General features: G+C 46.3%; 1 protein-coding gene across 1 annotated transcript; it reads left to right on the forward strand.

Annotated features, from left to right (window-relative positions):
• The first annotated feature begins 12,092 nt into the window (after positions 1-12,092).
• Positions 12,093-32,082, forward strand: AMOTL2 (angiomotin like 2). The gene is made up of 10 exons (XM_069213578.1): positions 12,093-12,340; positions 16,147-16,947; positions 20,031-20,277; positions 22,361-22,505; positions 22,811-22,903; positions 25,037-25,332; positions 25,985-26,277; positions 26,483-26,694; positions 27,110-27,271; positions 29,501-32,082. Exons 2-10 carry the CDS (start codon positions 16,253-16,255, stop codon positions 29,566-29,568), a joined length of 2,211 nt encoding a protein of 736 aa, XP_069069679.1. The 5' UTR covers positions 12,093-12,340; positions 16,147-16,252; the 3' UTR covers positions 29,569-32,082.
• Positions 32,083-72,089: the final 40,007 nt, after the last annotated feature.

Here is a 72,089-nt window from a genome sequence, read left to right on the forward strand (position 1 = left end):
CACAATAGAATGCAATGGGAGCACATAGGGATAGGGGCAACCCAAACCATATACTCTAGAAGTGGAATGCGAACCACGAATGGACCCCAAACCTATGTGAGCTCGTAGAGGGTCACTGGGACTGTAAGAAAACAGTGAGGGTTAGAAAAATAGCCCACCCCAAGACCCTGAAAAGTGGGTGCAAAGTGCACCTAAGTTCCCCAAAGAGCACAGAAGTCGTGATAGGGGAATTCTGCCAGAAACAACAACACCAGCAATGCAACAACGATGGATTTCCTGACGAGAGTACCTGTGGAACAAGAGAACCAAGTCCAAGAGTCACGGTCAAGTCGGGAGTGGGCAGATGCCCAGGAAATGCCAGCTGTGGGTGCAAAGAAGCTGCCACCGGATGGTAGAAGCTGAGGATTCTGCAGGAACGACAAGGGCTAGAAACTTCCCCTTTGGAGGATGGATGTCGCACGTCATGAAGAGTCGAGCAGAAGTATTTTCGTGCAGAAAGACCGCAAACAAGCCTTGCTAGCTGCAAGGGTCGTGGTTAGGGTTTTTGGATGCTGCTGTGGCCCAGGAGGGACCAGGATGTCGCCAATTGCGTGAGGAGACAGAGGGGGCGCCCAGCAAGAGAAGGAGCCCACTCAGAAGCAAGCAGCACCCGTTGAAGTGCCGGAACAGGCACTACAAAGTGGAGTGAACCGGAGCTCACCCGAAGTTGCACAAGAGGGTCCCACGAAGCCGGAGGACAACTCAGGAGGTCGTGCAATGCAGGTTAGAGTGCCGGGGACCCAGGCTTGGCTGTGCACAAAGGAAATCCTCAGTGAGTGCACAGGAGCCAGAGTAGCTGCAAAACACGCGGTTCCCAGCAATGCAGTCTAGCGTGGGGAGGCAAGGACTTACCTCCACTAAACTTGGACTGAAGAGTCACTGGACTGTGGGAGTCACTTGGACAGAGTTGCTGAGTTCAAGGGACCTCGCTCGTTGTGCTGAGAGGAGACCCAGAGGACCGGTGATGCAGTTCTTTGGGGCCTGCGGTTGCAGGGGGAAGATTCCGTCGACCCACAGGAGATTTCTTCGGAGCTTCTAGTGCAGAGAGGAGGCAGACTACCCCCACAGCATGCACCACCAGGAAAACAGTCGAGATGGCGGCAGGATCAGCGTTACAAGGTCGCAGTAGTAGTCTTTGCTACTTTGTTGCAGTTTTGCAGGCTTCCAGCGCGGTCAGCAGTCGATTCCTTGGCAGAAGGTGAAGAGAGAGATGCAGAGGAACTCTGATGAGCTCTTGCATTTGTTATCTAAGGAATTCCCCAAAGCAGAGACCCTAAATAGCCAGAAAAGGAGGTTTGGCTACCTAGGAGAGAGGATAGGCTAGCAACACCTGAAGGAGCCTATCAGAAGTAGTCTCTGACGTCACCTGCTGGCCCTGGCCACTCAGAGTAGTCCAGTGTGCCAGCAGCATCTCTGTTTCCAAGATGGCAGAGGTCTGGAGCACACTGGAGGAGCTCTGGGCACCTCCCAGGGGAGGTGCAGGTCAGGGAGTGGTCACTCACCTTTCCTTTGTCCAGTTTCGCGCCAGAGCAGGGCTGAGGGATCGCTGAACCAGTGTAGACTGGCTTATGCAGAGATGGGCACCCTCTGTGCCCATCAAAGCATTTCCAGAGGCTGGGGGAGGCTACTCCTCCCCAGCCCTGACACCTTATTCCAAAGGGAGAGGGTGTAACACCCTCTCTCTGAGGAAGTCCTTTGTTCTGCCTTCCTGGGCCAAGCCTGGCTGGACCCCAGGAGGGCAGAAACCTGTCTGAGGGGTTGGCAGCAGCAGCAGCTGCAGTGAAACCCCGGGAAAGGCAGTTTGGCAGTACCCAGGTCTGTGCTAGAGACCCGGGGAATCATGGGATTGTCTCCCCAATACCAGGATGGCATTGGGGGGGCAATTCCATGATCTTAGACATGTTACATGGCCATATTCGGAGTTACCATTGTGAAGCTATACATAGGTAGTGACCTATGTATAGTGCACGCGTGTAATGGTGTCCCCGCACTCACAAAGTCCGGGGAATTGGCCCTGAACAATGTGGGGGCACCTTGGCTAGTGCCAGGGTGCCCACACACTAAGTAACTTAGCACCCAACCTTTACCAGGTAAAGGTTAGACATATAGGTGACTTATAAGTTACTTAAGTGCAGTGAAAAATGGCTGTGAAATAACGTGGACGTTATTTCACTCAGGCTGCAGTGGCAGGCCTGTGTAAGAATTGTCATAGCTCCCTATGGGTGGCACAAGAAATGCTGCAGCCCATAGGGATCTCCTGGAACCCCAATACCCTGGGTACCTCAGTACCATATACTAGGGAATTATAAGGGTGTTCCAGTATGCCAATGTAAATTGGTGAAATTGGTCACTAGCCTGTTAGTGACAATTTGTAAAGAGAGAGCATAACCACTGAGGTTCTGGTTAGCAGAGCCTCAGTGAGACAGTTAGGCATCACACAGGGAACACATACCTATAGGTCACAAACTTATGAGCACTGGGGTCCTGACTAGCAGGGTCCCAGTGACACATAACAAACATACTGAAAACATAGGGTTTTCACTATGAGCACTGGGCCCTGGCTAGCAGGTTCCCAGTGAGACAGTGAAAACACCCTGACATACACTCACAAACAGGTCAAAAGTGGGGGTAACAAGGCTAGAAAGAGGCTACTTTCTCACACAACCCCTCCCCCCCCAAACGAAGGACAATAAGGCTAACCTTGGCCAGTTGAGACTTTACTGTCTAAGTGGTAATAAGTAGAGAGTAGCTCTGCAATAGACTGGTTACTCCCTTTATCATCCACTATATGGTTACTTCCCTGTGGGGATGTAAACCACCCTGTTTGAAGTTTTTTAGCTAAGCAGCAACGTGAAGATGTATTTTCAGAGTTTCTATCAGTAAGTTTTAGTTTAGAGCAGTGGGAATTGTCCACTGAACCTATTTGTAGTGATGAAAATGCCAGACAGGGATGCTGTCTCAGAAAAGCCATAGCTGGGCAAAAACTTTGTCCATATGGCTGGAAGAGAGAACAGGGATGCTGTTTCTCTTGAGTTGGAGCAGGGCAGGGATGCTGTCCTATGAGCTCCACACTAGGGCAGGGATGCTGTCCTAAGTGTTGTGAGGCAGTGCAGGGTTTCTGCACTAAAGTTTCTCTGGGAGGGTTGGAGGGATGCTCCATGTTAAGTAAAATGGTGCTCTTTTTCTCACCAATGTTAGTTATCCCACAGAGAGGTACTTCCACCTCAGGCAGTACAGCTGTGCCAGCTGATGATTCCCTTGGAACAGGTGCCACCCCAGGAGAGGTTTCTCCCACCACAGGAATGGTATCCTGAATGGCAGGGTGGTTAGGGGATACTGTGATACCCTTTTTACCTGTTGTTGGAGAGGGATCCTGAGTTTTCAGGCCTTCTCTCCTTTGCTTTTTTATTTCAGTAGAAATGAGAGGGAACAATTCCTCTGGGATGCCCAGCATGGCTGCATGGGCATAAAACTCTACATCAGCCCAACCTGAGGCCTCTAGGTCATTACCTAAGAGACAGTCTACAGGTAAGCTAGGTGATACTACCACCTGCTTAGGGCCAGTAACTCCACCCCAACTAAACTGAATTATAGCTAAGGGAAGAAACTTAGTGGAGTTATGGACATCAATAATCTTATACTGTTGTCCAATAATGTGCTGTTCAGGGTGCACTAGGTTTTCAGTCACCAAAGTGATACTGGCACCTGTGTCCCTGTAGGCCAAGGCCTCAACACCATTTATTGAAACTGTGTGCCTGTACTTATCCATTGTAAGGGGACAAGCAGCCAGTGTGGCAAGGCCAATGCCACTAGGTGTGACAGAAACTGTCTTGGGACTGACTACCCCAGTTTCTATTATGGACCCATAAGTGAACCCAACTACACCCTTAACTTGACTGTTGCCAGCAGTCCCACCACTAGTACCACTACTGCTAGGGGCACTAGAGCTTGATGTATTAGCGGTGGTAGGCTCAGGGGGTTTACCTGGACAGGACTTATCCCCTGGCCTATGGCCTCTGTTTTTACACACAAAGCACCAAGGCTTTTTAATGTGTGCAGGTTGAGAAGAAGAGGAAGAATTTGTTTTATCCCCACCCCCTGAAGAGTGTTTAAGATTTGAAGTGGGATCTTTGGTTTTACCCTTATCCCCATGCTTATCTTGAGATTTCTCACCATCTTTCTTCTTGCCATCCTTGTCACCACCTGTATGAACTTTTCTGTTCACTCTTGTTCTGACCCATTTGTCTGCCTTCTTTCCCAATTATTGGGGAGAGGTCAGATCTGAGTGTACTAGATACTGGTGCAACAAATCAGACACACAATTATTAAGAATATGCTCTCTCAGGATTATGTTATATAGGCTTTCATAGTCAGAAACTTTACTGCCATGTAACCACCCCTCCAAGGCCTTCACTGAATGGTCAACAAAGTCTACCCAGTCTTGTGAAGACTCCTTTTTGGTTTCTCTGAACTTCATTCTGTACTGTTCAGTGGTTAAGCCATAACCATCTAGAAGTGCATTCTTAAGAACTGTAAAATTATTGGCATCACTTTCTTTAACAGTAAGGAGCCTATCCCTAACCTTTCCACTGAATGATAGCCATAGGATAGCAGCCCACTGCCTTTGAGGGACTTCCTGCACAACACAGGCCCTCTCAAGTGCAGCAAACCACTTGTTAATGTCATCCCCCTCCTTGTAAGGGGGAACTATCTTGTGCAGATTCCTAGAATCATGCTCTTTTGCAGGATGACTATTTGGAATACTGCTGCTGCCACCATGGGGTCCTAACCCCAACCTCTGCCTTTCTTTTTCTAAATCAAAGGACTGCCTATCTAAATCCAGCTGTTGCTTCTTGAGCTTCAGCCTGGATTGTTCCACTCTCAATCTATTGAGCTCCCTTTCTAACACTCTGTCATCAGGGTGGGTGGGTTGGGCATGTCTTGAAACAGAAGAATGGTGTGAATGAACAGAGGGAGACCTGGACCTAACAGATGGCACACTAACATTCTGGCCTACAGAAGTAACACTTCTACTGTGATGAGAAACAACACTATTACTGTGATGTGAATTCACATCAGTAACAGCTATGCTAGGTGGCCTGCTAAGGGGCAGGTTGGAAAGATTCCCTCCCAAATCTTTTGCTAGGGGTGCCCCAGAATCAGAGTGGGAACCATCAGCTAATTTCTCACCAGAAGTGCCAACTAAGGTCTTATCTTGTTCAATTAGCATATTAACCAACAGTTGTCTTGAGGGATTCTTCCCTACCCCTAAACCTCTATCTATGCAGAGACTCCTTGCTTCCTTCCTGCTAAGGTTGTCATAAGCTATGCTGGCCAGATCAAGAGTTTGGCCTGTACCAGACATGATAGAAAAGGTTTATGGGACAGAAAAAGAAAGAAAAAGTTTCAGAACTTTTTAAAGAACAGAACAAAACTACTTAAACTTTTTAAGAACTTTTTGAAAGTTTAGAGGTACTTTTCAGCACTTAGTAAAAGAAGTGAGAGAAGAAAAGCAAAACGTTTTGGTTAGGTGTACAAACACTGAACTTGTTTTGTATATTTTTCTCTTATGAAAAGTACAATGACAAAAGTGATAAGTAGTTGCAAAGTACTTATCCCACCGCTGCACAACCAATGTAGGAGGCTGGACTGGCTTGTAGTGAGTACCAAGGGGTACTTACACCTTGCACCAGGCCCAGGTATCCTTTATTAGTGTAGAGGGGTGTCTAGCAGCTTAGGCTGATAGAAAAGGTAGCTTAGCAGAGCAGCTTAGGCTGAACTAGGAGACGAGTGAAGCTCCTACAGTACCACTAGTGTCATATGCACAATATCATAAGAAAACACAATACACAGATATACTAAAAATAAAGGTACTTTATTTTTATGACAATATGCCAAAAGTATCTCAGTGAGTACCCTCAGTATGAGGATAGCAAATATACACAAGATATATGTACACAATACCAAAATATGCAGTAATAGCAATAGACAACAGTGCAAACAATGTATAGTCACAATAGAATGCAATGGGAGCACATAGGGATAGGGGCAACACAAACCATATACTCTAGAAGTAGAATGCGGACCACGAATGGACCCCAAACCTATGTGAGCTCGTAGAGGGTCGCTGGGACTGTAAGAAAACAGTGAGGGTTAGAAAAATAGCCCACCCCAAGACCCTGAAAAGTGGGTGCAAAATGCACCTAAGTTCCCCAAAGAGCACAGAAGTCGTGATAGGGGAATTCTGCCAGAAACAACAACACCAGCAATGCAACAACGATGGATTTCCTGACGAGAGTACCTGTGGAACAAGGGGACCAAGTCCAAGAGTCACGATCAAGTCGGGAGTGGGCAGATGCCCAGGAAATGCCAGCTGTGGGTGCAAAGAAGCTGCCACCAGATGGTAGAAGCTGAGGATTCTGCAGGAACGACAAGAGCTAGAAACTTCCCCTTTGGAGGATGGATGTCCCACGTCGTGAAGAGTCGTGCAGAAGTGTTTTCATGCAGAAAGACCGCAAACAAGCCTTGCTAGCTGCAAGCGTTGTGGTTAGGGTTTTTGGATGCTGCTGTGGCCCAGGAGGGACCACGATGTCGCCAATTACGTGAGGAGACAGAGGGGGCGCCCAGCAAGAGAAGAAGCCCACTCAGAAGCAAGAAGCACCCGCAGAAGTGCCAGAACAGGCACTACGAAGTGGAGTGAACCGGAGCTCAACCGAAGTTGCACAAGAGGGTCCCACGAAGCTGGAGGACAACTCAGGAGGTCGTGCAATGCAGGTTAGAGTGCCGGGGACCCAGGCTTGGCTGTGCACAAAGGAAATCCTCGGTGAGTGCACAGGAGCCGGAGTAGCTGCAAAACACGCGGTTCCCAGCAATGCAGTCTAGCGTGGGGAGGCAAGGACTTACCTCCACCAAACTTGGACTGAAGAGTCACTGGACTGTGGGAGTCACTTAGACAGAGTTGCTGAGTTCAAGGGACCTCGCTCGTTGTGCTGAGAGGAGAACCAGAGGACCGGTGATGCAGTTCTTTGGTGCCTGCGGTTGCAGGGGGAAGATTCCGTCGACCCACAGGAGATTTCTTCGGAGCTTCTAGTGCAGAGAGGAGGCAGACTACACCCACAGCATGCACCACCAGGAAAACAGTCGAGAAGGCGGCAGGATCAGCGTTACAAGGTCGCAGTAGTCGTCTTTGCTACTTTGTTGCAGTTTTGCAGGCTACCAGCGCGGTTAGCAGTCGATTCCTTGGCAGAAGGTGAAGCGAGAGATGCAGAGGAAATCTGATGAGCTCTTGCATTCGTTATCTAAGGAATTCCCCAAAGCAGAGACCCTAAATAGCCAGAAAAGGAGGTTTGGCTACCTAGGAGAGAGGATAGGCTAGCGACACCTGAAGGAGCTTTTCAGAAGGAGTCTCTGATGTCACCTGCTGGCCCTGGCCACTCAGAGCAGTCCAGTGTGCCAGCAGCACCTCTGTTTCCAAGATGGCAGACGTCTGGAGCACACTGGAGGAGCTCTGGGCACCTTCCAGGGGAGGTGCACGTCAGGGGAGTGGTCACTCCCCTTTCCTTTGTCCAGTTTCGTGCCAGAGCAGGGCTGAGGGATCCCTGAACCAGTGTAGACTGGCTTATGCAGAGATGGGCACCCTCTGTGCCCATCAAAGCATTTCCAGAGGCTGGAGGAGGCTACTCCTCCCCAGCCCTGACACCTCATTCCAAAGGGAGAGGGTGTAACACCCTCTCTCTGAGGAAGTCCTTTGTTCTGCCTTCCTGGGCCAAGCCTGGCTGGACCCCAGGAGGGCAGAAACCTGTCTGAGGGGTTGGCAGCAGCAGCAGCTGCAGTGAAACCCAGGGAAAGGCAGTTTGGCAGTACCCGGGTCTGTGCTAGAGACCCGGGGAATCATGGGATTGTCTCCCCAATACCAGGATGGCATTGGTGGGGCAATTCCATGATCTTAGACATGTTACATGGCTATATTCGGAGTTACCATTGTGAAGCTATACATAGTTAGTGACCTATGTATAGTGCACGCGTGTAATGGTGTCCCCGCACTCACAAAGTCGGAGAATTGGCCCTGAACAATGTGGGGGCACCTTGGCTAGTGCCAGGGTGCCCACACGCTAAGTAACTTAGCACCCAACCTTTACCAGGTAACGGTTAGACATATAGGTGACTTATAAGTTACTTAAGTGCAGTGAAAAATGGCTGTGAAATAACGTGGACGTTATTTCACTCAGGCTGCAGTGGCAGGCCTGTGTAAGAATTGTCAGAGCTCCCTATGGGTGGCACAAGAAATGCTGCAGCCCATAGGGATCTCCTGGAACCCCAATACCCTGGGTACCTCAGTACCATATACTAGGGAATTATAAAGGTGTTCCAGTATGCCAATGTAAATTGGTGAAATTGGTCACTAGCCTGTTAGTGACAATTTGTAAAGAGAGAGCATAACCACTGAGGTTCTGGTTAGCAGAGCCTCAGTGAGACAGTTAGGCATCACACAGGGAACACATACCTATAGGTCACAAACTTATGAGCACTGGGGTCCTGACTAGCAGGGTCCCAGTGACACATAACAAACATACTGAAAACATAGGGTTTTCACTATGAGCACTGGGCCCTGGCTAGCAGGATCCCAGTGAGACAATGAAAACACCCTGACATACACTCACAAACAGGCCAAAAGTGGGGGTAACAAGGCTAGAAAGAGGCTACTTTCTCACAATATGCCATCACCGTAACTGACAGGAGCCACACACTGACCACCTGCAACATCCTCATTACCCAAGACATCACCTCCACCATGAAATACATCTGCTCAGGAGCTCCCACAGATCCATGCCTGCACCACATCTTCAACCTTGGAACCAAAGGATTGGCCCAGAACTCACCACCCTGCTCAACACCTCTATCACCATTGCAAACTTTCCTGACACCTGGAAGCATGCTGAAGTCAGAACACTACTCAAAAAACCCTCCGCACACACCAGTAAACCCAAAAAATACCGACCAATCTCTCTGCTACCATTCGCAGCCAAGGTACTGAAAAAGATCATCAACAAGCAACTCATGACATACCTGGAGCAGAACCAACTACTCAACGCCTTCCAATCTGGCTTCCACAGCAATCGCAGCACCGAAACTTCCCTGTTCACAGCCACCGGTGACATCCAGTCCCTCCTCGACTGAGGAGAAACAGCAGCGTTGGTCCTCCTCGACCTCTCTGCAGCTTTCGACACCATATCACTGCACATGCTGATTGAAAGACTCCACAACATCAGCATTCAAGGGAATGCGCTAAGATGGATCACCTCCATCCTCACCAGAAGAACCTAGAGGGTCCACCTTCCACCTCCGAACTCAAGGAGATCACCTGCGGTGTCCCCCAGGGCTCATTCCTCAGCCCAAAACTTTTCAACGCACATATATGACCCTGATGGCCAACATCATCAGATCCCACGATCTCAACATAATTTTCTATGCAGACGACACCCAACTCATCCTGTCACTCACCGACAACCCCTTCACCACTAGAACCAACTTCTACAGGTGCATGACAAGCGTTGCTGACCAGATCAAGAACAACTGCCTGTAGCTAAACACAGACAAGATGGATGTAATGACCTTTGGTAACAGCAGCAACACATGGAACGACTCCTTGTGGCCATCAGACCTTGGACCCGCACTGACTTCCTCCAACCATGCCAGAAACCTCAGAATCATCATTGACAATACGTTCACCATGAAATCATAGATCAATGCCGTCTCCTCTGACTGCTTCTTCACTTTGTGAATGCCAGACAAGATCTTCAAGTGGCTACCTCTACACATGAAATACACTGTAGCACAAGCCCTAATCACCAGCTAACTGGACTACGGCAATGCCCTCTACGTAGGAATCGCCTCACACCTCCTACAAAGACTTCAGTCCATACAGAACGCCACAGCCAGACTCATCCTCGGCCTTCCGTTAAAAACCCACATCACACCCCACCTCAGTCAACTTCACTGGCTCCCTGTACATAAAAGATGCCAATTCAAGCTGCTGACCTCCCCCCCCCCACAACACACACAAGGCCCTGCACAACTAAGGACCTTGTACATAAACCATTGCCTGAGCTTCCACCAACCTTCAAGAAGGCTTGGCTCTGTCTCCCTATTACTTGCCCATACTCCTGCATCTGCCTAAGCAAAAGTGGAGGATGCTCCTCTCACATTGCAGCAAAAACCTGGAACTGCTCCCACACACACCTTTGGGTCATCACCTCACTTACGGAATTCGGAATGGCTTTCAAGACCTTGCTCTTGGAAAAAGACTCCGGGACCTGCAAGCACCTGGATACCCTATCTGATGATTAGCTTTAATAATCCTGATTGATTTATTATTGATGGGTGCAAATTGGGGGGTTCAGATTGTCCCTTAGCCCTCGCAACAGATAGAGGGAGTGACGCAATGGCTTTTCTCCTTACAAAGGGCATAACAATTGAAAGTGGACCATCAACTGTAGTTTGCCATTGGGACGATAAAACTGCCCGTATTCCTACAATTCATCCGTACAACATACTATGACGAATCCCACAGATTATTTGAATGTCACCCCCACTAACCATTTTCTGGTTGTGATTTTGATTGAAACGTGTTCCATTAAATGAAAAGAATGCTTCCCTGGATGCATTCCTTGGTGTGGCCGCTTTATTTTCCATAACCAGGGGTTCCCCGCCCGAGACAAATGAAGGAACAGACTTTGAGTGTGAATCTCTCTCCGACGGAGACAGCCTTCCCTTAGGCTGGGCTCAATGGCTCCTTTGATATGAGTAGAGGCTGACACCTGGCAATCAGCATTCTTCTTTTGGGGCATTAACTTTTAGATCTCCCTCCTTTGTCTTCAGATGTCAGCTGCCGGCCCTTCCCCCGCTAAGATAGAAGGTGGGAGGAGAACTGAGAACAAATAGAAATAAGACAAAGAGAAGCGCTATAGAGATTTTTGTGCAGTGTCGAGTCTCGGCATCGACTCAACATCCTGCTATTGTGCGAAAAATACAATCTCCCCGAGCCTAAAAAAATGTGAGATTGTTGGAGCAGTCCAATACCTTCGGGTCGAGCTGTGCTAAGTACGTGCTTTTCTCAGCCAGGTTCATGTTTTTGAAGGCGCGAGGAAATTAAATGATTTGCCCAGAGACATAGGATGTTGACTTTATGCCGCACCTGAATCTAACATCCCCTTCTCCCCATGTAAGGTGTGCAGCTCTGGCCATTCGGCCACATCTCCTCCAGTGGGTGAGCTGATGACAAAGCCTGACCCGACAAAGCAAGACGAAGGGAGCGTACGAGGGGGAACAGGAGAGGAATAGGGAGCAGAAGGTAAGCGATGGAAAGGGAAAAAGAGCGAGAGTAAAAAGGGATAGAAAGACTCAGATCAGATGTAAAAGGGAGGGGGCTGAGAGGGAGTAGAAGAAGGAGAAAGGGGGAAGGGTGAGAGATGGGGAGGGCAAGGAGGACAAGGTATGGAGATCTGATGCCGCTAAAAATGATGGAAATCCGAGTTACTTATTATAGTTACTGCTCCCAGGAGACAGAATGATTTTTGCTACCGCGCGGAAACATTGCTTGTCGCAGATTGCTTGTGGCGCTCAGCGGACCTGAGTGGGGAAACTTCGAGGCGCAAACCTAGGCGCCACGAAGCGCTTCTCTCCTCCTCATTACAGTGAAAGCCCTTCTCTCCTCCTTCTTACAGTGAAAGGGGCTATCCCTTTGTTCACACTCGCCAATTCTTTGAGATCGGTTCTTTCCAAAATATACCCGTTTTTCTAACAGGCAACTGTTGGAACCTGTTCGTTTTGTTCTACAATTTGCAAAGGGTGCCCCAGGGGACGCCGGGCTATGCAAATAAAATAAAAAAACAAATACACTGAACTTGATGTTTGTATTCTTCTGTGTTACAGCCACACGGGTCTCCATAAAACTGCTGTTGGCTCCCCCTGTTGGTTTGCCGGCGGCACTGCAACCGACTGGGGGAGGGACTCAAATGGGCGGGAGCAAGGAAGGTTATTTGTGGTTAGGCTTTGATGCCAAGGGTAGCCTGAACCGCTCGCATTCCTGGCATAGCTCAGCCCTTGAACAAGCCTTTCTGCCTCTGCAGGGAGCTCAGATCTGTGTCAGGCGGCGGTGAGGCAGGACCTCAGCAGCAGGCACGGCAGCCCGGAGCACCCCGCAGGAGCAAGCCCTGGGCAGACTGCAGCGGGACCGTCTGCGGCCGCAGATCAGGAATAAATAAAAACCTTGCCTGTCCTCCGCGCATCCTGCTATGGTTTGGTGAGTATAAATTACACACGGCTCTTCTAGCGGTCGCGCGCATTGAATCCTTAACATAAAATATAATTCATTTCTACTGCAGCCACTCTTGCAATGTACGATATTGTATATTTATGATTATAGCTTTAAAAAACGTTTAATGTAACGTAGATGGCGCTGATGGCTCGTAACCACCGTGTGTGATCGTACGTAACTCACTTTTTAGCTGCCCCGTGTCTTTTTATTATATATCTAAATGGAGAGTGTCTTGCTCTGTTTGATGAATGGACGACTATATTACTGCACTGTCGTGAGCGTAACCAGTATTATTTGGTTGGCCTTTGAGATTCCATGTTCCTGTGTGATGGTGTGTTGTGTTATGTTGTGTTTGCACTGATGTGTTGTACTCTCTCGGCGTGCATACATCCATTAATCGGAATTACCTGCAAGCGGTTAACCAGGCCCCTGGAGGGAACTGATGCCAAATCCTTTTTTTCGATAGATTTATCTTTGGGTTGGAGATATCTAGCCTCCGTTATTTTACTCACATATCACAACGTACATCCCCAGGCCACCGGCGTGCACCCCTGATGCCACCTTGCCAGTAGTACAGCCAATGCGTCGTGGGCCCTAGTGCAATCAAGGAAACGGGCCCGCTGGTCGCTGTTGGAATTACAAAACACAGCACTATATATACATGGTTCAGTGGGCCATTTAGGCTTCTGGGCTTTAGTGCTACTGCACATGGTGCACCGTTGGAAGTTTACGCCCCTGCACGTTACTGGGATGAACAACCCTCTCACTATTTGTGTTTCATGGGTTAAATAGCGCTTACTTCACTCAACATAGTTTCAGAGTGCTGTACATAATGATGGTGTAAAACAGCATGTGTGTGTTGTCTGGAGGCATAACATAGCAAATATTGTACACAGCCATGCGTTGAAAATGATACATATGTATTAGTAAAGCGGACTGCGTCACTCATTTGAACCTCAGATGTCCCACTCGTGAATGCTTTGGCGTTGGTGGGATGTACAAGTAAGGGTCTCTTCGTGTTTTGGGGATACAGTGACCCTAAAAGCCTGGTAGCAGTTTGGGGCCATAGGAAACCTTCTCGGTTATTTTTGTCTATTTTGTTTGCACGTTTGTTCGTTTTTTAGCTAAAATGTCTCCGTTCGTAAACTGACCATATAGTATTGCGTTGATTTTTGTTTTGCATATTTCTGTATGCCCCTTAAAAGTCGCTTTAGGAGTCCTGCTGGAGGCAGGAAAGATAGCATTCCCTCTAAAACGTGTTCTTCTTGTTGAATGAATTCCCTTCCTTAGGGTTGGAACAATTGAGAGTGACATATGGGCACGTAGATAGAATGAAATTTCACGTCGATACCTATGTATGTTTGCATGTAACTTAAGAATTACACTGCGTAAATATGGCCACAAATAAATGGAAACGCTGAATGTAGCGCTATGAAACGAACTCACAGAACCGCCCACACACCCAGGGCCAGATGTATCAAAGGTTTTTACCCATTCTGTGTCTATGGGAAAAAGTGTTCGCACATATGGCCCCCAGTGCGCAGCCCATCCAGTGTGCAGACTGGGAAGGAGGAGACATGACTGCCTCTGTATGAATAGTTCCAAATACTATACTTCACGGGCTGCTCTTGTTCAGCTGGGTGGATGTTATTCACCTCTTCAGCCTGCCTGCATACTTTCCCTCTTAGACACACGTCAAGAGAGACAGGTTTCTGCGTCATTTCCTCGCCAAGGCCCTTCACAGAGGTTACATGACTCCCATAAAGAACTGAAAAATGTTCCATTAAAGGAGTGCTGTATGTAGTAGTCGGTATCAGAGGTGACTGGCCTGTGCGGGCATTTGCAGACGCGAATGAAAGGCCTGTAGGGCTTGGGAAACAGTGTCACATGGCAGGCAAACAGTGCCAGTCACACACCGGGCAAGCTGAGGTTTTCAGGCTAACGGATTAGTGCCCCTACCGTTTGACTGACTCTATCCAGCCCTCCACATCCACCGTTTTAGGCTACTTCTAGCGGGCACGTACAGGTGCATCTTCTGCGTGCCCACATCTGGCACGGTCGGGCCTCTCCCTGGTGTGCAATGCGCTGCGTGGCCCGCAGATTTATCCAGGCCTTGTTCTCCCATTGAGCTGGAATGCTAACTGCCTGAATGCCTCCGGGATGATGTCAGGCCCGAGGTATTCACAGCACAAAGGAGCGAGGCCAGCAAAGAGAGACAGAAAACCAACAGCTATTTGATGTGAACACAGAAGAAGGCAGTGTGTGTTTGTGTGCGAGAAAGAGTGTGCTAGGTAAACACCGAGCAAGGGTGTGAACATATTCGAAGTGTCGAAAGGCACTCAGCTCCGATGTTCAGCTTTGCTTCTGATCTTTAGTCTGTTCACAGGTAAATGTAATATATGTGAGTTTGCTAATGACAAAAATATCTTTATCTCTTTGTTAAAAAAAATGCCAAACCAGAAACATGTTTTCCTTCTTTATAGCAGGAAAGTTCGGCCGGTTTATTTCCCTCAGATCTTAATAACAGTTCTCTATGCTTATGATATAGACATTGGAATATCTATATTAAATTTGTGTTAAAATTGTATGAGGCGCTGCCTTTCTATCTTTCAGGGAACCAAGAGGATCTATTTTAAATACGTACTGTGATGTTTTAGTACCATACCTATCTGTCTATATATTTGCAGAAGCCTTGGTTATCCTGGTGGACACATCAAAGCTTCTATTCCTACCTTTCTTCAGTGTTATGAGTACTCCTATGTCTGGGGAAAGGGCTAATTTGCTGTTAGCAGGAAGTCCCTGCATTTGTGTAGCTTTTCCGAACGGTCCTCATTTATGTTGAGATGTAACCAAAGGAATGTTTTGAAGGTTTCATTGGAACACTGCAATGCTCAAGCATGTGGTGTACTGAGGGGTCTAACTAACATATGTGCAGAGGGGATGTGAAAGTGCTTAGGAGAACCCCCTTCATGTAGCATATGCGAAGATATTTTGTAACGAGAATAGGAAGACTGGCGTAAAGGAACTCACATACTTCCCTCTGGATTGACAGAAGGCCTGTAAACAGGCCTTCTGTATGAGGAAAACTAAGGCATACAAGGTTGAGCCATTTGTCTCACTGAGCTCAGCACCCCTTTGAATTCGAACACTGAATAGACTTGTGCTAAAGAAAAGCTCGAGGGGCATATATGTTTATGATTGTCCAGCTGTGAGCCTAAAGAATTCTCGCTGACATTTTCCATGCACACAGCAGAAGTCGATGCTTTTGTTCTGGGGCTCAGGGGGCAAATGACAGTCGACCCAGGGTAGAGTTTTGATTGGCCAGGTAGAATAGTGAAACAGTGAGTTTTAACTGGCAGCTGTATCATCAGCCAATTGTCAATGGCCAATCAGGATCGGCACTGTGCGATAACGTAATTGGGCATGACAATACTAGATTGTTAATTGTTGTATCCTAACATATATCTTTGTGCATAGACATAACTTAAGGCCTTGCTGAGGTACTTTGTGCATGCGTGTGAACTAGCCTTGCTGGTCCCGTAGCCCCTTGCCCAGTAGTAATCTGCCTCGATATCTCATGGAGGTCTGCAGGCCCTACAAGAGGCTTGGCATAGGAACATTCTTTCATATTTGTGGTATTTGCTTTTAAAAGGTCTGTTTTTGACTGAATCTGCATCAATAATGCCATTCAGAATTGGAAAAGGCTCAGTCCTAGTCGAACTCGAGGTCGGTTATTAGTGGTGAGTTCATCCATGCTCTTTGTGTGACATATTTCTTTGTTTCTTTCCCAGGTTTCCGAGAGGTGTTTTTGTTCTTTGGAGCCTCTGGATTTAAATTTTTAAGGGGTATTTTTCACCTTTTATCCCCCCCACTTCACTGGTCCAGCAATCTCTATCCATGATGAGGACAGCAGAGGATTCGTCGAGCACCGTCCTTCACCGGCTCATCCAGGAGCAGCTTAGGTATGGCAACCTGACGGAGAACCGCACGCTGCTGGCGATACAGCAGCAAGCCTTGCGAGGTGGTGGAAGTCCTGGGAGCCCCCGCCTATCCCTGGAGAACGTAAACCAGGAAGAGTGCCAAATTGTGCCGCAGTCTACACGTCAGGAGCCCCAGGGACAGGAGTACCACTGTGACCATTTCTACACGGAGAATCCCATGTACCGGGTGTACCAGTCACAGCACAAAGGGGAAGAGCTGCCCACTTATGAGGAGGCCAAGGCTCAATCCCAGTATTATGCTGCTCAGCGTGGCCCAGCCACCCAACCCACCGAGAGCTACCAAGAGGAATCCCTGAAAGAACTTAAGCATGGGCATGTGAGGTCTCTGAGTGAGCGTCTCATGCAGCTATCCCTAGAGCGGGCTGGCGCAAAGAGCCAGAGCCTGCTCAGCTCCTCGCACAGCTACCCACAGCTCCCCAGACATCAGCATCATCACCACCAGCCTCCAGCCTCCAAGGGGCATCATGCAGAGACAGGGCATGGAGCTCTCCCGGGATATCCAGCATACCAACAGGATCACCATGGAGGGTACCAGACAGAGGCTAGGCCTTACACCAGGGACGCACCCTTCTACCAGCACTCTGAAGTCAGGTAAATGAGGTTCTATAGTTCCTGTTTTATGTTTGTTTACCACTGATCATCAATCGATCATATTATCTATACTGAGTTTTAATCATTTCCTAAACTTTAATCAGAAAATTGACACGTAGAACAGGTACATAATGCCACCTTGCCAAAAATCGACAGATCAGGGTCAGTTGGGAACTTCCATCCAAGGAGTTCCTAATCCCACAGTGATAATGTTGCAAGCTAGTTTATTTTACATTTTGGAACAAGAAAAAAAAAAATTGGAGTGGTCCTCAAGATTGTTCTCCCCCACTTCCCACAGAAACAGCGGGCAAGAGGATGCAGAAGTTAGGGAAAGTTGATGGCTGTGGAACCCAGAGTAGGACTAGACATTTTAGTGTAGACCTTGTTGCGAAGGAAGGCACTAGCATCAATTCAGACACTGGTGAAACATTGTCAAACAGCCCTCCTAGCTTCAGGTATAGGTAAGTTACATTTACTCTGCATCCATATTAAGCCCCAGTGCAATACACCGTTCTCCCAAAATTAAAAACAGGATCCATAAAATCTTCATTAGGAACTTGATGAAGCAGGCACCTCCCAGTGAGACCTGTTAAACAAGTGTCCAAAGGAAATGGTGCGCACAGACAGTGAGAGTGGGTGTCACACCACTGGCAGCTATTGGGCCTTCCCTACCCTCTTGGGCTTGTTTGCTCTTGCATAGGAATCTATGGCCCTTTGCCTCTCCCATGCCAGTCTAGCAGGCTCCTTTCCACAAGGGAGTGGTAGCGTTGGGAGGGGAGAAGGGAAAAGTGACTCTCTCATCATATCCCTTCAGATTTCCAGGTCGTGCAGTCACACGAGAATAAGCGGCCTATTTGAGTACAGCACACCCTACAAGAACAGACAGGAAGGGGTAGCAGACTCAATTCATTTAACCGTTACTGGAATCAAAGATGTGTCAGAATGCTTACACTGTTAGGGAAGTGCGGGAAAACACATTGTGCATGCGCAGCAGACCTGCTTAGGAGAGTTGGGTCTCACTTTCTCACAGTCCCTAATGTGTCGCAGAGACTGGTGCAGGGACTTAGGTGCTGGCTCTGCCACTGTCACTTACGTCCCTCAGTTGAGTGTTGGTGCTTATTGTCTTGCAGTGTTTAAATGCCAGGGCAGACGCGAGTGAACCTAAATGCTTCACGGTACATAAGGTACTTTTACTTTGACTCATAGCCCAATAATACTGCAGGTCGGTGCTGCTACTCCCAGCCCCTATGATTCTGGATAGGTCTGATTGTTGCCACTGTCTATCAGCTCCTTGTACTCACTGCTGCATGTATCCCTTCGGGGAATGGGAGTGCTTACTTTTTCTCACTCCCTTCAACCCTTAAAGAAGGTGACATTTCTAGCTGTTTCATAGCCAACCTTGCCAGTGAGTGGCAATACTCACCGTTTTGTGGTATCTATTGTCCTGCACTGTAGAGATTTAAATGGACCCCCATCTTTCCTAGCCCCATGCTGAAGTACTTCTACTTTCTATTTAAACCCTGTTGAACTTTACATTTGCTGGTGGCCTTACATATAATTTTTCACTTCCTTAATTGATGCTGCATCTTTTATTTTATGTTACTCTGTGGACTGTCCTACGATCGGACTGTTGGGGCTCTCGGTAGCAGTTCCCATACTATGATCTCCCAAATAACTTTTTCTAGACTCCCTCCATTATCCTCCTCAATTCTCTTTGGGTTTTGAAGTAGAATGATACTCGCCGAAAAGCGCTTCGACACCTTATCTGGGGTAATAAGCGCTATATAAATAAAGATACAGTATCTCCTTCCCCACACCCATCGCTTTTCCAGTAGTGAAAGTCTCCTTTGCCCCGTTAGCAGTGGTACTTGCATAGCTACAGTTTGGTAGACTGAGGAATGAACTCTCCTCTGGCTTGTAGGACACTGACAGGAAGCGATAATATTGGACGGGAAATGTCCCGGTTTCCAAGGGAACAAAAGAGAAGGCCATATTTATTTATTGCTCGAGGGTCAGCTCATAGCAGAGGAATTCTAGTCTCTCGTTTTAGAATAACGTGCGCAGACAGGCGAAGACTGTAGGAAATGCCTTAGGAGTCCAGCCCCTGGTGGCGGCCGCCATCTTGGATTCCAGGAGTTTCCGACTGTCGCCAGAGCAAGAATGGCCCCGAATTCATTTAGATATGGACGTCAAAAATAGCCAACTTAAGGAGTACACAGTATGTTGCATATTCTGGGAATCAATGTACTTTAAGATGAGAACTTTCTGTCCAGCCAAAATTGGTATTTTAAGAATGAGACATGAAAACTGCCACATTAGAAAAGTATGCCTGCAACAAAGGGGATTCTTCACCCGTTGCAGGTTTATATATCGGTTTGACGTGTTGGGGGGGGTCAGGAATAGTCTTACTGAAAAGACTAGGTTTATAATATTTGATCAATATTTGAGATTATTGGTGTTAAACAGGGGTTACTGGAGTTAAAATTGACATTGCGAGTTCTTAGGCAAATTAATTTCATATTTGACAATTTCACAGTTCCACAACCAGCAAAAACGTCACTGGCAAAGCATATGTGTGTTTTTATGGGTTGTTTAGAATATTACAGCCTGTCTACTCCTCTTCTTCATCTGAGTAAAACGTTTCTGCAATTAGTTATAGGTGGGTTGACTTCATCTTTATGAACAGTGTCACAGCATTATTCTCTAAGTTGTGAAAAATCAAAATTCATAAAATTATGGCTTGTAAGCATGGCTTGGATTACGCCATTGCAAAAGTTTTTTTTCAATCCGAGCCCAGTTTTAGCTCAGTTTTAATTCCTGAAGTATAGAGGAGAAGGTGTTTTACACTGATAATTAGATAGTGCCTTGTATTATTTTCATGTCATTGGGAAGAAGATTTCATAATAGGAGGTACCTCCTTTTTCTGTAAAATGTTGTTGCTTACATTTGTAAGCTTCTATAGACCTCAATCAGATTGCGAGATCCACAGCCCATGTGACATGATAGTGCTCGATTGGAGTTTGTTGTCTGATTCATGTCAGTACTGATCTTAAAGTGTATCTTTTCTGATGTCTCCCCTGCAGGGTATTGCAGTCCCAAATGCCATTTGTGCAACAGCAGCAGCAGTCACCACCCCCACCAGCGCAGTCTCCTGCCCTACGCTTCAGCCCCCTTACATCCCTTACACCTGCTGGCATGGAAGCCTTCATGACAGCGCAGACTGCCACCGCCAGCAATCACATGGCCCAAATGGATGTCCTACTGAGGGAGAATGAGAACTTGCGACGAGAGGTTGAGGCCTACAGCAAGAAAGCAGGGCGCATCCAAAAGGTAGGAGAATGCAAGGGCACACAGTGTGATCAATTGCTGTGGCCTGTGTCGTAGCTCTCCTTGATGGGACATTGCATGCACAGTAACCTGAAGACCTTAGAACAAGGGTGTCAAATTCTGGTTCACATGAGCCAGACCAATTCCATATTTTTAGGATTTCCACTTGACATACATGTGTTTTTATGTGAGACATATTAAAATACCTTACATTCTGCCTCTGGGATCTGCTACCTTCAAGGTAGAAGTTCAATTAATCTAAATTGTAATCATTTACACAGTCAGCGGTTATCTTAAAAACCTGCTTAAGAAAATGCCAAAACAGGCAATGAGCAACCAAGAGCTTTATAGTTGATTGCATGCAACATATTGGGTCTCAGCACAGGTCAGGGTTGAAATCAACTGGAGACGCCGTGTGACCAGCTCTAAGAGAAGAATAACTGAGGGTGGTGTAGATCAGGAACTAATTTAATTGGCGGAGATGTGTGGGGTTCCATTACTCGAATACCAAAGGCCTTGCTAGGTCAGAAAAACAGTCTGTTCTCAGACCCGTGGTTGGAAACTTTTTACTGCAAGGCAAGAAGCTACAGCAGGCAGGGCAAGGCCCTCATTGAGAGTGTTGTCCTTGCTTTCAGGAAAGTACTGATATAACAGTGACGCCTGCAGGTTAAGATTGACTGACCTTCTGTTTATAGAGAGGTCCCTGTGGGTTGGGTCAAATACTTGAATATTTAAGGGTTTGGCGGGTCATTGTGGAGGTGTAGTAATTGGTTGATGGCAGCTTGTTAACTTGTACGCATGTACTTTTCAAGTATTCTTCGTACTGTTTCTTATATGGTCTTGCCAACATTGCCTGCTGCACAAAAGACGTAAAATCGGCAGCTGATGGTGTGGATAAAAATGTTAGTTGCATCCAGTCAAACTAATTGCCCCTGACATTGGGTCTACTTCCTCAAGTTCTCCCTTCTCGAGGGATTTGTATCTAAATTTTGTAGAACAGTGAATAAAGAACCACAACAAAGCCATAGATGGAGCAGCAGGTGGCGGGGCTGCCTGTGGCATGCTCTTGTATGTTGTCCCCTGGGAGGGAGACACATACACACAGCACCCCATGCACGTGCTAAAACAGCTGCCAGTCACGGGGGCATGCTGTGCAGACAGAGGCTCTTTCACCAGCACAGCAGAAGTCCCCCGGCTGTTGGTCCCATTCTCAACCACCCACTGAAGGACCATTGTGTGTTTAAGATTGACAGGGGCTCTGAAGGAGCCATGTCTGCTCATCATTGAGCAGGTGGTCAGTAGGGGATTCCTTACTCTGAGCAAGAGTGGCACAGACTGTAGACACCTAGAGAAGAGCTCTTCTTTAATAGGTAACGAAAGGCCAGCAGTTAGGCTGAAAAAAAGCAAAAATGAGGAGACGTGGAAGAATGGTTGGGTAGAGTAGAATGCACGGAATGAAAAAAGAGAAAAGGGGAACAAGAAAAAGACTCAAATTAAGTGGAAGGGGTAAAAAATAGCAGCACCGGAAAACAGAATCAGCAAAAAGGGAGTGATGAAGACATAAATTAGCCTGTATGAACTGGAATTGAGAAGGGAATCTTGGCAAATAAATGGCACATTCAAAGGAAGAGGAAAGAGGAGGAGAAAATGAACAGCGATAATGTGACAAGTGGGCGGGGCTGGTTCAAGGCAGGGAAGAAAAACAAAGAAATAGACACAGAGTAGGGATAACAGAGGCAGAGAGGTGAAGCGATTAGTCTATAAATTAAGCATTGAAAATCAGGATTTTTTGGGGGGTATCCAATTCGCATATACCTCAGATTTTTGTTCTATGGATTCTTGACTCTTGAGATCTTTGCCCAAAACTCAAGTACATGATTCGAAATATATCTGCAGTGTGTATGTTTTTGGTTGTTCATTTCACACACTACACAGTAAACCAGCTGTAGTTGTCTCTCTCACAATGCCAAACCTTCCCTATGCGCTCTTGCTTGCCCAACCTTGTGAATGCTCCCTTGACGCAGCGCATTGCTGACCCTCCAGTGTGCTGTCATGGTGCTGAGCTTGCCTTATGTTCGTTTTGCAGCTGGAAACAGAGATTGAACGCATCTCTGAAGACTATGAGAGCCTGATGAAGGCCTCTGGCAAGCGGGAGATGCTGGAGAAGACGATGCGCGATAAACTGGAGGGAGAGGTGCTGCGAATGAAGGACCTCAACTTGGAGCTCCGAGGTAGGCCACGTGATTAGATGGAAGATTATAAGGAAGAAATCAGCCAATAGTGACCGGGCAGTGTACAGCAGTAAACTGGCCTATATGGAGACTGCATGTGGGCACATTCTACAGAGTTTACCATATAGGCCAGTCTGCTTCTGCGCTCTGTAAGAGTCTGGATAGAGTCGGCATTGGGTAGATGTATAAACATTGAACGTAGTCGTAAAATGTGCCTGCCTTAGAACGTTTTCGTCTGCACCAAGTACCAATGCACTCTCCATTTGTGATACCTAATCGTGTTTCCTTATATTCTTTTTTAACAGAACGTTTAGAGATTGCAAGCAAACATCTGGCCGTTAAGACCCTGGAGCAGCGAGATGACAGTCAGGGGACGGTGGCAAAGCTCCTTGCACAGCGTAAGTTTTTGTTGCGGGTCTCGCCGTGTTTGGGTGTCCCTGGGTGCAGTGCATGTGAATCTGACCAGAAATTATATCTCTATTGAAAAAATAAAAGCTCAAAGCCAAGTACACTTAACAGGGTCGTCCCACTGTAGGGCATCTGCCATCAAGAATGGGGGTTGAGGTGCACTGGCAGAGCACGCTGTAAAATTACCTTGTTACAAGAATAACAGACCTCTGCAGGTCAGTATGAGTCAATAGACCTCCCAATCCGTGTGGCAGATCTAAACTAGGAATTACGGTCGCGGTGCGGTGACGGAACTGAATACTGGCCCCACCACTGAGACATCAGCGCGTGCTGTAAATCAGTATTGAGGGTCTTTGGCTGAGCCGCGCGCCCGTACTGGAAAGTCCATCATTGAAAGGGAGGCCCTTTTGAGTCCAGGATTTGAGGTCAGGCCCAGGTGATAGAGTGGTTTATGGGGGTAACGCTTCTGGAACAAGGAGGTCTGCATACCAGTTCTGGGGTGCAGTTGCAGAGCTGTCTCTGCTTGCTAAAGGTCTGTGTTCCTCAGGAAGACCGACAGAACGGTACTGTGGCTGCTTCCCAGAGCCCTTCAGAAAGGAACAATGTGGTGTGCAGGGAGGGGGCAGGAACCGCCTCCTCTGAGGAGGAGTCGTCTTCTAGAAATGCCTTTGCTGTCCCCCTGGGAACACTGAGCTGTGCTTTGGCACTCCGGGTCGGCCATTAATCAGCCCAGCTCAGCGTGACCTGAATTCCACACATACCAAGGGTTGTTCCCGCCCTTCCCAGAACCTGACTTCCTCCCTCGTCCCTCCTCCTGCCCTCTCCCCCGTGACTGTAGCAGGCACTGCTCTCGGGCCTCCCGCCCTGTGTGCCCCGGGCGTCCAAACCTTATTTTTTGCCCGCACCCCCAGGGTCGAATCCTGATGCCGAAATCCGGGCAGAAATGCCGGCTCACCCAGTCCAGACGTGACACTATTTACAAGTCTTGTTCACGGGGGAGGGAGGGAGGATAATTTAGGTTTCGCACTGATTGCTGTATCTGAGAAGCCTGCAGGATACTGAGACTGGCTTGGGATGACCTATATTCCTCGGCATGAAAGGGCAATGTACCAAGGAGGAGAGGGCAGTAGTCGGCCTTCTACCATGCTCTCTCACATTGTTGGTCTCTAGCTGCTTTATGTCATACAGACTCATACCTCACAACATTAAATAAACGTCATTTCATACCTACCCTCTCTGTACAGAAACGGCATTGGTCCTGCTTTTCGCTGTGCCCGCTCCTGCCTCTCGGTTTCTCGCAAAGAGCAGTATTAGGGGGCGTATGTATGTTGCATTTAAGCAGGGCCTTACTTTGGTAGGATAGTGCTGAAAACGCGGCCCTCGATTTAATGTGCTAGGGGAAAGTCTGTGTTGTAACGCTTTAAAAGATAAGGGTGTTCCATTAGAACAGGATCTTAAAAACCACGACGCAGAAAGCTTTGGTGGTGGTCACCTTTCGGGCCAATGTAGAACAACTGCAGGATCTAGTTACTCAGGAAGCTTCTCACAAAATTCAAGTAGTGCTCTCACAAAAAGCTTGAAATGCTGTGCACAGGGAGGGTTTGCAAAAGATTGCCGCAAGCTTCACTACCTTTATCTCGCTCCCACACCCCCTTACGTGGTGTCCATCGCTGCGTCACTGATGCCCACTCCAATCTGCCATTCCTCTCCTGGTTGCTGCAGGCGTCATTGGCCAAAGACATGCCGTACTGTTAATCGTTGAAGGTTGTCCCATGACGTCCTTCTGCGATAAAGTCCCCTGCTTTGCCTCTTGCCTTGGGCGGGACCATGGATCTCTGCCCAAAGAGGGAATGCGGAGAGCCTGAACTGGAGCCAGTCAGTCCAGGATCTGCATCCTGAAACTGATGCCTGCCTAGCACTGAAGCGTTCCCCACCCCATGTCACGTGACCGCCCCAGTGTTTGCTTAAAACGGTTTTGTTATTTTTGTGATGCCACGGTTAAAAGGAAAGATATCCAGAGTCAGACTATCGTGTGAATCTGCTCTTGCATGTGAACTATGTTTCCGTTTCTACCCTTCAGGTACGAGGCTCAAAGGAATTTCTTGTTTTTTTTTCACTTTTAGACCACGAAGAGCGACAGGAGCGCGAGAAGCTTGAGAGGGGAGTGTCCCTGTTGCGGCGGACGAGCGAGGACCAGCGTCGGCGGGCTGAGCTCCTGGAGCAGGCCCTGAGCAATGCCCAGACAAGGGCTGTCAAGATGGAAGACGAGTTGCGGAAAAAACGGGCATATGTGGAGAAGGTGGAGCGGCTGCAGCAAGCACTGAGCCAGCTGCAGGCTGCCTGCGAGAAGCGAGAGCAGTTGGAGACACGTCTACGCACCCGACTTGAACAGGAGCTGAAGATCATAAGATCGCAGCAGGTGAGTTGGTCTCTCTTGGGATCTTGTGTGGTCAAGATGGCATGGCCGGGAGTTCTGTTCCGGAACAGTTCTGAGTGTTGGCATAATGTACTGAAAGGCACCATCCTGGCTGGTCCATAGCAACCCTGTAATTGTTTTAATTCAGTTCAGATCTACAATCTGTGGGAAACCTCCACTGAGAGCCTCCAACATACCAGAAGCACAACTCCTCCTATGGGTTCCACCCTAATAAATATGCATTTCCCATGGTCTTCTCTGAGAGGAGAAGGACATATTTTCATCTTCTCTCTGGGACACCACTCTGAAGAAATAAACTTCCCTCATGTTCCCTTCTCGAGAAAACAGCTGTCTTCTTTATAGGGCATTACAATCGTAAAAGGATTCCCTACATAAAAAAATCGAATATAGTGTATTTGGTTTTTATTTTGTTGTTCCTCGATGTGTTTATTTCAAGATGAAAAGTACGACCTCCGAAATTACCATATTTTATGCTTTGAGAGTACTGTAGAAAGTGTGGATTGTAAACACGTTTCTCACAAGTTATGCTGGTAATGTGGCCGCATGCAATTGTCAAATGGCATTGCTTTAGAGAAGGAAACAAGAGTGTTGCTGACTTTACTCTAACCCACACTTTCTTGCTTTGTCTATGCAGAGGCAAACGGTGATGCAGAGCGGTGCAAGCCCTGAGCTCAGCCCTTCGTTGCTCTCAGCACAGCTTCGTGAGAAGGAGGAGCGTATTCTGGCCTTGGAGGCTGACATGACCAAGTGGGAACAAAAGTACCTGGAAGAGTGCACCATGAGGCAGTTTGCCATGGACGCCGCTGCCACAGCCTCTGCACAGCGAGACACAACCATAATCAACCACTCGCCACGGAACTCACCCAACAGCAGCTTCAACGAAGACCTTGTGATGGCCAACCACCGGCATCAGGAGATGGAAAACAGGTGTGTGTATGTGTGTGGGTGTTCATGTGTACGAATACAGTTACACAAACAACGATCACACCAAAAAGTAAAGGTTCCTATTCAAGATGCCATACAAAGTTTGTTAACGTAGTTGCCCCCCTGTTCATTGGTAACATTTTATCCTAGTGTGTTCACTGCCTATGGCCTGACCCTAATTCTTCTTGTATGTCTTTGACTTTTCCAGGATCAAAACTTTGCATGCTCAGATCCTAGAGAAGGACGCCGTCATCAAAGTCCTTCATCAGCGCACCCGTAAGGAGAATGGCAGAGCGCTCCAGAGCCCACTGCGGCCAGCCAAGTCAGTGCCGTCCATCTTTGCTGCACTGAGCACCCAGAGCTGGCAGGGACCCCAGCTTAGCGAGAGGCTTGCCGACAGTGCACCCAGAGGAAGCTTAGGTGAGTGGAGTGTCTATTTGTGTGTTTTTCTCAGGATTTTAGGTAGAGGAGGCAAGGAAAACTTTATTCTAGATCTCGCGCAAATGTAAGGTTCTATATTTGGGGGTCAGTGTATCTGCTAGGTTTCTCATCATGCTCCTTTCAACACAGATCACTGGTATCACACAGTTCAGTAGAGTCCCACTCATTCCTCACTTGCATCTGGTATGCCTTTCATGCTAAGTAACAGTAATAGACACCCATTTAGGTGAATTAGATAGCCCTGTTGGTCGTTCTAGTATTGCTCTCTGTGTTTTAACTCCACCTAGAATAGTGAGTATTGGGCCGTCTCTGGCTTGATGTTCAGCATGTGTACAGCAGCAAGCTAAGGGAGCACCTTAGACTTGAAGCTTACTCTTGTCTCTTAATTTCACAGAAAAACTAGTGCCAGAGGAGAATGCAGCAGTATCAAATGGTCTTCATTCGGAGCACGTAAAGCACGGCAGTAAGGATGGAAGCACTCAGACTGATCAATCGGCAGAGCAGGCTACCACAGGCCTGGAGCTCCAACTGAGTGGCAGTGCAGCCTCGTCGTTAGGTAAGACCTCGCCAGGAAATGGAAAAAATAGCTAATGTGCTCCCACCCTATTCGAGATCACCATGGGAAAAGGCTTTGCTAGCAGTGTTCCAGGAGGGAGTATAGCAAACCATACATGGTTGTTATGAGGATGAGCAGAAGCTTTGTATATAAAGAACGAAGGCTGAGTTGGCCACTATAAATTTAGGCAACATGGGTTCTAACTTCAGTTTTACCACCCGATGGCATTGTGTGACCGTGGACAAATGAATGAATGCATGCCCTTGTGCCTCAGACGGCATAGCACAAACACATCAGAAATGTACATAAACTGGCTGGCAATCGGAATTAACCACTATGTTAATATCTGGGCACAGCCATTTTAATTTGATTTGCTCTGTAATAGAGACACAAAGGTAGGAATAAAACACCAGGCTTGTAAGGTCATTAAATAAGGAATAGTGAGTAGTGATGAAAGGGCAATCAACTAAGTTTGAGAGTATTGATGAGACCACACATTTAACACTGACAAGTTTAGAACAAGATCGAGGCAGGTTAAATAAGCTGAAAAACATCTGGCATGGATACAAAAATAAAGATTGAAAGTTCTGACATGAATACAAGGTGAGCTGAGTAGGTGCTTAAAGCGCTTGGCTGCGTGCAAAAAGCACACCCCGTGTTAATACAAAAATGAGTGAGCCAGGCCGAGCTGCTTTTTCCAAAGCAGGAAGGTGCATGCCTTAGTAATGCGCCCTCCTTTTTGCTGCACTAATACTGAACTAAATTGACCTTGGGGTCCATTGTACACATTTTCTACTTACTCCACCAGCGGTCAGTGCTACAGTCTTCGGTTCTCCTGGGCCTTCCCCCACATGTCAGTGGGCCTGGGTGGTGTGATATTGCGTGCCCCATGAGAGCACTGCTCCGTAAACTCAGTCACCTGTATTTCTTCCCAGCCCCACCCTCCGCCCGCTCTCGCCAAGGCTGATAAAGGCCGAGCCCTGCATAGCTGAGAGCTGAGGTAAACTGAATACTCTCGCTGCGGCCGGTGAGTAATGTCTGCTGAATTCGGGGTGTGCAGACTAGTTCCCCAATTGTAGATTGCAGTGACCCCACCCCCTCTCCACTCACTAGAAAGCCTGTACAGCACGAAAGGAAACAAGAGCCCCGTGAAGAGTTACAGCCGTAAAGATTTACGAGCATATACGACGAAACACTTTGAGTTGGATAAAACGGAAAACGGAAGCAGATGTTTTCTGGTATTTGCTAAGAGCTGGTTGTGTGCCTGTGTGGTAAGATGTCTCCAAGCCACAGGCATGTGAAGTATTCTGTGCTAGTTCCTGCAGCCCCTCACCTCACACTAACCACCCTCATTCTCTGAGCCGATGTAGTCAGGGTGTTGTGACGCAAGTTCAACTGGGAAAGATGAAAGTGTATAATCCATGTGTGTGCATCCCACTGGAGCCTGGTGTACGGGGTTCTTTCTCGTCACTCAGGTGGGTTATGTGTTCCCTGAACCAGCTCCCATTATTTCCCCATTGAGCTCTGAGAAATGATCACACTACAGAGAACCTACTTCAAGAACTCCATGACCAACGATGGAGCTGTGCTGCTAGTAGATCTGCCGCAGCACTGTCTCAGCACAGGTGCTCATTTTGTACTACTACTGACTCATCATACTTCAGCATGGCATGGCATGCTCTCCCATCTGTGTAATAACCCACTGCCTTGAAGTACCCACCTCCCCTCAATGGCTGGCTTAAGAGCAAGTCATGTAAACTCTAAGAATTATTAGCTAGCCTCAGCAGTCATCCATTACAGCATTGTAGCTTTTTCACACAAATACTCTCTGTTACTTGTCTTATGCCCTATGGCCGTTAACAATTTAATTCGATAAGAAACAGTTTGTGTGCAAGGATGGATGAGTTCAGTTCCAGAGTCTGCGTCTTGGGCGATCTCTGTTTTAGAACGTCAGGCTTTATGGGTTCTATACAGGAAACAGCCTGATCTTCTAGGTTCTTTTCAACAGACATTCCTGGTCTTCTGGTTTGGTCTGTCTGATAGAGACAGAATGACTTATTCTGTTTCTGCCACATACGGTCTGCCTCACCTAATTTTCCAGCAGTGTTGCAGCTTATGGTGATATTGTCCTTGCGGATTCTGGTTATGAATGGTAGTTTTTTAAGTTACCTATTAAGACATCCAAAAATGAGGCTTGGTTATAATATTTTACTGTGCTTGATTTTGCAGAGACCTTGGCATCGCTGACCTTCAACAGGACCCCAGATCACTCTGACATGGTGGAGATACTCATCTGAGCGTACAAGGCACTGCGGGTTCCGGTTGTGTCATATCCTTTCACACTGCTCCCACTGCTTGCAGATGTCATGCTGTGAAGACGGGATAGTGCGAAAGCCATGAGCTCACTAGGTTGGCATCGAGTGCAGTTATCTTAAACAGCAGCACGCCCTCAAGATAAGTGTATCGAGAGCTAGAATTCATGGAGGCTGATGGTTGCAGACTTGAAAGAGCAAAAGCCCAGGATCCTCCTGAATAGAGATCGAATGCTGGGGCACAGCTTATCAGATGGATCACCACAAGGTTAAAAAGGAGGTCGCAATTCAAATAGATTTGTTGCCTGAATGCTGGGTTCATAGCCATGAACATATCTTACACGGGACGCAGCAGGACTGGATGATCACCTGCCAAGATGTAGGTCCCTTCTTCTCTAAGACTCCGGAGCCACGGATCACCTTTGGCAGCGTCCAAGGGTCATCAGTAAGAGTGACAAGGGGGGGCCATCATTTCCAGCTGCTGGGTCGTTGTTTGCTCAGATGTCTACTTTCCTTGACTGGTGGCTCCCAGATTTGATGGATGTTTCTGAAATACTGACTCTTCATTTCTGTTATCTTCATTTGGATATAGATAGATGAAGAAGAGCTCCTGGGAGAAATAATTTTAATTTTAAGTTGGGGAGGCCTAAAGTCAGTCTTTTATTGGCAATGTTTGCCTGGACAACCTTAGGAGGACAACACGGGAAGGGCTGATTTAGGAATACCAACACTGTTGGAGAGGGACCAAACTGAGCTGGATTCTGCTATAAGAACATTTTTTTTTGTAAATAGATCACTTATTGTCTATTTTTTGTAAAACAATCAAACAGAACGGAAAGACAACTATTTATTTAGCCAAGGTGTTTTTATCCTCCCTTTCCTTGTCCGTCTGTAGCCTTGTTCTCTTTGTTTTCCTCTTCCTCTTTTCTGTCTTTTAAGTTTTTCCTAAACTGCAGTCCGCGGTGTTGCATCTGCTTCCCAGTGTGACTTTTATTAGCTACTGTTGTGAGCAATGTCTGACTTTTAGTAGCTACTGTTGTGAGCAATCTCTTCTCCTTGATCCTGCTCTCGACGACGGCAGGCACCTGAAAGATACACTTTGAAGAGTCTGTCTTCTCCTTCTATTATTCCTGATTTTTCCAGATTGATAAAGAACATGTGCCATGCTGAGCTGTAGATACTCAACACTTTAGTGACAGGACAGCGGGAGCACTACAAGACAATATCATAATATACTGCTGAGGGTTGGGGCGGGCCTTGAATACGGAACATTGTGCAGGGCGTGATTGTGGTGACTTGGTAGAACTGGATGAGTATATCAGTGGAAGAGGAAGGGTTCTGCAGGACAGGACTGAAGTATAGTGGCTGAGCCACATGAGGCTGTCAATACAGGAACGTTGTCAGTTCCGCAGGGCAGAAAACGGCAACAGTGGAAGAAGATTTCAAAACTGGATGATTTTTCTAGGATTGAATTGAGGAGAGCTGTGTGAAACCCTCAGTAGTGGAAAAGTAGGAGGTTCGACAGAACAGGATTAAGGTGCGTTGGCAGACTTGTAGGAGTATCTCAGAACTGGAAGGGCAGGGGTTCTCCAGGTCAGATCAGAGATGCTTTATAGTTCCAGTAAAGAAGATCTCAGAACATGAAGAGCTGTGCGGGGAGGGACTGATGTGTATTGTTAGAGCTGTGTGAGGATTTTAACAGAGGAATAGTAGAGGGTTCTGTAGGTCGATGGTAGGCATACTGACAGGCATTAAATATCACATTAGTGAAATAGAGGGCGTACAGATCAGGATTGGTGGGATTGAAAAAGCTGCATGTGGCTCCTTTTGTACTAGAAAAAGGATTAAGACAAATCTCAATGCGTGAGGTCTCATTTCACATGCACTGTGTTAGTAGCCTTTTAGTGGTGCCTGAAAAATAACCAATTAAAGGAACGCCTGCTTGAGATACCCGAGGCGAATCTAGCAGTGAACATGGGATTTAGGGACGCGGACCGCTTCTTATCAATGTTGTATTTTTAAGCCCCTTTTCTTCAATACTTTTCTTTCTGATTCTTCTCTCTCCCTCTCTCTCCATATATGTATATATATATATATATATATTCTCTATTCCCTGAGGATGCAGGCGCTGGCTGCATGCATTCACCAAAATACCCCACAATTGTTTACAAGAACAAAATGTTTTAAGTGAAAAAACAAGCTATTGTGACAGCGATAAAAAAGTCCACAGAAACATAATATATTTTTTACTAATATTGGTATTTCCTTGTGTGTGTTGTGAGTTGTGGTCGCTTGTGAAGCCCTTCGCCAAAGACAGTTAGTGTTTTATTGTTTATTCTTAAGTTATCAGTCAGAAGTATTTAAATGTGTAAGCGAGGCTATTTGTATTAATATTCGTGTTGCTATGCTGTCCAAGTATTGAGACTGCTGTGGCATTCCAATTCCACTTGGCATATTGATATTTTAATAATAAAACTGTTAAATATTTAAGGAAAAAAAGTGAATGTCTTTGCAGCAATTTTTATAACAACATTTCATTGATGAGAGCATCTTTCAATTTCTCACAGAATACTCCCTAGGAAGGAACACCTGCATTAGGACAATATTGCGATCTTTACAGCCTCTCACCTAACGCATATTACACACCTCTTACCTTTGAATAAATTCAAATATTTCATATCTCACTCGTCTCTTATAGTCACATCACTGATACCACTTCTTTGGCGGGTCACCTATTCCATAAGTCACCGATAAAGCCTTCCATGGTCGTTGTCTATAGTGGTATAGTGAGCAAAACACCGGGCCAGAATGTAACGCAGGATAATAACCATATGCAGAGATTAATTAAAATATTCCACCGAGCACTTCATTCTACTCACAAACCTTCCTAGGTTACACGTACATAGTTTTATGTGACCTCAATTGGTTACTACTCTCGCTGCGGCCTAATGCGATCCTGAGGGAAGGCAGCGTCCAGGTGCCCAGAGCCCTGAGTGAATGCCCTCATTCAGTCAGTCATGGAAAATCCCAAACTTGCCTTGTGCAGAAGCAGGCCAGGGGAGGAAGAATTCCACAAGTCAGAATTCGTGGGCGAGCTGAGAGTGAAAATATGCAGAGGTTTGTGTACACATTCCTCTCCCCTTCTCCGTCCCTCTTCCTGCTCTTTCAGCAGTGGTTCTCTAGACTAGGACTTCGTGAAATTCTAACAGTGTCTCGGAAAGCCTGGTAAGTAGATGTAAACATCTAGTAATATACATGTAAGGTGAGCATGATGCGAGACAGACTGCTCCAGACCTACCAGCATTTCAGAGGTGTATCCTTTTGATATTTCTCCCAAATTCACTTCACCTAGTCTACTGACTTTCTTGGTGTCTAGTTCTGTTGTGTGGCTCTATGTCCTAATCCTTTTCATCTTCGATTTATCCTCTCACATTATCTTTCTGTCAGCATCTCACGTTCTCGCCTTCCTCCCCTTTCCCTGCCACATCCACAGGTTTCAGGCTCTTTCTTCCAGAACATTAGGGCCAGATTTGCTTACAGTTCACGCCCCTCTGCGAAGCAAGGCAAGTTACTGTGCTGCATTGCATGAAAGGGAGGGAGCTGAACGTCGCCATATTTACACAGATATGGTGTTGTTCAGCTCTCATCCTGCGCTGTTGTACTTGTGGCTTCTTAGCACCAATGTAAGCACCCTTGTGCCATGGTGCAAGCGTGTCACCTTTGTGGGCAGGATAGTTTTGTGAGGGAGTGGCCCCATCCTGCACAAAACCTATCTTTAGAAGGGGCGCCAGGGAACCGACTGCAAGATGGCTGCGCTTCGGTGAGGCTCCTGCGGGCAGGGGATAATATACGTCATCATCTGCTTTCTGGCATCACAAAATCAGCGAGAATTGGCATTTTGGCAGCACCACTACATGACTGCTGTGAGACCAGTGACAATCTCTGGGAAATAAATGTTCCCTGCAGTGTACAGCCCGAAGGAGTGTGTGTGATAGAGAGACTGTTTAATTGGCAGGCGTGTTGGCTGGGGTGTGGAGAGACTGATTCTCCGTCTCTGCGATCCTGTAATGTGGTGAGTATAACGGGAAACGCTTGTGGTTGTGTCTGTTTGGCATCACTGCCCGGTAACTCCCACTGAACCCCCTTCGTCCAGCTAATATTCTGCACAGTGGCTAGAGGAGGGGCCCTGACTTCGCCCCATCTGGCGGCAAGGGTGGCTGGGAACCCTCAAGGGGGAGATACCAGAGAGGACACATTGAAACTGTGTGAGTGGTGGGGATCCCATAACGGGATGTCTTCCCCTTGCTGTAGTACACTGCAGCCTGCACCTTGCAGACTGGCAAACCAGAGAACTACTTTAGCCATAGACCTTTCTGTGGGTCTTCCTGGGGCCTTGCGACTTTGTGAACTCCTGCGGGTGTGGAGACTGGGTTGTCTGTGAAGGGTGTGTGGACTGAGTATCATCACGCTGGAGATCCTGCCTCACGGACTGGCTGAGTAGCATCCTGAATAGCCACCCCAACTGCACTCATTGAGAGAATCACTCAGGTCTTGGTTGTATCCAGGAGTGGTTAAGGGCTTACCAACAGAGGCCCAAGGGGGACAGAACGGACAGTTCAGGGGGCTGTAGGAGTTTTGCCATTCTCTGCCTCCCGCCACAATATCTAGCTTGATCATTTTTACATTGGTCAATAGCAGAGTCTGCAACTTGGGTCTGCTCATGCTCCCGGGCTGACTGGTTACATTCTGAGGACAAGGCAGGACTTAGGGCACCACATCATTGCTGCAGGTCCATAGGGGATCCTCGGTTTGCATACCAGCTTGCAGGCGCCTAGCTATGTTCACTGCTTAGCCCAGTGGCTGTATACACTGGGGTTACTCACGGCCCTGGTGGGACTTTGTCATGGCTGTGAGTGCCCTGCCTAGTGAGTTCCTCCTTGACTATTGTGCCCCATTTTTGCTCTATTGGAAAAACAGACAACAGGAAACCCAAGCGTCAGTTTGAGCCTACGGGAGAAACCAGGATGACTCAGGATGGTGGCTCAGCAACCCTGGACCTGTGGGGGGGAGTGAGGGGGGGGGACAAAGATGATGAAATTAGGTCACTGCTTAGGGTGGTGCAAGAGAGTATAGATTATGTATGCATTAAAAAGGATGCCTTTAACAGCTCTGTGGATTCCATCATGCTGAAGATTGAGGCACGCAAAAAAAGGCTAGTGGTGGAGGAGAGGAGGATCTACCGGGCAGAGGACAGCCTTGCCAACAAAAAGAGAAGCACTCCTCAGCATGGAAAGGGTGCTGCATATCATCGCTACCAAGAACGAAGATTTGAGGCTTTGTTGAGGGGCAATAATATTTGCATACCGGGCATCCAGGAAACAGTTAATTCTGGATGACTGTAAGACTATGTAGAGTGGCATTTTCAGACGATTTTTGGCTAGATGCCTTCTCTTGCCTATTGGTAGTGGAAAGGGAACACAGGTCACTGGAGGCCCCTTTGCGCCCCATCAATTCACGCTTATTGAACTTCTGTGACGGACACAGCGCTGCACCAAGCCAGGAAAATCAGAAATTATCAATGAGGGAGACAATGTTTCACTTTACCTTGACCTCACTTTTGCTGTGCAAGATGCCAGAAGGAAATTCAAAGCAGTTAAACAACAACTCAAAGCAAACATGCAATATGCCCTGCTTTATCCAGCTCGACTGAAGATAATGCACAAGGAAAAACAGCATATCCTTTCAACGCCACAGCAGGCTACAGACTTTCTTGAGCACGTTGTCATTACAGGAATAGCCTGTACCTAGACAATTCAGGGTCTCACCAAACAGACTTTGATTAAAACTTAAGTCCAGATTTACAAAGTGGCACAATGCATGCATTGCACCACTTTGTAACCCTTTGTGCTACTTTATGCATGCGCCGTGATAATGTATGCAAATGGGGGGTTCCGTTGTTTTGGGGCCCGAATAGATGGCGCAAAGAAATCTAAGAGATTTCTTTGCATTTTTCTTCCGGCATTTTTAACTCCTACTCAGAGCAGGCATTAAAAGGGGGCACACCATTGTTAACAATGGGCCCCTATGTACTGTTCAGGGTTAGTGCCAAAATGTTGGCGCTAACCCTGAACAGTACAGAAAGAGCGTCAAAAATGTTGACGCTATTGCCTCCTACCCTGCTCCATATTGAGTCATATCTTAGATACGGCGCACACATGGTGACGGTAGTAGCGTGCTAAAGGCGCCAAAGGAAAGTGACGCTGCACTGGGAGCAGCACCACTTTCCATAATTCTGCCCTTCAGAGCCTTACTATGTCACATATGGAACTCTCACATATTAGCCTGTGTTTCAGGGATCTACAGAGTTAATAATGTAACTGCAGGAGATTGCATAATAGCTCAAATATTCTCCTTACCTAAGCAATCTATTTAATCATGTTTGAGGTCATATAATGTTTCCCTAGTCACCCTCGTTTGGAGATCGAGGGGAAACCTGTTGTTCCACACACCCCAACTCCATCCCCCCCATATACCTGCGAGGGATACAGCCATTTATTTGTAATTTGTGAGTCTCATTTTGTTAATTGTCACTTGCCTTGTTAGTGAGAAATTTTAGGTGTAGATTATATTCGGTTGGTACTGGGACATGTCTTGATGGGACGGTGTCAACTGTGTGGGTGGGATAGGGTGGGGAAACTTTTAGTGTTTTTTAACAGTTTTGAAGTATGGCACTCAGAATACTCAATCCAATATGCATGTAATATCAATGCAGCCACAGGATGGAAGTAATTTGCATACTAACTTTCAGATTTTCATTCTCCTACTGTAGGCTGACTTAACAACACAGTAGGTGAGATAATAAGTCTGACCTGGAATGTTTGAAACCTCAGTGACCGCAGAAAAAAGCTATAATTCCTGTCATCTTGGACAGACACCAGGTTGAGTTTGGGTGTTGCGGGAGACGAACTTTATTTTAGCCTCAGAACTGACACTACCTTTGCTAAAAGAATCACCCTCACACAGTGTTATGTCCTCTTATTCGTGTATGGATAACCAAGGCCACTATGCCATACTGTGTGATTGTTTGGGATCGGCACAGCTCACAATAGTCCACTGTTATGGTCCCAAAATAGATAATCCCAACTTCTACTGCACTCTATGGGGGAAGGTACTAGCCACAAAATCTCTGATCGCTTCTATGGAGAAGAGAGTTTAACTGCACTTTCCCAAACCACCTAGACAAACCTGGGAGCACCCTTAGGGGATGTTTGCAAGTATCCCATCATGTTCAAGCAATAGTTAACAAGCATAAGCTTCTACATGTTTGGAGGCAGCATCAAGCCATACAGAAAGAGGGTACTTTTTACTCAACAGTACACCACATGTGATCCATGATGGACTACTGGCTGACATGTGTGACGTGGAGCTATGAGTGATGGATGTGTGCCACTGGGCTCAAACCCTCTCGGAGCATTCTCAAGTGGAACGCTGATGTCCCAGAAGTTGTGGAGTCTGAATGCAGAAGCACTCATGGACAGGGTCCTCTCTAAGGACTTACAAACAGCTAAAGTTGAGTACCTTCAGATCCACAAGGGCTCAGTGAACACAATGGTACTATATGGAAGGCCTTTAGAGCTTTCACATGGGCACATGCAGTGCCAAACACAATGCAATTTTGAAAAATCTCTTTGCGTACACTTGTCTCGACTTGAGCAAAAACTCAAGACATTGGGAATCTCCTTAACCTTCACAAATCACGCCCAGATAAGGCACAAATCAGAGATAAACTGACTAAGTAAACTAAGGTGGCCGATAGAAAGTATGGTTTCTGCAGGAAGTATGCTGGTGCCCGGGCATACGAGGACAGAGAGCGCCCTGGAAAGTTGCTGGCAAGCATGATTAAGGGCCTTCGGGGACCAATGACATTACACAGATAGAGAATGAGGCTGGTAAATGTCACTAGGACACCCTACACATTTTACGGGCTTCTCAAGCTTATTTTTCTGAGTTAAACTCTTCCTCTGCCGAGTGCAGAGATTTCAGACTACCTGAATGGTACTGCTCTGGGATGGATAAGTGATGACCAGCACCAGTTTCTGGAACAGCGGTTTACCCCTGATGAAATAAGGCAGGTGATAATTGGCCAACCCACATGTGAGATTCCTGGATAAGATGGGCAGCCAGCTGAATTTTATAAATATTATATAGATTGACTCACCCCCAACTCCTTTCCTGACCGTATTTGAAGAGTCCCAGCAACACAGTTTTCTCCCTACACTGGGCGAGGCTGACACTGTAAAGCTATGAAAACCAGGCAAGCTTGCACTGTTCTGTAGTTCTACCACCCTCTATCTTGTCTCAGTTGCATTACTAGCTAAATTCATTGTGACCCACCTGAATCTGCTGCTACTAGACCTGCTGTGGCTGAATCAGTCTGGCCACTATCTGTATACACTTGCGCTTATGAAGGACTTGGACCCAGAACTAGGTGCAATAGCTGCATTCCTAGACACCTCTTAAGTGTATCACTCCCTGGAGTTGGCTTGCTTATCTTTTCATGAATCTGTCCATGATGGGTCCACCACACATATTTATAGACTGTATTAAAATTCTATATCACTCTTCCACATTTACAGTTAGAATAAATGAATGTCCATTACCCCATCTGTGTTTCCAGAGGTACAAGACAGGACTGCACCTCCCTCCGATTCTATTTGTGTAAGCCATCGAGCCTCTTGCATCTAATTATGCTAATGACATGATGCTATATCTCAGGAACCCTAAGTTATGTTGTAACAAGATTCCTAGGGAGTATCTTAGATCTGGAGCACTGTCGGGATGGTCATTGGTCCAAGTCTCAGATTTTCCCATATACGGATGGCATAAGTTGATGAGTCCGGGAATTCCCACTGGAATGGTGCAATGGTTTGCTTAAATATTTAGGCAAATGGATAAATTATAATATGAAGTCCTTCGTCAGGGAAAATTATGGGGTTGCTGTCAATAAGGTGTCTGAGGAGATTGCCCTGTTGATTTTGCTTCCACTATTACTAGCAGGATGGAGAGGACTCATAAAAATGGCTCTGCTTCCCAAACTGCTCTATATGTTTATCAACATTCGCTTAGCTCCCACCAAATCATTTTTCGGCAAGATTTGCTCCCAAGTTTAATAAATTAGCATGGCTGGCCTAGAATGAAATTGGAGACCATTACCATGGCCTTCCACCAGGGTGGCTTCTAGGCACCTGACCCTGAGCTTTACCATCTCTGCGCACAGATGCACTTTATGAGCTATTGGTTCCGCCCTGCCTACTACCTGCCAATCATAGCAGTAGGTGAAGGTGCAACCCACCTCACTTATGGCCCTGATTAGGGCTCCACTCCTGCACTATTCAGTAAGCTTAGCAACATCTATATGAACTTCCAGCCCTTGGGGTGAACTGGGTATACAAACAGGTGTGGCGGTTCTTTACTTCCTTCCTTGCCATTAAGGCCCTGATTTATACTTTTTGGTGCAAAACTGCACTAATGCAGTTTTGCACCACAAAGTTTTGCACCGGCTTGTACCATTTATGAGCACCAGCCAAGCACCATATTTATGTAATGGTGCAAGCCAGTGCAAAGGATAGGCTAGTGTAAAAAAAAAATGCCGTTAGCCGGGTGGAACTGGCGATATGGAAGAAGGGGGTTTTGCATCGAAAAATGACGTTAGGCAGGTAAGAGTAAAAAAATGACTCTAACGAGCCTAGCGTCATTTTATGACATGAAACCATCCTTACCAGATGTCATGCCCACCACCCCAATGGTCAGCACAGGGGACCAGGGTCCCCTGGCCATGGCACCCAGTGTCATGTAGGGGTGTCCATTTCAGGCCCCCCAATGGCACTTAAAAAAAAAATGCTTACCTGCACTTACCTATACTTACCTGTGATGGGGTCCCCCATCCTCTGCTGTCCCTCTGGTGTGGGTGGGGATGTCCCTGGGGTCTGGGGAGGGCACCTGTGGGCTTATTCCATGGTGTTCCACCATGGAAATAGGGCCACAGGTCCCCTAATGCCTGCCCTGGCCCAGGCGTTAAATAATGGTGCAAAGCAAGCTCTGCACCATTATTTAACCTCTCCTTCCCCCTGTGTGTGATTTTAGCACAGGGGGATAAATATGGCGCGAAGGCCATAGAGTCATTTTTCGTATGGGAATGCCTACTTTGCATCTCATTGACACAAAGTAGGATTCCACGTCCAAAAAATGACTTTAACTCCATAACTTTGGCACTAGACGGGTCTAGCGCCAAAGTATAAATATGGAATTAGTTTTCCACTGAATTTGCATAAAACAAATTACGCAAATTCGGCGCAAAACAAGTATAAATATGCCCCTAAGTCGCCACTCACTTATGCTGGTAATGCACGAACCAGAGGTGATATCAGAGCTGACAGGACGGAGCTTACAAAATTGGGGGAGGCATATCTATATATATATATATATATATATATATATATATATAACTTTTTTTATCTTGATGTATTTACTGAGAACACACCAAGCACTCCCCTCAATATCTTCCTGCATTACAGCCTACAGGGAACGCTGAGAGTTATCACCCCTTACTTTCCTAATAAACCCATGCCTTCTCATGCATTGAAACAATTACTATTGCCAATCTCTTCCAAGCAAATGATCTGTAAACCGTATCGTGCAAGGCTAGAAGAGGCTGGATCACAAAGCCAGGTGCTGCTGGGAGTTAGGAATAACTTAAAAGGTGAGGGAGGAGATGTGGAACTTTTGCTGTGCTCAAACAGGGATGACCTCTTCTAGCAGTAAGCCGCGTATCTATAACTCACTATATGATTTTAGAGCAAGCACACCAATGCCCCAAACTTCTCATGGTTTTGGCTTGCGGCAGCATTTAAAATGTGCCGGATGTGGAAAGATGGGGGAAAACTTCCTACGCTTGTCATGGTCCTGCTGTAATATACAGTCTTACAAGCAGGAAGTCTTTGCAGCAATATTGGCTGTGATAAACGGGATGTACACAAGACCGAGGTATGCGGTGTTGCGATGGGCATGGGAGATTCCTGTTCCATATAGATTGCTGCCGGCTAAGAGACTGGTTTCCGGCTGCTGGGAGAGGGCATGATCCCTTAAGTACAAGCAATGGATGAAGTCACTAATATACTGTAATGTGCAACTTATTCCCCCACATCTTGACTTAGAAATACACGAAGCCCACTGAAAACCTTCTTGATGTTTGGCCCCTACGGAGATCTTGGGACAGCACAGCTTGTCGTCCTGAATTCAAAGATTATAACTAGAGGCACATTGAGGTCCAGCAGAAACTTTGCTCTCAAAGTTGGATTCTGGAGTAACATCCATTACACCAGTACATTAGTATCTGTGGTGTTTTGGGGCCTACTGAGCACACCTAAATGTGGCAATACTTCTAAATGCTGCGCTCTCTGTCATTAAGATGCAATGCATATCAGACTCCTAGAGATGCTATGTATAGCTGTAGTGTTGTAATATTGTGGAATTGAGCCATACTATACCTGTGCATATTTTCTTTGTGTGCTGAACTTATAATTTTGTATTTTTTCTAACGTATGCATTTAAAATTGAAAAAAAATAGTCTTAGAGGAGTATTCATCTGTAGGTGCTGTAGAATGCAGTATACATGTGAAGAGGAAGTAACAAGGAAAATTTAAAATAATTCTCGTCGTTATGCCAGCCTAGGATATGAGTACCATTTTGGCACAGATTGACATTTATAGACTTTGGGGCATATTTGAGAGCCACTAGAGCATCACTTTTTGTGAAGCTCCGGGGGCGCTAAGCACTGCTCAATATTTACAAGCAGGTGTGGCGCCGCTTTGTTGTGGCATTATGCCTCCTTGTAAATAATGGCCCCTCCAATGCAGTTTTCTGTGTCAGAGGGGTATGCAATGGGTGTTGCGTGGACATTCCACCGCAACACACATTGCTTTTGACACTGCCTCAGATTTACGAGCATGCCAAAACGAGGAGGAATGCTTTTATTCCTCCTCGTTTTTTGCTTTTCCTATGTGTGCTGCATTCTGCAGCACACATAGAAGAAACAAAGGCCCATATTTATACTTGTTTTGAGCTGCATTTGTGTCACTTTTTGACGCAAAAGCGGAGTAAATTTACAAAATACAATTGTATTTTGTAGGTCTGCACCACCTTTGCGTCAAAAAGTGACGCAAATGCGGCGCACAAAAAAGTATAACTATGGGCCAAAATGCTACAGACGATTGTTTACGTGCGGGAAGGAACAGCTTCCTGCACATAAAAAATCATTCAAAATTACGCTTTGGTACTTCTACGTGTGCTGCATTTTGCAGCACACATAGAATAGCTAAATCACAATTATAGATTGTGTATGTGCAGGATGGGATAACTTTCTGCACATAAACAATCTATCCCCTCAACGTAAACACCTTTGCACTATGGTGCCTGGATGCCTGCGTTGGCGCTAGGCACCTTAATTCAGCGCCAGCACAGTATGAAACGCAGGGCTGCATCGTATTCCTCTAAATACGGCACATCTCTACATTTTTAAAGTGGGGCAGTGTGGCGCTGCTATTTTTGGCACAGCACTGTGCTGCTCCACATTAACATAAATCTGGGCATTTACATCCGGGTTTGCGTTAAAATACATGGGTCAATGCTCAGGAACGCCGATAATCCACCAATGTAATGCCTCCCCAAGGCAAAGTACTTCAAGGTAGTGCTATGCGCAACATTGTTTATCTTTTTTTTTTTTACTTCTTTTTACTGAGCCACGCAAATAGAGGTTTGATGGCTTTCTAAATCCCGAAATAAATTTTGGCCCATATTTATACTTTTTCAGCGCCGCATTTGCGTCGTTTTTTGACGCAAAATCAGTGTAAACAGTTTGCGCTGCTTTTGCGTCAAAAAATGATGCAAATGCGGTGCTAAAAAAGAATAAATATGGGCCTTTGTATCTTGGCTGCACCAGAAAAGTGGAGTATCCACTTAGCAAAATGTTAGCAAATTTGGGCCCATATGTCTCTCATTTGGACTCTGCTCCCTCTTGGCTAGCTCACTTTCTTTGTAAGAACGAAACTAGCTATGAAGCAATGTAGGTCGAGGGCCAACATAATGCCAGGGAGCCACAAGGATCACTCCACTAGGTGAGGGAGCACCAGAAGCCTGGGAGAAGCATGAACTCTCCTACAGATTAAGGACTTCACTGAGAAGAGAGAGTATTCTCCACTGGCTGCAAGTTCATTCAAAGGGTTATATTGCTCCTATCTGTTGACGCTTTAGATTGGAAATGGTAACTGTAAGAAAGTACACACTCAGCTCAAAATCTAGAACAAACAACCTTGCAAAATCTGGAGATATGTATAGAGTCTCGATAAATATTACCAGGAATATAAACAATCGTCCAATTCAGAAGTTGAATGAATCTTCTGTGTGAATGAAAATTGAGCCATCTTAGGAAAAAGTATCTACAGACAACATCTCTGTAGTTCATATTTCTGTCCGCAGCCATTCCCATTATAGTCAGTAGAAATAATATGCCACTGTTCAGAAGCTATTGGCGAAGAATGAAGCAGGCTTGCTGGCCTCTAACGGGAGGCCTAAATTTACACTCATATAGGACAAGCTGTTGATGTGTGATATGACATCAATATTTACACTAGGTTGCCAAAATATCTCTTAGAAACCAACTACAGAACAGAGGAAAATCTTCTGTGGCAGACAACAAAAAACTCATGGCTTCATTAAATAACATCTTCTTCAAGTAATAAATAGTACACTACAAATAAAAGCATAAATCTGATGCTGATTATAAAGCAGCCGGTTGATGTAGAGCAGCGTGGATACACCAGCGTAAATGAACTTGTCAATGTTTGCAAACCAGCTAATTTATAAAACAGCATCTCTGCCCTGTGAGGGTACTCAACACCCTCACAGTGAATACACATTACCTTATCACAGGTGTTACACTGTATTTACCCACCCATGAGAACCATAGATTTTTTCACCACTCGGCCAATACTTCTCAGGCATCTTCTTGTCCTGATGAATCCCCTATACCACGCTGAGGGTTGAAATGTTGTTGACTCATAAACAAACAAATTCATTTATTGGTCAAATAATTAATTACTAACCTTGTTGTTTCTTTTATTTTAAAAAAAGACATACAGAGAAGACTGTGATCCCATTTTACTTCCACTTGATCTGCAATACACAGGTTTGTGGTATTCTTTGTTACTGGGACACACTGCACTTTTTGATACAAATAGAATTCCATGGTGATATAACAAGATGGTGCCTTGATTATAAGTCATTGACAATGAATGGTGTGGTCTGGATTTCTAGTTAAATGTTGTGCATTCATTGTGTACGGTCAAGATTGGCTGATTAATGATGATTGAAATGAATGATATCAATAAAAATTGTTCAATCAATCAATCAGAGACTTTGTAAAGTGCACTACTTCACGAACAGCCATGTCTTAAGATGTCTCCTGAAGGTAAGTATGTCCTTAGTCTGACGCAGGTGGGTGGGAAGAGTGTTCCACGTCTTGGTGGCGAGGTGGGAGAACGATCTGCTGCCAGCGGTTGTTCTGCAGATGCGTGGGACAGTGGCGAGTGCGAGGTCAGCGGAGCAAAGCTGTCGGGTCAGGGTGTAGAAGGAGAGCTGTTTGTTGAGATATTCTGGTACGGTGTTGTGCAGTGCCTTGTGAGCGTGGGTGAGGAGTTTGAACGTGATTCGCTTGTTGACGGGGAGCCAGTGTAGGTCTCTCAGATGGGCTGTGATGTGGCAGTGGTGGGGGATGTCCAGGATGAGGCTTGTGGAGGCGTTCTGGATGTGTTGCAGTCTTTTCTGGAGTTTGGCTGTGGTTCCTGTGTAGAGGGTGTAGCCGTAGTCCAGCTTGATGCTCACGAGGGCTTGGTGACCATTCTTCTGGTTTCTGTGGGGATCCACTTGTAGATCTTCCGAAGCATGTGGAGGGAGTTCAAGCAGGAGGAGGAGATGGCGTTGACTTGCTGGGTCATTGATAGTGAAGAGTCCAGGATGAATCCCAGGTTGCGTGTGTGGTCGGTGGGTGTCGGTGCGGTTCCCAGTGTGGCAGGCCAACAGGAGTCGTCCCTTGCGGAGGTGGTGGATCCGAAGATCAGGACCTTAGTCTTGTCAGAATTCAGTTTCAGACAGCTGTTCTTCATCCATTCGGCGATGGCCTTCATTCCTTCGTGGAGGTTGGTCTTGGCAGTGGGGGTGTCCTTGGCTCGGATTAACTATGGTTCAAAAGCCCAGGTTTCCATAGGTTTATGGGCGGCTCTTGGATCATAGTGTTGAATCCAAAAAGAGGCATGTGAGTTGCAAAAAAAGCACAGTTTAAGTAATTTTTGTGCTTTTATGGAGAATCCAGATGTAAGGACTATGACCGCGGAAGCACCGCCAACAGGCTGGCGGTGCTTCCTGGCCAATTCTGACCGCGGCGGTAAAGCCGCGGTCAGAAAAGGGAAACCGGCGGTTTCCCGCCGGTTTTCCCCTGGCCATAGGAATCCTCCATGGCGGCGCTGCAAGCAGCGCCGCCATGGGGATTCCGACCCCCTTCCCGCCATCCTGTTCCTGGCGGTTCTTACCGCCAGGAACAGGATGGCGGGAACGGGTGTCGTGGGGCCCCTGGGGGCCCCTGCACCGCCCATGCCACTGGCATGGGCAGTGCAGGGGCCCCCTAACAGGGCCCCAGAAAGATTTTCAGTGTCTGCTTTGCAGACACTGAAAATCGCGACGGGTGCCACTGCACCCGTCGCACCCCTTCAACTCCGCCGTCTCCATTCGGAGCCGGCTTCATTGTTGAAGGGGCTTTCCCGCTGGGCCAGCGGGCGGCCTTCTGGCGGTCGCCTGCCGGCCCAGCGGGAAAGTCAGCATGACCGCTGCGGTCATTTGACCGCTGTACGGTCTTCTGGCGGTTCTATGTGCTGTTCAGGTTTCTGGTATTTGCTCGTTCTTCCTATTCAAGAATCCTTTCTGGCAGCTTCTGACGGACCTTTGATAATGAATGCATGGCGTCATCACGCTCCAGTCTAAGATCCAGCTTGTGGCCTCTACTGAAAGGGGAAGTACTCCATTCCTTGCTCCGGCTCCACTAGGCAACTCCAGAGCCTTCTTCCTGAAGCCTCTGTACCCAATGTTGGCATTCTGTGGTAGTACGGCTCAGTCCACCAGTTGTTCCCAATGTTTTGTGAAATGAAAGAGGAGTATTAGGAACACAGAAAGACTTGCTTGCACTATAGGGAGAACTTTAACGTTCAATTTCATAACTTTCAGATGCACCAAAGCCCAAGCTTCTGTAAGTGATCCACTACAGAATGCATTATTTTACTTAGTGTAGATCATCTTTCTGCGCTTTTCAGTACAGATAGCCAACTGGAATATTTCAGCAATCTGTGTATTGCCCAAAGGATCATTAGTCAAGCTGCCCAAGCTTTTATTGCTATAGTGATATGTTTCTATATAGCTATAGTGTCTCTTTTTTAATTGTTATTGACGTTTACAATAATTATCATATCTATGGATATTGTGTGATATTTGCTTTCGTAAACATAGATTACAGAATATTCCTCTAGCACCATAAAACCAATTATATTTTGGGGGACCCTGCCTCCTCTCAGCCTCTAAAGGTCGATAAAATGATTACCACTGAGTTATGTAATAGTACCAGGTGTTACAAGTAACGTGCTGTCCACTAAGTACACCGTGTAAATTTGTACTTAGCGGGTTATTACGGTGCGCTTTTTAAGGCGGTTCTCAGACACGCCGTCAGGGTGCCATTTAAGTGGCATGTTTATGGCGCACAATAATCCGATGTCAGAATACACTAAGGTGTGAGAGGCGAGTAGCAGAGCAGGGAGCGGCCAGCCAGGGATGAAGGGTCATTTATTGCCTGAGGTATTTATGCACCTTGTTGTTTTTCTGCATTCCTTGACACTGCAATTAAAATTCCAGAGGCCTAGTTATAGCGAAAAGTTGCCGCATTCTTGGCATAAATTAGGTTATTTCTGAGCCCGGTCAGATCACAGAGAGGAAAATAACACACATGCTGTTATTAAGCCTTCAGATCTGAAGGTCGAAAAAACAAGCTTAAGGGTAAAGAGATGGTGGCTGGAATTTGTTTGGTTGAATTTTCCCAGCCTGGAAACATAATGTGCGAGTTTCGCCGTTTTTTCGGCAATCGCGTCATGCATGCCTCTACATGAGGTTTCTTTTATAGTGGACATATTTTGAAGTCTTCATTTGCTAAATGTAAACTCCGTGCGAAAAGAGACTCATTCCACCCCCCCCCCCCCCCTTAAAAGAACTGTCGTGATTACCCTAAATAACGTCTGTAAAATTAATCAGCTCATACTATCCTAAAATTGTAGAACTACTGGAATTTTTAAAAAGTTCAGCTTGTTCCTTTGAACGTTATAAAAAGTATTCAAGAACGGCATTATTTCTATACAACTTTAAATTATTTTTTAAACGTATATAACTAATCATGACTGGACGGGGGGGGGGGGGGGGTAGGGGGGATGGGTGGGGGCGCGTGCGGGCAGGCAGACATCGACAACCTGCACACAGAAAGACTGATGCAGGACTGCATCTGACACGAAGCTCGGGGAACCCGCAGAAAACCAAGATGGCGGAAATTAGAAAATAAATAAGCACAGGCGCTACGTTTGATGTAGATATGCGGCTATAATCCAGGAAGAAACTGGGCAGTTTAATTCAAAACATCCTTTGGCTTCTTGGAGTACAACCTTAAATACCCTACACAGTAAACTAACAACTAACCCATCCTGTCGCTGCTAGCCCACCTTTACATTTCAGTCATTGTCTCTTTCCCTTCAATTGGACTCTTGTCTGATAGCCTAAACCCCATCCTGAGTGCCCTTATGGCTCACTGAGGCCCCTTTGGCATTTCTCCTTGCCTCCTCTGCCTTTGCTCACAGGCATGCACATCCATGGACCAAACCTTCCTTCCTACCTTTTCATTATGGTCTCTTTCCCTTCCATTGGACTCTTGTCTGGTATCCCTAATCTTATCTTGAGCGCCTTTCTGATGCCATCAGAAGGACCCCTGATTTAACGTGGTACCTCTGTTCCCCCCTCACCCAACATTAGGACGAGTCCTTTAATTTTCTCCCTTTACAGTCCCAAAAGCTCTCTTAAAAACCTGTGTGTACATGGCATTGTAATAAGTGCACCCCATCCTATCTGAATACCTCTGGTCTGTCATACACTATTTCTAGGTGTGTTATTGCTCCAAATCCTTGTGTAAGGTAAAATTCAGAGATCCCACTATTCACTTCTCTCATTGTTCTGTTGATTTGCGCTGGATTTTTTACCCCTCACCATACCCTTCTGTGTAACAAGCGAGTCCACCATCTCAGAGCCCCCATCCACCACTCCCTCACTGTCCCCAAATCTTTCTTTATCATTTTCTTTTTTTTCAATCTTGATTTCATACATTTCAGGCAAAGAAGAGGAAAGACAATTAACCAGTAGATATTCTCCACTGTAAGCAAACAGTTGATGTTGTTCAGATAGCCCATATAAAATGGGTGAAAACCGTTTGTATCTTCTAAAGTTGGTTGGAATTACACATGGTCTATGAGAAGCCCGTACATACATCATATGATATCCCAAAGGTAGGTGTGGAGAGGGGAGTCAGCCGGAGGCAGGGGTTCTTTGCCAAGTCAGGCTCTAAAACAGTGTGTCATCCACATGTTGGTGTGATCCATGTTTACTACACGGTACTATTACAGGTGTGAGGGTGTCACAGTAGAGTAGTTGGTCAATAGTATATATACTCTTCTCCTCTAGTTCCTGCCACACCCCCATAGAGCCCTAAATTATCAGACCGAGCTATTCCAAAGGGAAGCCAAGATACGTAGCCAGGGGTTTGCGTGCAGAAAAGAGTATGATTGTTTCATTATCAGAAGCATATTCCTGACCATGGGCTTGTCAAGTGTAGTGTGGGTGTTTTATAGGTGTTAGGCTCTTTCACCCTGGCAAGTGGTCCCTCTTGATTGCCATCCACAGAAGATGATCTTTAATGCTGGGCAACCAGCATGCCAACTGGAAAAGGTGGTTAGCCAAGTGTTATGTTACGTTGTATTAGAGCCAATTGCTATAGTGTAGCGACTCATTCTCCAAGGAGTATCTCAGCACTTTCTACTCAAGGTCAAAACCATGCAATTAAAACATCCACTTCTTTGAAAGTTTTTTTAATTTGGGAAGATCCGAACAAGTACGAATATTCAAAGGGAGTTTGTTCCAGTGAAGAGGCGAAATATAAGAGAAAGATCTGCCTCTGAGTCTGGGGGTGTATATGTGAGGGATCCTTAGTAAAGCTTTATTTGCGGACCTAAGCAGTCTCGTGGGTTGGCAATGGCCGAGTCTGAGTGCAAGTAGGCAGGTAAGGACTTATTTAATGCTTTGTGGGTCAGACAATATAACTTAAACATAACACATTTATTAATGAGCAGCTGGTGCGAGGCTTTCAGAATGGGTGCGGAAGAAGAATGTGAGGGAAGGTTGCAGATCAGGCGATCTGCCATGTTCTGCAGTTTGGACAGGAGAGTGTCATTAGCTGCCATTAGTAGTGCTTTCCCATAGCCCAGGCAACTTGTGATTATTGTTAAGACTAGGGTCTTTATTGAAGTAGAAGGAAAACAGGGGACGACTTTTCTTACGAGATGCAGTGTGGAAAACCAAGTGCCACAAGTTGTGTTCATTTGGTCTTTCATTGATAAAATTTGGTCAAGCTTTATGCGAAAAAAAATTTCCACCCGTTATGGGCATGGGCCAAATTTAGCTGGCCACCAGTCAGTCAATCAGTGCTCCTGCGCCTTGCTGAACAGCACAATCTCGGTTTTCTTGCTGTTCCAAAAAAGTCATCCAATAAGCAATTTCTCTCATGCAGCATGCAAACTGAGATTTTACTTTTGCCAGATCCTGCCCAAAGGAGATGAAAAGTTGGGTGATGTCATTGTATGATACAATCTCAAAACCACATGATCTTACAATTCTCACCGGGGAGATTACATAGATATTAAATTGTGTTGGGCTCATGCAAGAGCCTTCCAAGACTCCTTTGTTGACCAACATTGTTCGAGATGTCAAGGAATCGAGGCAGATGGTTTTGGTTTGATTATCAAGACAGTCCGTGAGGTAATGTAGCGCTCTGTCAAATATTCCTGCATCATGCAGTCTGCATATTAAGATTGAATGCAAGACAGTTTCAAAGGTCCAGTGATAGCATCATGTCTCTCGTGCCTGCATCTAGAGACAGTCTGATGGTGTTGGTGAATGGCACTAGGGCAGCCTCCATGCTATGCAACTCTCCGAAACCTGACTGTGAGGGGGTCCAGGATCTTGTGCTCTCCTAGGAAGGCTGTGAGATATTTATGTCGCTTTCAGGGGTTTGTTCTAGCAAAAGAAGCAGCAAGATCGTTCGGTAGTTATAAAGGAAATATGGATTGGCAGAGGGCTTTTTTAGAATAGGTGACACTTTGGGTGCACTTTCACTCAGCCGAAAGTTTGGCTGAAACTAGTGAAAGATTATAGAGGGCAATTACTGATGGCACAATGAGATTAGCTAGACAGGCGGTGATGCTGGAAGAGGACATCCAAAGGAGAGCCAGATTTAGCAAGAGTCAGCACCTCCTGCACCTGCTCCAAAGAGCATAGCTCACATTTATCCAGGACAGTGGTGACATGCAGGGGAGGCAGACTATGATCATATGTGCAGCATTCACATTCCTAGCACCTCAGCATGTGCATTGAATTTATTCATTTTGAGCCGGGGTCTGTCCCGACCCAATACAAAAGACTTAGTGGGGCAGATTTAAGAAAAGTGGCGTTTTCCCTGCGTCTCTTAGCGCCCCTCTACCGCCACCATGTGTGCAGTGTATTTAAAATGCAGTGCACCATGGCGCAGGGTAGGAGGCAATAGCTTAAAAATTGTTTACGCTATTGATGTACTGTTCATGATTAGCGGCAACATTTTGGCTCTAACCATGAACAGTAAGTAGGGGTCCATTGTAACCAATGGTGTAACCCTTTTTACACCTGCTCTGAGTGGGCATTAAAAATGTCATAAAAAATGGCACAAAGAAATCTTTTAGATTTCTTTACACCATTTTTTTCAGTCCCCCTTGCATACATTATGCTTGGCGCAGGCACTATGGCCCTCATTCCAACCCTGGCGGGCATGGACCGCCAGGGTGGAGGGACACGGCTTCCAGGGCCATTCTGACCGCAGCGGTAAAGCCGCGGTCAGAAAAGGGGATCCGGCGGTTTCCCGACGGATTTCCCCTGGCCCGGAGAATCCGCCATGGGGATTCCGACCCCCTTCCCGCCAGCCTGTTTCTGGCGGTTTACACCGCCAGAAACAGGATGGCGGGAACGGGTGTCGTGGGGCCCCTTGGGGCCCCTGCACTGCCCATGCCACTGGCATGGGCAATGCAGGGGCCCCCTAACAGGGCCCCATAAAGATTTTCACTGTCTGCTTTGCAGACAGTGAAAATCGCGACAGGTGCAACTGCACCCGTCGCACCCCTGCAACTCCGCCGGCTCCATTCGGAGCCGGCTTCATTGTTGCAGGGTCTTTCCCGCTGGGCCGGCGGGCACCCTTTTGGCGGTCGCCCGCCGGCCGAGCGGGAAAGTCGAAATGACCCCGCGGTCTTTTGACCGTGGAGCGGTCTTTCGACGGGGTTACTTTGGCGGGCGGCGAAAGTCAGAATGACCCCGTATGTTCATTGCGCCACTTTGTAAATCTGGTGGTGCGATTTTGGCCTCATTGGGCCACATTAGCGTAAACAAAAAATGACACTAATGTGGCGTAAGGAGGCACTAGGCGCTCTTAAATCTGGTCCTCAATCTCCGAGTCTGTACTACACAACAGACGATGCAGTATGGAGACTGGTAACATGCCTATAGAATAGTGTAGCTGGGAACTGTGACCATCTTAAATTGCCTGCACCTTACCCTACCACATAATGGACGGAGGGATGAGTGAATGGATATATGGACGGATGAGTGAAAGGATGGATGGATGAGTGAAAGGGTATGTGGATGGAAGGATGGATGAGTGGATGCATGGGTCAAAGGGTGAATGGATCAGAGAAAGATAGATGGAGTGAAAGAAAGGATGGATGGATGGAGTGAAAGGATGGGTGGATTATGGAGTGGAAGGATGGATGGATGGATGGAAGAATAAAAGGGTGGATAGGTGAATAAAAGGATGGCTGGATGGATGGATCAAAGGGAGATGGATAAGTGAAAGGATGGATGACTGAGTGAAAGGATGGATAGGTTTGATGAACAAGTGGAGAAGTATGGCACAATGGTTAGAGCGGCAGACCCTGATGCAGAGATCTGGTCTGGGACCAGGGTTCAATTCCCAACTCGGCAGGTCTTGGGCTCAACTCCCTTGGACCAGATAATTCTCGCCTTGGTGCCTAATCTAATTAATGGGTCCCACTCTGTAACTCTGGGCAATGGCTTGCTTAATCTCCACAACGGCCCTCACAGCACTTGCATGCCTTCACCCTGGGGCTGTCCAGGAGTGGGCGCCTCTCAGGGAAAAGCCAGGAGGGGTTCCACAGTGGTAAGCGTACTGCGTTTTGAGACCCTAACAGGTGAGTAGTGCGCTATACAAGTGCAAAGTTTACAGTTTGAAGATAGATGCATAAGTTTGGATATGGATGGGGGAAAGATTGACAGAATGGTTGCAGACTGAATGTTAGATGAAAGACAGAATGGCTGACAGAATGTAAAGGTGAAATGGTGACTATCAGTGGGTGGATGGAAGGATGGATAGATGCTTGGATGGAAGAAACAAGCAAGCTCTTCTGGGGTGAGTCACGATGACTTGCGTAACTTGCTTGGTATCATAAGACCTTTGGTTAAAAGTGGGGAGTATTTAAATAGTCTGGGTACTCCCTTGTAGGACAGTAATCCGTTCCATGAGATTAAGACCTGTCAGACTGGAAGATATTGTAATTCAGGCCAAAATTGGTGAAGAGATCAAAGAAGAAGAAGGAACAGCATTAAATGCCCTGACCAAGTAGGAGTCTTTCAAGGTATTAATCTGGGGGCACTGCACTAAAATGGCATGTGGCATTTGAAAAACGTTTTAGGGTCAGTTGACTAAGATAGAAAAATAGAAGAGAGAACTGAAGACCATTAGCCCCAACACTACTCGGACCCAAGAAATGTTGATCTAAGTTGGAAAAAGTACTCACAGTTGTTGGAAAGAGTACAGAGTAGAATATAGACAATAACTGATTAAGGGGCACAAAAAATGCAACGAATTTGGTAACTTGCTGGCAGCTGAGACAAGAGGCATATCATGGCCATTAGGAATGCCTCTTGGTATGAATTCCCTACAGAGAGAGGCATCAACATTTCTTATTATCATTATCGCTCTGATTGCGCAGATAGGGAAGGCATCGATAGACAGCAATTCAGATCAGTACAGTGAAGATCGGAGGTGCCACTAGCAGGGAACAAAATTAAGACAGCTAAAACAGCCTAAGCCAAGTTGAAAACACCAAGGGAAACAGCCTACCTGTAGAAATTTACTCAGTATACTCTAAAACCCACGTCCCCCAAGGTACATATGCTGTATAGGATGGCACTGCTAAAAGCCATCTCTGACTCGTACTGCACTGAGTGGGAGATACAACTGAGCTGTCTCTTATTCCTAGTGATCTTTGCATGACCCATAGAACCCCTTGATGACTAGGTGCACTCTGAGTGGGTGCCAAAAGGTATTAGCATTTCTGGCAACACATGCGCCATGTGCCTTTATTCAGATCCAGTTCTAATGTATAGTGGTAATGCCACTGTGGAAATAAGCCAAGTCGTGGATACGCTAGTTAAATTTGGATTGGTCTCAAGCCTTAGGCGCTGATTGGCTACACGATTGCTTAATGCCTTTAGAGCCGTCTGTGTGGTGTGATCCTGCGGAGTAACTGCGAAGGGGATGCTGAGAGGTATCGCTCATGTGAGGAGCTACTGAGAGGTATCACACATGTGTACACCATGCTTGCATGGAAAGGTATTCATTTCACAGAATTAAAGCACGCATTAATTTATAGCAGCCATCTTAAGTAGACTGTTGGAATTAACTTTAAGCAAAATTAACATTACAGCTGCTAATATTTTTGAATAAAGCTCAAATATTATTTATCAAAAAATTCTTTAACCAGTGCTACACCAATGAAGCGGTATCTTCAGCAATGATTAGCACATCAATTGTTAATATATCATTTAAGTGGATTTGTCAGCAGAATTTGATGACTTTTGAACATCTATTGTGCCATACTAACTTACACTGGGATTGGCACACCATATTAAAAGATCGTTAAGTCTTCTCAGCATACTAGTTTCTGTGGGAAATGTAAAATTGTTTGCCATACTAATTTATTGGTGATTGGCACACCATTCAAACAAAGGTTATTGTCATACTTACTGCCACAATATGAGTGTTAAATATGGAAATCCACCTCCGCCATGTCTAAATTCTTTGAATTAGCTTACTATGAAGTGGGAAGAAAGGGTCAAGTATTTTAAAAATTGTATGTTAGCAGTTAATGGAGATTCTTTTGAGTCACACAGGTAAAAAACGTTATTTTCGTATTAAATATGGTATTGATACAAAATCATTTTTCTGTTAATATGGAAATCGAAACTAATGTGTGCCACAGTATTTTAGATTATGTCATCTGTCACCAAATGTAGTAGGTAGCACACCAGGGCCGATATCTATACTTTTTGATGTAAACCTGCGTTGGCGTAGGTTTGCGTCAAAAAGTATAGCGGCGGTTAGAACCATTCCTGGATGCCAACTGGGCATCATCATACAAGATTTGACGCTAGCTGGCGCTAAGGTCCAGTTAGCGTAAAAAACGTTTACGCTGACCCGGTAGGGGAGGTGTAGGGAAAGCTGGAGATTGTGCAGGAAAGAATGGTGCTCGTCAGGTCAGGTAAAAAAAATGACTCTAACCTGACTAGCGTCATTTTTTGGATTCACAACCACCATGGACATGAATCCTGTCTTAGTAAAGACAGGAGTCATGCACCCCAGCCCAATAACATGCCCAGGGGACTTATGTCCCCTGGGCATGCCATTGGGCACAGTGCCATGGAGGGGGGCCCAACTTAGGCCCCCATGGCACTTTTAAAAACAATTAAAAATACTTACTTGGACATACCCGGAATGGGTCTCCCCATCCTTAGGTGTCCTCCAGGTGTGTGTGCGGGTGGGTGGGGGTGTTTCACTTGTTGCAGGGAAGGGCACCTGTGTGCTGTTTCCATGGTCTGTGACCATGGAAAAAGGCCCACAGGTCCCCTAACGCCTGCCCTGACCCAGGCGTTAAATAATGGTGCTAAGGAGTCTTAGCACCTTTATTTAAGGCCCTCCTCCTCCCGTGCGTGATTTTTGCACGGTAGGATAGTAGGATAAATAAGGCGCTGGGGCCTTTGAGTCATTTTTTGCCCAGGAACGCCTACCTTGCATCTCATTGGCACAAGGATGTTTTCACCGTTAAAAAAAAGTACTCTAACTACATAACTTTGGCACTAGACGGTTCTAGTGCCAAAGTATAAATCTGAAGTTAGGTTTGCGTCGAATTAGCGTAAAAAAAAAAAGCGCAAATTCGACGCAAACAGACTATAAATATGGGCCTCAATGTACCAAACAGTCTTAAAGAAGAGGAACGTTCCAGTTATAAATCGCAATTAACAGAGTCCATTTGGAAAGTTGTTAAGGTCTCACAGCGTTCAAGAATGTCTGGGTCCATAAGACAAATAAGGCGCTGTGCACTGGGGGCAGTGTGTTGTTGAAAGGTAGATTAGTTGTTTGAGGTCGCTGGTCTGCATTTCACTGAGATAGCCTCAGATCTAAAGGAGCAAAGGGAACTCCCTGCAAGCAGATGCAGTGTAACTGCAACCAAATTCAGGGGTTACCTAGGACTCCATGCCCCCCTCAGAAAGGGTGCTTTCAGTAGATGCACTTACTGTACCCCAACTCTATTTGACATTCATGCGCTTCCTGATGACTTCATTGCCTTTGTGACTACGTCTATGATATGGAATAGGCACAAAGGCAAATGATTTACTCTTATGCACAGGGCTACGCATGCATGCAAATTAGGGAATGCCCCTTTGATGCATATTTAGTACTTGGCCAATCTGAATTACAGAAGAGGCTTCAGCTTCTTCTCCAGTAATTAAGGCCCTCATTATGAGTTTGGCAGTCTTTTCGGAAGACTGCCATGGTGGCAGTCATTGCACGGCATAAAACCATTGGCGTACAAACTGAAGTAGCTAAAAACACATCTCAGCCTGAACACCACACCACATTGGACAGTACGAATACCCCACACCTGAGACAAATCCACACATGAGAAACACACACCACTATAAAACACCCCCCGCCACAACCCACAATCCTTTGCAACTACAACCACATACAGACTTAGCAAGGACACACAAACCGATTAATTAGCACTGATACAACATACGCTCAAATACACCACACTCAGCACACACCATACAACTGCACCATAAACATTATACACACATTAGAACTGCATACAAACACCACAACACGCGAGTACACAAACCTAAGCATCCCACACATCCCATCAAGCACCAAACACTAAACCCTTGAGCCCAACACCTCCCCTCCAACCACATCACTACCACCATGTCCCCTCAAAAGCACCCACGATTCACACACAAAGAGTTGAGGTTCATGGTTGATGAAATCAACAGAGTAGAGCCACAACTGTTGGGAGCACACCACTCCCTGATTCTCTCCATCACACACTTACTCCCTCCCACCCAGTCACCTAATGGCCGTCCCCTGCATGCTACACCCCCCTACTGCCACTATCCCTACACAGTCCCTCCCTAGTGCACGCATAGCACTCACAATGGCAAGCACTACAACTCCCACAATGCATTGCTCCCTACAAATGAAAATCTGCTATTCCCACTTCACAGTGGAACGCCTCCAGCTACATCAACTAGATGCTTTGACTGCGTACTACTACATGGCAATGACAGCAATGCAGTCCGCTATCCACAACCCTCAATGGAACATGGAACCAGTTTCACAATCCATCACCCACAAACAATGTCTTCAGTGCTGCATCTGTCATTGCCATCACTGGGAAGCAAGTCAAGCCACTGTATGCATCAGATAATGATATGAACAAACACTACACCCCCACAATGTAACTCACTTCCTCTCCATCCACAGGTACCCCGGCCACCCTGTAGAGGATACCAGAGACAGACAGCCATTGCTCCCCAGGATGAAGGCTCCAATGAGGACTACTACTCTGTATGTCTGGACATTGATGACTGACTTGGCCCATCTGAGACAACTGGTCTGTCCACCACCACCAGCCTCACCCTGCCCACATCTGAGCTCCCCACCCTTTGGCAACAACAGCACAGCCAACCCCTCGTCCCAAAACCAGTGTCTCAAGGACTGGTGTGCCCCACAATACAGAGACCAGAGTCTATCCCTCACACCTAAGACAATGAAGGTCCTTGTGTAACTGGGAGTGGGCACACTGTAATAGGGGCACAGGGGCAGTGGGAGGGCACCTGTCAGCCAAGGGATGGGCCCCTCAAGGGAAATAACTGTCCAGGAGGTAATCTCTCAAGGCCTGGGAGCATATCAGCAATCCCAGGACAAGATGGGTCAGATACTCTCCACCATGCATGAGAACCAGAGGCTGCAGAAGGAATACCACCAGGAGGCAACACAGCAGTGGCAGGCTCACAATGCCAAAATGGCCTCCATTTCAGGGGGCTCAAATAACTAATAACCATCCTATGAGTGTCATCCACCCACCAGCAGGCCCCTTCCACTAGCCACATACCAACTGAGCCATACACTTCTGCCGCAGCTAGTGGAATGGAAGCCCTGCCAGAGGACCCAGCGGCCACTAGCACCCCTCCCTGTGTAGCAGAGGAACCCCCATGCAAACAAGGTCGTCCATCCAGATATCCTGCAGTACCTGCTGCCAAGACCAAACCCACTGCCAGGAAGTGAGCTTCTCCTGAACATTCTCTCTTTTTTAACACTGACACACCCAGTTGACTGTACACTGTCATGTCTCCATTTTCCCATGGCCATTGGATACTGGGCCTGTACTACCTGCAGCTGGGCCTACTGCTCTGATGATTTCATCCACCATGACCACACTCTTCACCGATTGCACTTGTGAATCAAATTAAACACAATTGAGCACAGCTACTGCTTACATGTCTTTATTGTAACACGTATGATTTTCTGTAGTACAACATGTCATTTCAGTTAACTCATTGACTAACAAAAGTTGGTAAGATGGACAGAAGGCAAGCAATGTGCACCAATTTTGATAGTAGAACCGACATGTACTGTAATCCTGTGTCAAGGGAGCCACCAGTCTAGCCAGGAACCAGAGTAGCACCACCCAAGTGACCTGCAAATATACCAAACCAGGACAACCATCCCAATAGGAGTTAATGTTGCCCACTCAACACACATGCAGTACATTGTTGTTCTCCCTAGTGCAAATTGGCAACTGGAATGTTAACAGAAATTACCATGGCAGAGCCACATTTGCAAAACATGCATTCCCAGTGCTTGATCCCTCACAGCTGACATAACAGAATCAAAGCCAAGCTCCACTGTCAGTATAAGTTATGTACCATATTTGTCCATTGTGCACAGTGAGGATACGTAGCTAAACTGATAACACTACTTTCATTGCATTACTGGGAACATAAAACATGGCCAATCCTTTGCAGATGTGATGCTAGGCACCAGCATGGTAACCATAGCTCTGACATTTGAACAGTAACACCTCCCCTGATGGCGAACACCAGGAGGAGCTATGTCACAAGGCAGGCAGGAGTACAGTACACATACAATACAGTTCATACATACCTGTATATCATTGCAAGTAATGATGGATCAACTCCGTTCTAGAGTTAGCTGCATCCTCATTCTCTACCTCCTCATCACTTTCTGTGTCAAGATCATCAGCCACTGGTCCAGCTGCCATCTCCTCAACATCAAGTAATTGTATGTGAGGTCTCAGGACCAGATTTGTGTAACATGCAGCAGGCAACAACGATCTGGCAGACCTTTAGTGGTCTGTAGAGCAGAGCAACTCCTGAGAAATGTAGACACCAGAATCTAGCCTTCAGTAGCTCCATGGTCCTCTCATTGACACGTCTTTGTTCTGCCGTGGGCCTCATTGAAACAGTTTTCACCATCTGTTGTCGGGTGTCTCACTGGTGTAAGCAGCCACAGAAGGTTAGGATAGCCAGAGTCACCTGTGTGCACAAAGGCTGGACCTATCATCATACCAATAGGGACACAGGGTAGATTGTGATGAGATGTAACATTACAGTTGCACACATACAATGTGATACATAGCCTTAAGAGTGGGTAAATCTGCGCGTTGGGGGAACCTGATGTAGCTGTCCAGGTGTTTGAGTAAAGCCCACAGTACATCCTTCTACACAATACTGAACATCAACTGTGACATCCCTGCTGCCAAGCTCACTGTAATGTGGAACGTGCCTGAGGCAAAGAAGTGTAGCACTGATAAGACCTGTACTGTGGGAGTGATTGCATAGGGATTACGTATGGCAGGCATGAGACCCGGCTCCAACTAGGTACACAGTTCCATGATGGTCTGAAGGTTCAGACGATAGGTCTGGATGATGTCTCTCTCTTCCAGGGTAGCAAGGTTGACTAGGGGATGGTACATTGGTGCATGTCTCATTCTCACCATTGTACGGTATCAAGGAATAGGAGAGAGGAAAAACCACAGGTTGACGTGGACATTTCACATGCCACCTAACACTGTACTTGCAACACACAATGGTAATGTGGACATAACACTGAAGTATACGCAATCCATTTGGGCATGTAGACTGAACGTGTGTGCATCCTGGATTACTGTTGCAGCCCCAGACAAACAGCATGCCACACACAAAACATGTGACACTTCCATTTAACAGCACCCTATGCCCACAGGTAATTAGCTGTATGTAACTTTTAGACATACAGATATGGCTAGTCCGTCTATGACGCTGTAGGAAAGTACCATCTTGCCTGGCATGTTACCCCCATTTTCACTGTATGTATGTTTATTTTTGCCCTTGTGTCACTGGGATCCTGCTAGGCAGGACCCCAGTGCTCATAGTGTATGCCCTGTATGTGTTCCCTGCGTGGTGCCTAACTGTATCACTGAGGCTCTGCTAACCAGAACCTCAGTGTTTATGCTCTCTCTGCTTTCTAAATGTGTCACTGCAGGCTAGTGACTAAATTTACCAATTCTCATTGGCACACTGGTACACCCATATAATTCCCTTGTACATGGTACTTAGGTACCAGGGTATTGGGGTTCCAGGAGATCCCTGTGGGCTGCAGCATTTCTTTTGCCACCCATAGGGAGCTCAGACAATTCTTACACAGGCCTGCCACTGCAGCCTGAGTGAAATAACGTCCACGTTATTTCACAGCCATTTTTCACTGCACATAAGTAACTTATAAGTCACCTATATGTCTAACCTTCACTTGGAGAAGGTTGGGTGCCAAGTTACTTAGTGTGTGGGCACCCTGGCACTGGCCAAGGTGCCCCCACATCGTTCAGGGCAAATTCCCCGAACTTTGTGAGTGTGGGGACACCATTACACGCGAGCACTATACATAGGTCACTACCTATGTATAGCGTCACTATGGTAACTCCGAACTTGGCGATGTAACATGTCTAAGATCATGGAATTGTCACCCCAATACCATTCTGGTATTGGGGAGACAATTCCATGATCCCCCGGGTCTCTAGCACAGAACTCGGGTACTGCCAAACTGCCTTTACGGGGTTCCCACTGCAGCTGCTGCCACCCCCTCAGACAGGATTCTGCCCTCTTGGGGTCTGGGCAGCCCCAGGAAGGCAAAACAAAGAATTTCCTCTGAGAGAGGTTGTTACACCCTCTCCCTTTGGAAATAGGTGTGAAGGGCTGGGGAGGAGTAGCCTCCCCCAGCCTCTGGAAATGCTTTGATGGGCACAGATGGTGCCCATCTCTGCATAAGCCAGTCTACACCGGTTCAGGGATCCCCCAGCCCTGCTCTGGCGCAAAACTGGACAAAGGAAAGGGGAGTGACCACTCCCCTGACCAGTACCTCCCAAGGGAGGTGCCCAGAGCTCCTCCAGTGTGTCCCAGAACTCTGCCATCTTGGGTTCAGAGGTGTTGGGGGCACACTGGACTGCTCTGAGTGGCCAGTGCCAGCAGGTGACATCAGAGACCCCCTCTGATAGGCTCTTACCTCTCTTGGTAGCCAATCCTCCTTTCTTGGTAGCCAAACCTCCTTTTCTGGCTATTTAGGGTCTCTCCTCTGGGGTATTCTTCAGATAACGAATGCAAGAGCTCACCAGAGTTCCTCTGCACTTCCCTCTTCAATTTCTGCTAAGGATCGACCGCTGACTGCTCCATGACGCCTGCAAAACCGCAACAAAGAAGCAAGACGACTACCAGCAACATTGTAGCGCCTCATCCTGCCGGCTTTCTTGACTGTTTCCTGGTGGTGCATGCTCTGGGGGCTGTCTGCCTTCACTCTGCACTGGAAGCCAAGAAGAAATCTCCTGTGGGTCGACAGAATCTTCCCCCTGCTAACGCAGGCACCAAAAGACTGCACCACCGGTCCTCTGGGTCCCCTCTCATCCTGACGAGTATGGTCCCTGGAACACAGGAGCTAGATCCAAGTGACCCCCACAGTCCAGTGATCCTTCAGTCCAAGTTTGGTGGAGGTAAGTCCTTGCCTCACCACGCTAGACTGCAAACCTGTGTACTGCGTGATTTGCAGCTGCTATGGCTTCTGTGCACTTCTCCAAGGATTCCTTTGTGCACAGCCTAGCCTGGGTCCTCAGCACTCCGTCTTGCAGTGCTCAACCTGCTGAGTTGGACTCCGACATCGTGGGACCCTTCTTTGTGACTCTGAGTCGACCGCTGTCCTCAGATCTTCCAAGGGCCTGCTCCGGTACTTCTGCAGGTGCTGCCTGCTTCTGTGGGGGCTCTCTGAGTTGCTGGGTGCCCCCTCTGTCTCCTCCTCCAAGGGGCGATATCCTGGTCCTTCCTGGTCCCCAGCAGCACCCAAAAACCTCTACTGTGACCCTTGCAGCTAGCAAGGCTTGTTTGCAGTATTTCAGTGTGGAAACATTACTGCAACATCCAACACGCTGTGGGACATCTTCCATCCAAAGGAGAAGTTCCTAGCCCTTTTCGTTGTTGCAGAATCTTTGGCTTCTTCCACCCAGAGGCAGCCTCTTTGCACCTTCATCTGGGGTTTCCTGGGCTCCTCCCCCCCCGGAGACTATCGCGACTCTTGGACTTGGTCCCCTTGCCTTGCAGGTCCTGAGGTCCAGGAATCCGTCTTCAGTGCATTGCTGGTGTTTGTGGTTCTTGCAGAATCCCCCGATCACGACTATTGTGTCCTTTTGGGGTAGTAGGAGAACTTTACTCCTACTTTTCAGGGTCTTGGGGTGGGGTATCTTGAACACCCTGATTGTTTTCTTACAGTCCCAGCGACCCTGTACAGGCTCCCATAGGTCTGGGGTCCATTCGTGATTCGCATTCCACTTTTGGAGTATATGGTTTGTGTTGCCCCTAGACCTATGTTCACCTATTGCATCCTATTGTGATTCTACATTGTTTGCACTACTTTTCTTACTTTTACTTACCTGTTTTGGGTTTGTGTACATATAACTTGTGTATATTACTTACCTTCTAACTGAGGGTACTCACTGAGATACTTGTGGCATATTGTCATAAAAATAAAGTACCTTTATTTTTAGTAACTCTGAGTATTGTGTTTTCTTATGATATTGTGCTATATGATATAAGTGGTATAGTAAGAGCTTTGCATGTCTCCTAGTTCAGCCTACGCTGCTTTGCCATAGCTACCTTCTATCAGCCTAAGCTGCTAGAACACCTCTAGTCTACTAAAAAGGGATAACTGGACCTGGCACAGGGTGTAAGTACCACAAGGTACCCACTATAAGCCAGGCCAGCCTCCTACAGACGCAGCAAGTGACTGCACATGTCCTGTCATTGTAATCAGTCCATCTAACTACACTGTCCATGAATGTCACATGTTGTGTAAACCCAGCTTTTATGTGTGGACATAGTCAATCTATGCACTCATCACTACATGTCATTCATGACGCATTTATAATTCACCTACAATACACAGATGACACTTAAAATGTCAGCCACCTGTCCTGCATGCACAGGACAGATGGAAGTGAGCTCATTCTGCCGGCGTTAGTCATCATGGCAGTAGGCGTTGCAACCGCCGTGCAACTCCTCATTGAATAACATTGTTGCCTGTGGGAGACTGGGGCCAATGAAGATCACCGCTGGCAGTGACCGTCATGTACGCAGCAGCCGTGACCGCCATTTTCTGTTGCATAGCTCACTTGACTCCTGAAACTCGTGTAAGTAAGACCTCCATGCCGTGAGCTGCTGTGTACTGTCTCTAGGAGTCATAATGCAATGCCCTGCAGGAGATAGGGCCACTGCCTTCACCCAGGAGAAGTTGGAGAAGCTAATGGACAGGGTCCTACTTCTGTATGGACAGTTGTATGAGGCACCAGAGAAGCAGGTGAGTCCTTGGTTACTGTCCTGTCTGATACTGGTGTGGGTGAGGCTGAAAGGCATCGTGATGTCGCTCATGGAGTGGATGCATGCAGGTGGCAATGGAGTTGGTGCTTTTGCTTTTGTGCTATTAAGACATGTTAGTGTGGGCATGAGATGTGTCTGATGTGTGAAGGTCATTGCTGTTGCGGCTGTGGCTACACAACACCCTCCCCTCGTCGGTTGAAAGTGGTTCAAGACAAAACTAAAATTTCTCAACCTAAGATATATATAAAACCCTAGTCAATTTTGACAAGTTAAAAGGACACACAAGCACATTACTTGGCAAATTAAAAAAATGAGCATGTGGTTTATAACTGAAGCCAATTATATTGTCAATTTATAAAAGTTCCAAATCAAGTACGAGTCATGGAAAGCAGGACATCTTCCACTTCGGCAGATGACAGAACTGGAAAGTCCATGGCAAAAATAATCTAGGAGCAAGTGTGTTCCAAAGCCCCAGTGTCAACCAAGGTGGCATCCCGTGGAGTGCCCATTGATGAGTTGATGGCAACTTCCTCGAGGAAGGGTAATTCATAATTAGCTTCACGTAGCAGACGCAGCCTCAGTGCGCATGTCTGGTAATGAACCCTCAGCGAGAAAATCAACAGATCAGCATCTATTGCTGGGGGGTGCTGCTGTGAAAGACAAACTTCCAGTGCATGTTCAAAAGAGCACCAAAGGCACCGGAACACGGGCTGCGCACAATACAAAACCGGTCTGAATGACAAGGACCAGTCACACTCCAAATGCTCCAGGAGTGTTGCTCCAAAATGCTGCATCATAAGTTCACGACACAGCTGCGCTGATGGGAGCGCCGTTATTTGCCCTTGTTGCGGCGGGACAGCCATTGCGCATAAACAACAGCAACAGCAGGATGCCAGCTAATAAAGCCAAAGTTATTGGAAATCCCCCCAAAATACTACCGAAAATTGAGTGGATAGCTGAAGGTATCAAACCGAATATGGAGGAGAACGTGTGAACAAAACCAGAACCAACAGCTTTGAAACATTTTGCTATTCCAGTCGTACTGGACGCATTAAATATTCGTCCTACGAGTTCACCAAAGTGTCTCGGAAAGTTCGTATTTGACAGGGACTGTATTTCTGCTGATGACCTTGCCACTTGAAGTGCGAAGGTCTCGCGTGCAGATGTAAGGGCCACATGCTTTTGAAACAAAGCCTTGAGTCTACTTAACTTGTTAAAATTCACATTTGAAGTAGCAATGTAAGGCCAGATATCAGCTACCTCCTTAAATTTAGTGGGGGGAAACAGTATGTTCCCGCAGCATGTAAGGACCTTAGAGACCGAAACAACGTAAACTATTCCAGCTCGCATGCCACAACAGTCTTCACTATTGAGAAGGAAGTAGCTGCCGTCTGAAAGCACCTGGAACGTAGGTCTAATCAAGGGGACTGGAACTCCCTTAAGATAACAAGCCAAGTTTGCAGCTGAGGCGTTACACGCCCCACGCAAGGACAGCTGTTTACAAATCATCAAATGGCTGACAGAAGTCTTGCATTCACTACTGCTAAGAAAGACCTCTTTCATGCTATTGAAGCATTTGTACGAGAAGGGAAGCTCCGTGACCTCATGGATGTAACTATCTCCCAGTTTTTCACATCTGCCTGCCGGAATGTGTTTCAAACAGGAGGTGAATTGTAGTGTGGAAATAGGCAGATTAATAACCCCGTGTATTAACCACTCTGCCGATGGTATTTCAGCCACGATAAAAGGCAACCTTTCTAATTTCTCGATGTTAAGCATGACATTAGTCGCTTCTTCCTTAGCCATTAGCTGTTGTTGTCGCATCAGATTAAAAGAAGAAAATATCTCCCTTGCACTGGCGTGCTGCCATGGAACGCGACCCGCCTTTAATGTTTGAAGCGTCCAACCCAACTGCATAATGGACGTGATCTGACCCTGTCCATGGTATAAAGAAGACATGTCAGATTGTATAATGTCTATAGCAGAAGAGACAATGCTGTTAATTGTATATGTTCGGTCGGACAAGGTGTTAATCCCCTTATCCACAACAGCTAATGCCTTTTTTAGATTTTCCTGATCTACTAGCCTTACCCGGGCAGCAGCATCTTGTTTGGGAAAGTTTCCATATTTCATTGTATACTGCATATAAGAAACACTTCCTACGTGGTGTTCTGGGGCCTGACAAGAAGCCTTGTACGTCAGTGGTGTTAGACAAGAGATTGAGGTGTTCTTCAACCGCGTTTAGTGAGGATGATTTTAGCCACTGCTGGCATAATTTTCCTACACCATATGTTGTAATGATATCTGCATGTTCTGGAGATATATAGCGAGGGTCTGGCCTACTCGTCCTAAAACCCCCCGAGGAGTTAATAAAACATTGATGACACCCATTGGTATCTATTGGCCACAATAACCACCCGCCTGGACGTGTCAGTGAAGCATTAAATGTACCATTCTGGACCCACTCATCCAGCTCATCTTTAGTTGCATTCGTGTACTTTTGCCATTTGTAAAAAATTTCAGGGGCAGGTATACTGGACATGTTTAATTCTCTGACTGTTGCTAAGCCTAAACAACTCATTTGTTGCACAGTTTCATTTAAGAAGATCATCTGAACAGGAATAAGACATGCTCTAAACAATGTTTTTTTTCCCTTAATCTGCCAATTTTTTGTTCCCCTGACACTTTTCAGATCAATTGATTTGGACCTAAATTCATGGCCTTCTATTGATAACCGGGAAACAAAGGATTCCGAATATAAAAATTTCGTATTAGTCAATAACATGTGTATATCCTTAGTAGATGGTACCTTAAAGTAATATGACTCTGCATTCTTTTGATTGTGCCCAGAAAAATATGCAAACTTTTTAGAATATGTTTTAGAAATCCCTTGTGGTGGAGTTGGACAATGTTCCCTTTGCGTGTAATTAAATACCATTTTGGGACTGCTCCCTCTATGTATGAAGTGGTGCCCATAATAATTATAGCAAACATATCACCATAATTGCCTTTGAATTGGTAAACATCTTCATTTTCAAAGACAGTATAATATTGCAATTATGTCATCATAGAATCAACTGTTTCACATCCCAATCATCAGATACAATGCCTGGTATTACTATATAATTCATTGATCATTTGAACACATACAGTTTTTGAATAATTTCCGTAGGACCATATATATCAAACATTACTTTGTCCCAAACAATCCCATCAGGAATTGGCACTGCGGAAATGTTCACAAACGATAAATCTCTTCGGACTTTGTGTGACAAAAAATGTGGTTTCAAAACCTCCTCCACCTGTTCAACTGTTGATCTTTCGGGAAGAAAATGACCATGTATTAATAAGAAAAAGGTAATAGCAAAACCAATCCAAAGTAGAAAGGCTAGGACAGTCAGAGAAAACCATATATAGTTCCATGGAAAAATGAAATATGTTTCTTTAAGCCAGATTGTTAGCTTACGTGTACTTGACCAATCAGCTGTCGAAGAGGCGAATGAGTCTGAGAAATCATCGTTGAAGTCGGCAAAATAACCAGAGGCAGTTTGTGCAAATGGTGTAGCCGTTTTCAGTGGTGGAGTTGGTGTTTCCTGTGGTGGCACAGTATAGACAGCACCATACATTTGGCTTGTAGTCGAGTTGACTTGGTCAAATGTTTCTAAGTTAGTTGATGTTAGTGGAAGTAATGCAAGATCATCTTCCACCCTCCCCAAGCTCGGAGAGGTATCAGTGTTGGTATAAACAACTTGTAGTGGACCGTCTTCGCAGTAGTGAGAGGGATTCGGGAACTACTGGATGTTCCTCTTGGTCGGCTGTGGAGGATCGGCCACATGGTGCAATTTGACATTGTCAACTGAGACAAAACGATTTTCTTTGGCACCTGCCAATGGTGGTAGAATAACAGTTCTGGTACCGTGTATCCCTAGTACAGGAACTGGTGCTCGATAAGAAGGGCCAAATTCCTTTTTCACTGTGACTTTTTCACGTACAAGATCCCCAACTCTGGGAATCCAGCCAGTAGATGTTACTGGCACATCCTTAATTCCTGTGGAGGCAGCACTTTTGGAAGAATTATCATCACAGAACTGTTGCATTTCCTGTAAGACAGTGGCACGTTCATTTATGTCAAAAGGTGTTTCTGCTGCCTCCATGCCAGGACCATCAAGATCTGGAACATACATTTGAGTTCCGAACAGGCATCATATGAAATACGACCCTCCCAAGGACCTTCTATGGCATGTTATTTAGTGCTCTCTGGACTCCATAAAGGTGATTGAGCCAACTACGACCCGTACCTAAGACTCTGGCTGTTAAGGATTGCATTAAATTGCGGTTTAATCGCTCCACGACACTACTTCCCTCGGGATGAAATGGAGACGAGTACTGTAAATGGACCCCCAACAAAGCCATGGTGTCCCTGAATGCCCTTGAGGCGAAAGCAGGGCCCTGGTCCAAATGGAAGGCCGTAACTGCATATGTACCGATAAAGACTTGCAAATCTTTAATAACAGTCCGAGCGTCAGCCGAGCGTTGTGGCCACACCCATACAAATCTGGAGCATGAATCAACAGCGACTAATATGTATTTGTATGTACTATCAAGTGATAGGGGAGCGCAGTGGTCCAAGTATACACATTGTAATGGTTTGTTTGAAATTAAGAGGGGTGTCTGCGGCGGGCGCTTGGCCGTGGAAACTTTGATTTGTTGACAGATGTCACAACAAAGGACATACTGCTTAGTCTCTTTGTAGAGACCTGGCCACCAATAATGGGCCTGTAAGATTGAAATTGTAGCCACCACACCAGCATGTGCAGATGCCACCCCCTCATGTGCTGCTTTAATCAATTGTGGTCTTATATCTTTGTTAGGGATGTCTTGTACGCCTACGCCTGGTATCTTAACTTCAGCGTTCAGCATACTTCCCATATGATAATGATATTTGTTAGGAAATCCTTTAGGATGGGGCGTACCATCAGCTGTAGCTTTCACGGCAGCCCAAATGTCTGTGTCTGGTTTAGAACTCGAGCGATTCACTGCAGCTACAGTGGCAACTGGCACTGCTGACTTTGCGGCTTCATCAGCCAATGTAGTTCCAGCAACATGTATTCCAACGTGCTGGTGTCCAAGTGTGTGTACATGGACATTCAGTAGCGTCTCTTTCAGATCAGCTACTTTCCCCCACAGTAGTCTGTGTTTAATGGTGTTGCCTTTGGAGTCTCTGAACCCATTCTGGCACCAATAATGCAGGTATTCATTAAAGGACTGGACACAATAATATGAATCACAAACAATCAGCGTAGGCTGTGCCGGATCCGTGTGTTCCAGTGCCATCAGAAGAGCTTTTAGCTCAGCCAAATGTGCTGTACAATCCCCTAGGGTCTGTGTAAAGGTATGTAGAGGACAAAATGTATCCCCTTCCATATAGCCACTTACGACTGCGCAAGCAGCAGAATATTGATGTTTAGTTCCAATTGCAGGTTGTGTATAGCCATCAGTTACATGCCTCTATGATACTGATCAACAGGCAATGTATTTACTGGAAATGGATATTCTACTTCATATTGTAGGAATTCCTGAGTTTGTAACTTTGGGTCAAAAATGTAGTCTACATCAGTGGCTGTTAGAGACATAGCCCATTGTATCTAACGTGGATGTAGTGCTTTTGTGTTCGGAACGCTAGCTTTTGTAACAGCCTCTAGGGCTGGGATTGGAGAAACAACAATAATGAGTTTTCCTTGGGCAAGAGGTCTTTCTTTAATAACAGCCATCTGTACGGCAGTGAGAATTTTCTCTGTGGGAGCAAAGCGTTGTTCAGCTGCTGAATACAAATGTGATTTGTATGCAGTTTGGACTGTCTCACCTTCATTAAATGTCACATAGGTGAAACCGATGGCCCCAGCTATTACCCTGATGACCAAATGTGTTTTGTTGTCCCTTGTGTGTAAATGTTGTGCTGCAAGCATGTCTGTCTGCAATTCTCTAAGGATGCATGTATGCTCAGTTGTCCAGAATTTACTTGAAAAATCGGGACGTATTAAGTCATATAAAGGTTTTATACGCGTAGCATAATCTGGAATGTAGGTCCTGCCAAAATGTAAGAAACCCAATAATGATTGGAGTTTTTTAATCGTATTCGGTGGTTGTCACTGTGCGCACCTTTCTAAGGATTGTGGCGCTAGGCTCTTCCCTTCACTTGACAGCTCATATTCTAGAAACAGGACGCTGAGGAAGGCAATTTTTGTTTTTTGAAGTTAAATTTGTAGCCAAATTCGGCAAACCCTACAACAATGCGGACTACACATCTTAAATGTTGCAGTAATTCATCATCCGTGAGATATATAATCTATATAGGACAATGCTTCAGGGTCGATCTTGTGGAAAATGGCAGTGACACGACCACATTTTTTCTGAGAGCCTGGTGCGCTAAAGCTTGTTAACCCCTTCGCTGCCAGGCCTTTCCCCCCTCCTGTGGCGAGCCTTTTTTTGGCTATTTGGGGCAGTTCGCGCTTAGGCCCTCATAACTTTTTGTCCACATAAGCTAACCAAGCCAAATTTGCGTCCTTTTTTTACAACATCCTAGGGATTCTAGAGGTACCCAGACTTTGTGGGTTCCGCTGAAGGAGGCCAAGAAATTAGCCAAAATACAGTGAAAATGTCGTTTTGTTCAGAAAAATTGGAAAAAGTGGCTGCAGAAGAAGGCTTGTGATTTTTCCCCTGAAAATGGCATCACCGAAGGGTTTGCAGTGCTAAACTCAGCAGCTTCCCAGCTTTCAGGAACAGGCAGACTTGAATCAGAAAACCCAATTTTTCAACACAATTTTGGCATTTTACTGGGACATACCCCATTTTTGCAATATTTTGTGCTTTCAGCCTTCTTCCAGTCAGTGACAGAAATGGGCATGAAACCAATGCTGGATCCCAGAAACCTAAACATTTCTGAAAAGTAGACAAAATTCTAAATTCAGCAAGGGGTCATTTGTGTAGATACTACAAAGGTTTCCTACAGAAAATAACAACTGAAAAAGAAAAATATTGAAATATTGAAATTGAGGTGAAAAAATCATCAATTTTTCTCTACGTTTTACTCTGTAACTTTTCCCTGCAATGTCAGATTATCGAAAGCAATATACCGTTACGTCTGCTGGACTCCTCTGGTTGCGGGATATATAGGGCTTGTAGGTTCATCAAGAACCCTAGGTACCCAGAGCCAATAAATGAGCTGCACCCTGCAGTGCGTTTTCATTCTATGCCGGGTATACAGCAATTCATTTGCTGAAATATAAAGAGTAAAAAATAGCTATCAAGAAAACCTTTGTATTTCCAAAAAGGGCACAAGATAAGGTGTTGAGGAGCAGTGGTTATTTGCACATCTCTGAACTCCGGGGTGACCATACTAGCATGTGAATTACAGGGCATTTCTCAAATAGATGTCTTTTTTACACACTCTCCTATATTTGGAAGGAAAAAATGTAGAGAAAGACAAGGGGCAATAACACTTGTTTTGCTAATCTATGTTCCCCCAAGTCTCCCGATAAAAATGATACCTCACTTGTGTGGGTAGGCCTAGCGCCTGCAACAGGAAACGCCCTAAAACGCAACCTGGACAAATCCCATTTTTTTTAAAGAAAACAGAGGTGTTTTTTGCAAAGTGCCTACCTGTAGATTTTTGCCTCTAGCTCAGCCGGCACCTAGGGAAACCTACCAAACCTGTGCATTTTTGAAAACTAGAGTCCAAGGGGAATCCAAGATGGGGTGACTTGTGGGGCTCTGACCAGGTTCTGTTACCCAGCATCCTTTGCAAACCTCAACATTTGGCTAAAAAAACACATGTTCCTCATATTTCTGTGGCAGAAAGTTCTGGAATCTGAGAGGAGCCACAAATTTCCTTCCACCCAGTGTTCCCCCAAGTCTCCCGATAAAAATGATACCTCACTTGTGTGGGTAGGACTAGCGCCCACGAAAGGAAATGGCCCAAAACACAACGTGGACACATCAAATTCTTTCATAGAAAACAGTGCCTACCTGTGGATTTTGGCCTGTAGCTCAGCTGGCACCTGGGGAAACCTAGCAAACCAGCGCATTTTTGAAAACTAAAAACCCAGGGGAATCCAAGATGGGGTGACTTGCGGGGCTCTGACCAGGTTATGTTACCCAGAATCCTTTGCAAACATCAACATTTGGCCAAAAAACACTTTTTCCTCTCATTTCGGTGACAGAAAGTTCTGGAATCTGAGAGGAGCCACAAATTTCCTTCCACCCAGCGTTCCCCCAAGTCTCCCGATAATAATGATACCTCACTTGTGTGGGTAGGCCTAGCGCCCACGAAAGGAAATGGCCCAAAACACAACGTGGACACAACATATTTTTTCACAGAAAACAGAGGTGTTTTTTGCAAAGTGCCTACCTGTGGATTTTGGCCTCTAGCTCAGCCAGCCCCAGGGGGGGGCAGAAATGCCCTAAAATAAATTTGACCCCCACCCCCCAAACCCCCCCTGCCAGGAGCGACCCTTGCCTACGGGGTCGCTCCCCCTGCGTGACATTGGCGCCAAATCCCCGGTGCCTAGTGGTTTCTGCCCCCTTGGGGGCAGATTGACCTAAAATCGGCCAATCTGCCCCCAAGGGGGGCAGAAATGGTCTAAATACAATTTGCCCCCCAGGGGAGCGACCCTTGCCTGATGGGTCGCTTCCCATCTCTAAAAAAACAAACAAAAAAAAAAACACAAAAAAAAAATTGCCCTGGCACCTAGAGG

The sequence above is a fragment of the Pleurodeles waltl genome, chromosome 11 (assembly GCF_031143425.1).
Source record: "Pleurodeles waltl isolate 20211129_DDA chromosome 11, aPleWal1.hap1.20221129, whole genome shotgun sequence".
Lineage (NCBI taxonomy): Eukaryota > Metazoa > Chordata > Amphibia > Caudata > Salamandridae > Pleurodeles > Pleurodeles waltl.

What these genes read in the sequence shown, in the direction of transcription:
- AMOTL2 (XM_069213578.1), top strand. Translation starts at nt 16,253, where the DNA reads ATGATGAGGACAGCAGAGGATTCGTCGAGCACCGTCCTTCACCGGCTC. An exon ending in AAGCAGGGCGCATCCAAAAG is followed by an intron (nt 20,278 to 22,360) that starts GTAGGAGAATGC and finishes TTCGTTTTGCAG; the next exon opens with CTGGAAACAGAGATTGAACG. An exon ending in TGCACCCAGAGGAAGCTTAG is followed by an intron (nt 26,695 to 27,109) that starts GTGAGTGGAGTG and finishes TTAATTTCACAG; the next exon opens with AAAAACTAGTGCCAGAGGAG.